This window comes from Scardinius erythrophthalmus (genome assembly GCF_964197995.2).
Source record: "Scardinius erythrophthalmus genome assembly, chromosome: 9".
Taxonomy (NCBI): Eukaryota; Metazoa; Chordata; class Actinopteri; order Cypriniformes; family Leuciscidae; genus Scardinius; species Scardinius erythrophthalmus.
The window spans coordinates 38,856,524-38,928,612 of record NC_138229.1 but is presented as its reverse complement, the minus strand read 5'-3'; the positions used below and the strand labels follow the sequence as shown (position 1 = coordinate 38,928,612).

Sequence of the window (72,089 nt, the reverse complement as noted above, 5' to 3'; positions counted from 1 at the left end):
GATGAATCATTTTCAGTAAATGTGTATGTGTGCATTTGAGAGACAGCTCATTAGTCAGACATGTAACCGGGTTATCAGGCGTGTGGGTGGGGGAGGCACATGTCTTCTCAAATGTCAATAAAGCCCAGTCAACAGATATATACACTACATTCTCTTCTCCTCTCTCTCTCTCTCTCTCTCTCTCTCTCTCTCTCTCTCTCTCTCTCTCTCTCTCTCTCTCTCTCTCTCTCTCTGTGTGTGTGTGTGTGTGTGTCAATGTCTCTCATTCATCAGTCTCTCACTGCCTCACATGAACGTACACACACACATCTGAGGCGATGACCAAAGTCTTTACTCTAACAGTAAATCAGGACCGTGTTTCTTAGTCAGGCTGTAGTGTGAGAGAATGTTGAGCTTGTAAACACACACACACACACACACACACACACACACACACACACACACACACACACACACACACACACACACACACACACACAGCACAGCACAGCACTTGGTTTTGTTGGAGGTCAGAGTGAAAGTTTTGTGGTTTAAACATTTAAACAATGCTGTGGACAGAGCTGTACTTCTTTAAATGGTAAAGAATGAAAGTGAGATGTAGAGTTCAGGCCACAGTAAATATATCTTTACCTGATACCTTCTCTCATTGTGTCTAGACAGAAGAAAAATCTGACTTTGATTCCTCACTTCATTCGGAAAGTATTCATCGGCAACAGTCATTTACTGCAAAGATAAGTTATTGCATGTTCAAACTTTAGCTAAAGTTCTGGCAAGGTTAATTATAAACAAACATTCTTCCAGCAATGTTAATAGAACGTTCATTCAAAGTTATCTGGTCTTTAATAATGTTCTCAAAACAATAGCACAAAAATATTATTCATACATCATTTATGGAACTTTTGATTTTTTTAACTGTTACCATGTGTTTCAGAACGTTCCCATAATGTTTGCAAAGTGATAAAACAAATGACATAGTTTTGTTAACTGGGAATATATTTTATTTTCTTCAGAATTATATCTGGGCATTACTTTGAAATTAACCTGTTAAGTTAAAATCCATCTGTTTAACTGATTGGCTGTACACTGTAAAAAAATTATATGGCCAATAAGTTATGCCAACATATATTTCTACATTGCTTTAACTCATCAAAACTAGTTAAGCAATTTTCATCTTCTAGTACATTTTTAGTACATGTTGTCAATTAATATTATTTAGTACTTTATTGGTGATAAGTAAGGTCATTGATGGTATTTGCTTCTGTTGAAGTTGTCAGCCCGCACTATTTCAACTTTTTTTTAGATAATAGTGTGTAACAGTAGCCTGGGTTTCCCCATGCTTCCTTGCGCGCAGCACGATTTTATTTTAGGCAGCCTGGATACCATGGACCAGATTTTCCCCTCAAAAAGGGAACCAATCACAGAACGGGGAGGGAGCAGCAAGACGATGATGACATCTATGCGACACACCGAAGCAGTTTGTTTATATCTATGGATCCAACATGGCATCAGACGCGAAGTTACCTTTCGATGCAGCCTTAAATAGTGTTAGTTTAGAACGCAAGTTTATTTCGTCTTCTTCCTCGTCGAATTTCTGTTGCTCTACATACGTCATCTGGTATAATTGAAACAATTGGCTATGAGCTACGTGCAGGCACATTTGATAGACATTCGTAGCGCCCAATAAACGGCTCTGGGCATTCGTAAACCACGCCTCAAATACGAGAAAATGAACATGTGGTTCCCAGACCACGTCTCAATGAGAAGAGGTCTGACGTTAGCCAGGCTAGTGTAACAGCAGAATTTGTGGTGAAAATCTACATTGCCCATGATGCTGTATAGAAAATTACACCAATCAGAGAGTCGCGACAAGCAAAACGTGCCAAAATAGCTCTTTAGCTCCACCCACTTCTTTTTCTGGGTGAAAGGGTTAACAAAAACAAAAATTAAGAAATGAGAAATGTGTGAGTTTGTAAACCTCAAACAAAATGTCCCCACAAAGATGGCAATATCTAAAATTCTTGTCCTTTTGTGGACACTTTTTTGGTTCCCATAAGGAGAACAGCATATAAATCATACAGAATGATTTTTTTTTTTTTTTTTTTATGAAAAAATGCAGAAAGTTTTCTGTGATAGGGTTAGGGGATAAATTATATAATTTGTACAGTATAAAAACCATTATGTCCATGGAAAGTCCCCATAAAAAATGAGAACCCAACGCGTGTGTGTGTGTGTGTGAGAGAGAGAGAGAGAGAGAGAGAGAGAGAGAGAGCGAGCCGGTCAACACACTTAACAATGTTTCGGTGAATGAAGTGAAACCTGGTAAGTCACTTCTCCCTTATTAAGGCCAATTTTAACATTCCAAAGAGTTTTCAAACCACATTTTGTAGACATAATTGATTACTTTTGATTGATTCCATATTAACTATTTTTTTCATAATCTATGAATTCAAAATGTTTGGCACTTTTAATGAAACTCAATGCATTGCTCTTGTGGCATCATCCAATGACCTCTTGATGCCACTGAACAACGAACAGCACAGAAACGGCTGAACTTTAGGATGACTTGTGTGAATACATGACATTATGTATCCCACACCAATCTGTAAATCAGTAAGAAGCTCTAAAGATGGCATATGAGTGCTTCATGTTTCTGTTGTGTCTGGGGAAGTGTGTTTTGAGTAAACAGATACTTCTGAATATGGACCGCAAAAGACTGGCGTTTCTGCTATTTACCGCTATTACTGCTATTCTGCAGCATTTATGCTCATATCTTTATCTCTATTTTAGTTTAATTTATTCTGGAATCTGGCAGGAATATGTCCAGGTCATATTTCACAAAAAAAAAAAAAAAAAAAAGATGAACTATAATTACATAAACAAAGAAAAAATGAATAAAGACTCTAACAACTATGTAAATAATGTTCCAAGAACAATACAGGTTGAGCTTGTCGTGAAAATGCAAAAAAAAAAAAAGAAGCTAAATTGTCATCAACCAGTGCAAAATCTATAGTCTTGATTTACTTTGCGCAAAACATTATTGTTTGTTTTGGGGGTGAAATATGATGTGTTCGAATTAAAAACATGGCATCTTGTAATGCTGTCCTGTCTTTTGAGTTATTTTAATGCTTGAATTTTGTCAACATCAACAACATTCATATGTATTTATTTCCCTGACTGTGTGCAGACAGACAGTCTATGAGTGATATGCACACATCAGTAGCACTGAACCTTTGTGATGTTGATCTGGCAGTATCTCTCACTACACAGGTATTGTTCTGTTGTTCAGAGACAGGATCTCACCTTAACCTTTTACAAGCTGAATATAACATGACAAGAGTCATCAGGACATCCAATGGAAGAAGGTTTGTGGTGCATTGCGTCTCTGTGGAGATGCAGAAAGAGGTTGTGGGAAAGTGGATGTGAAACACCTGGTAAATCAGGTTCACCAGAACAAACACGGATTTGCAGTTTCACATTTACAAGCTTTACCGTTAGTGAGTATTAAAGATCACACAAAATCCTCCTTCTGTACAGATGGTGTCACATGTTCCTTGACATATAGCTGTCATAATCTGTTATAACATACCTGTCTGAGGAAGAAACCATAATTTGGAAACCAATATTTTGGTCAGCTATTTCACTACATCCTGATATGAACAAGCCATGTTTAGTCAACACATTGGAAAAACATGCCCCGCAAAACCCTTTGTTGGAAACTCAGAAGCGAAGACCAGGAGACGTGGTTGTTTCTTCAGCAGGATTCTTTATTCAGAACACGAGCTGTCGGTAGCTGCAGTCATCAAGTCTAACTAGGGGGACTTTACATTGTAGTTTATATACTTTTCAAGGGGAGGGATTTACATAGAGATGGCACATAAATGAAGTACAGGAGTCAGCTCGTTACCTGATCTCATCAGCGTAACAGTTTCATTCAAATGCATAGATGCTAATCCAATCAGCCTGACAGTATCACCCATACCTTCACATTATCATAGCTTAACTTGGGACAATGACACTGTTCAGGAGGTGCATACAGACAAAAGGTTAATGTCAGACACCTGGGTCTTCTTTGAATCTCATCATGCCTCAAAATGTAAAACAGTGTACAGAACTTTCTCAGTTTATATACTATTGTATTGGAACCTAGATGTATCATTTTATAAATTTGTAATACAACACCTTAAAATATACCTATATATACAATTTACTACAGTTTCCAGCTGAAATAAACACTAGAGGCAGTAAAAATTATGATTACATGAGGCAGATTATTGATTAGTAAATACTTTCACTCAGTTCTTTACACAATTCTGTTATGACCCCAAAACACTTAGTGCATGATCTTTATACATTATGACGTTTGTATCTCAGAAGCAGCTCCATATATTTGGTATTTCTGACATGGTAAACTTGCGCAGAAGCTCATCTGGTCCAGCATTGCACGGCTTTAAGCAGCTTATTGAAACTAAGGAAACTACCGGGTGAGTGTAGAAAGCTGCTAGTGCTATAAGATTAACATGCTGATGCCGTTGCCAAACAACGGTAAACATTTTAGCTCTTGAGGCTAACGTTAGCTAGCATACTGTTAACCGATATTAAAATTGGCTGTTAAATCTCTGGCATGTTAATCTTAATAACATATTGTATATAATGCAACAAGATTTTCAAAATTTGTTGAGTGTGCATGTTTGAGATTTGAGAGAAGACAATCTGTAAAGATTCTCCTTATGTGCGTGATGCAACCAGATTTCATAAATGGTTGGGATTTAAAAACTCCATGTCTTTGAATCTATATTTAATAAATAAACTTTGACAAAATCCTTGTCACGAATGGGTGTAGAGATGCGCACAAAGAAGGTACATCATCGTGCCATAACTGACCAACTGAGGAGGGAGGGTATGGGCTCTGAGGACGAGGGACTGGGGAGGGCCGGAAACCAGGGGAAATAAGAGAGCGAAAGACCAGGCTGGCAATGAAGGTGGGAGGAGCCAGGAGCAGGAGTAGCCAGACGGGGACCCAGACTGCAGCCAGGACCATAGAGACAGAGCGACACGCGTCATAATGTCGACCCCAAAAAACAAGCATTTAAAGGACACAAAAGTGGATACATGCAATTAAAACAGAGCGCAACGTTTCATATAATTCTGAGTAACTAACGCCCACTGGAGGGGAAAGTAATCTGCGACAGGGATAGCTTAGCTTACAGAAATCTAATATATAAAACTAACATTTGGATATTTGACTTACCAGTGATAAAATGTTTACTGCACACATAGTGTATTTTTAGTGCATACTGAGTGTCAGGATCCCACAATTTACTCATTCTTCCAGTTGATGCTTTATGTCTTGTTGGCTGTATCCACTTTTGTCTCCTCAAAGGCTGGCTTTTATGGTTCGTTAGCTTATAAAAACTTAGTTCTGGGTTTTGTAGCTTGTTTGATGTACACCTTGTCACATAGCAGCTTTTAGACATTGTTTTGATTTTTGTTATAAGCTAGAAATGACAAGGAGGCAGCTTCACACAATACAAATTCAATTAAGACTGTTGGATTGTCACACACCCCCCCCCCCCCCCCGGTGTGGGCGTGGCCTAAATGCACTCTGTCTCTATGGCCCCATTATGGAGTCGACACCAGCTATCGTCGTCGTGTATCGTGTGTCGATTAAAGAAGATGGAGCTGATAGATGTGGAGCCCAGGCGAAGACATAGAACAGATGTGACTGGGCGACATCCAGGATCCGGGAGTCCTAGGTGGAGTCGCAGTGATGAGCATCCGAGGTGGAGCCAGGATGCCAGAGGACTGAGGTGTAGCTGGTGTAGCTGGTGGGACTGAGAACTGAAGTGGAGCCGGAGGGAAGGTAGAGCCAGACGGAGCCAAAGCCATGGTGCAGGCAGGGTGACGTCTGACCAAGGCTGAGCCGGAGGGACAAGGCAGCCCGGTGAAGCCATAAGGATGTTGGTCCCAGGTGGAGCCGAGGGAAGGAGGAGCCAAGTTGGAGCAGACATGTCGACATGCCAAGGTGAAGAAACCGGATTAGTGGTTGGTGGTGGAGCCGGGGGATCCTCTTTACTAGGCAGAGCTGAAGACCGGAAGTAAAGAGGCAATTCCACACCATAGAGTGGCATTAGAGGAGAAGCGGAGGGGCTGAAGGTAACAAGCGGAGATGGGGCTGAGGAACTAGAACTGGATGTCATTGGAATAGGAGGCAGGAGAGAGAAGTGAGCTGGACAGAAAAAGGAGGGGCACAGGAGACTTTGAGCTGGACGGAACCCAGAGGGACAAAGGAAACTTTGAGCTGTATGGAACCAGCAGGGGGACGGGAGACTTCAAGCTGGATAGAACCAGCGGGGACACAGGAGACTTCGTTCTGGACGGAACCAGGAGGGGCACAGGAGACTTCAATCTGGATAGAACCAGCAGGGGCACAGGAGACTTTGACCTGGATAGAACCAGTGGGGGCACAGGAGATTTCAAGCTGGACGGAACCAGCAGGGGCACAGGAGACTTCGATCTGGATAGAACCAGTAGGGGCACAGGAGACTTTGATCTGGATAGAACCAGCGGGGGCACAGGAGACTTCGAGCTGGTTAGAACCAGCGAGGGGAACATGAGACTTTGAGCTGGACAGAACTACGATAGGCACAGGAGACTTTGAGCAGGACGGAACCAGGAGGGGATCAGGAGACTTTGAGCTGGACAGAAAAAGGAGGGGCACAGGAGACTTTGAGCTGGACGGAACCCAGAGGGACAAAGGAAACTTCAAGCTGGATAGAACCAGCGGGACACAGGAGACTTCATTCTGGACAGAACCAGGAGGGGCACAGGAGATTTCAAGCTGGACGGAACCAGCAGGGGCACAGGAGACTTCGATCTGGATAGAACCAGTAGGGGCACAGGAGACTTCGAGTTGGATAGAACCAGCGGGGGAACAGGAGACTTCGAGCTGGATGGGACCAGCAGGGGAACTGGAGACTTTGAGCTGGATAGTACCAGCAGGGGCATCAGAGACTTCGATCTGGATAGAACCAGCAGGGGCACAGAAGACTTTGATCTGGATAGAACCAGCAAGGGCACAGGAGACTTCGATCTGGACAGAACCAGGAGGGGAACAGGAGACTTTGATCTGGACAGAACCAGCAGGGGAACAGGACACTTTGATCTGGACAGAACCAGCAGGGGCACAGGAGACTTAGATCTGGATGGAACCAGCAGGGTCACAGGAGACTTCAATCTGGACGGAACCAGGAGGGGAACTGGAGACTTCGATCTAGACAAAACCAGGAGGGGAACAGGAGACTTTGATCTGGACAGAACCAGCAGGGGAACAGGACAATTCAATCTGGACAGAACCAGCAGGGGCACAGGAGACTTCGATCTGGACGGAACCAGCAGGGGCACAGGAGACTTCGAGCTGGACAGAACCAGTAGGGGCACAGGAAACTTCGATCTGGACAGAACCAGCAGGGGCACAGGAGACTTTGATCTGGATAGAACCAGCAGGGGCACAGGAAACTCCAGAGACCTCCAGAGGTGTGGGCTCTGGCATCGTATCCATGCAGAAGGGTGATGGCTGGCTGGGCTCTGGGTCGGGAGTGGGGCTTGCGAAGTCCTCTACTGGGCCGATGGTGAACGCAGATGCATTATTCACCAGTACCCACTCTACAAACGCTGCAAGATTCCCCTGAGAACTAAACAAGGGTAGGCGTGCCCTGGACCGCTCGTTTAGGCTGGTGAGATAGAAAATATACAGTGAGTGGTCATGAAAGGTGTTGAGGCACACCACGTCTAGGAATTTCCTTGTGTGATCCAAGTCTTTGATCTCTCTGCTCATAGCAGAGAAGCTGGACTGCCGGTAAGTCCATTTCTACTCAATATGAGGGTCTGGTATTTATGCGTGAGTGTAGAGAAAAGAGTGTCCAAAATAAACAGTTTATTTAATCCACAAAAAAAACCTCAGGAGATCGCAGGAGAAATACATACAAAATGTCACATTAAGAGATACCAGACAATGAAACACAGGAAACAGAGAGCTTAAAAGCACAGAGCAGGAAGTCACAGACAGTTGCACGTCAGAATTCAGTTTTACGGCACTTCTCATTCATTTCTATGGTATCCACAAACAACCACTGTCTGACTGACACACAATTCTGACAGAAATTCAATGATGTCAAGGCTCCTGTGATTGGTTATCATGGCACACTTGATGCAAGTTAGCCGTAACGTTTTCTCCAATGTTAGAGCCACAGACCCTCGTATCTCCCAATAATAGAGTGCTGCAGGGATGACATATTTTTGTTGGCCACTTCCGGTTCCATCATCATGAAGTCTTTGGTTTTTGGTTAAATGCCTGGTTTACTTGTCTTGAAAAAGGCGGTTGCTAACAAGTGGCTAAATGGGACTACATAGGTTGTTTTTAAACATCATCTCATTTACTCACTAGTTGCATTCGCCTTGTTGTGGTTAGAATTGTGCTCTTGCTTACTATTATAATTCAAACTTTCAGGGAAAATGTTTTTAATAAAGACTCAAAAAGTTGTCAGAAGCTTAGTGATGATGACGTCGAAGTCATGTGGCCGAGGTGTTATCATGATGAACAAAACGTATAAGAATCCTGTTCATTTGAAAAACCAGTCACCACTCATTTGCATGTTTGACTCTTGGGATTGACATGCATGCAAAAGGTTAAACATTGGGAGAGTAGGAAGACTTATCATCAATAACGCCTGCACGCATCTTTACAATATGGGGATGTCCCAGTAGCATTAGCATTTGGTAGAGTAGCATTTAAGTATTTTTAGATATTTAAATACAATCAATATTGTGTAGTGCTCAGAAAGTTTCTGTAAAAATGCTTTGTTTCCTGATTAATATTTCTACTGAGCTGTGGGTTGATGCTGCAGACATGAAGAGTGATCACGAGCGTGTTGTGCAACCATTCAGTTTAGTCAACCTTAACAGAGAGAAAAAGGCAGATATTATATGAGGATTCCCTCACTGCGCTTTTCAATGGTATTTAAACTTCCCAGAGGTGTAATATTTAAGCACTTTAAACACATACAGTTCAGAGAAAAAAAAAAAAAAAAAAAAAAAAAATATATATATATATATATATACTATATAAAAAATATACACTATATAAAAAAAAAAATATATATATATATATATATATATATATATATATATATATATATACTATATAAAGTCTATACATTCTCTAAATTATTCTCATTATTTATCCATGAAGAATTTTTGATCTTAAAAAAAGTATCTCTTGAGAAATAAGAGGGGTTTGATGATGTCAGCTGAAAAGGAAAATCACTTCAGAAATGAACAAATATTATATAATTTGCACTGATTAATTGCTATTAAGTGCAATTCAGTAAAATTTCATATATTTCATATAAAAATGTATGATTTGTAGACTGTAAAAAAATATTTTCATGATTTTATCACATCTTCTTTTTTTTTTTTTTCCAAATCAACTTAGATCATTAATGTGGCTCAGATAACATAATATTTTCAGTTTCTATTTATTAAACCAATCTCCTTTATTGTATTAACTAATTTTTTTCATTTCTCAAAATTTTGAACTCAAAATTTTAAGGCAACCAGCTAACTTACTTTTTTTAATTAAGCCAACAATATTTTTTACAGTGTGAAAAAATTTAAGTATTGAGTTCTTGCCTAAAACGTAAACAAAGAGAGAACGAAAAGGCGTAGCGCCAAGCACTAGTCCCAAACAGATCAATGAACAAACTTCTTGCGGTGCGTAGATCCAAAAAAAATGCCATGGCATTTGATGAAGGGTCAAACCCAAAAAACGTTTTGCGCACTTTTGCACTTTATTTGTGGCCTTTGGACAGTAAAATCTTGTGAGCTTTTTGGCCAATTTTCATGTGCAGATTTTTTTTCTTATTTTTTAAACAAAGACATACAAATGAGGTTGTACAAATTCATACAAGTATGCACAAAACAAATAGCTACGAACTGAGGTGAGACTGTGTTGACTGTGATTTTGAAAGTGCATGAGGAAAGAAAATAGGGACAATTTGTGTTTCAAGTTAAAAAAAAATATTGTGGCTTTTAAATTTGAATGGTTTGACATTTCACAATACATGGCCCATGTCAGAAAACATTAGAAAATGGTGTGAATTGAGACAACAGGATTGTGAATATGAATTTGATTATTCGTGTATAATCCAGATATCTGAAAAAGTGAAATAGTCCCCTTCAGGTTGAACTGTTGCCCTCCCTCCTCCCTCCTCCCTCCTCCCTCCTCCCTCCAGCCCCCTCCCTCCTCCCTCCAGCCCCCCACCCGCTTCTCTTCGTCTCATTGTTTTTCTTGTGGGCTAGTCTTCCTGTGCACCTGTGAATCAAGCTTCCTGTGTCTTTCTCTCAGTGCTCACACTGTCCCCTAAAACCACTCTGCTCGCGACTGCTATCGCTCAAGCGTAACTAAAAGCCAACTAGTAGTGTGAAAACACAGACGGCAGCACTACAGTTCATATCAACACACAACCGTACAAATATGGTTTTGCATGGGGCGCCAAGTGTGACCTGCCTAATTTTGTGGAGGAAAATTCATTTTGTGACACGAAATGCTGTATTTCATGACAAAATGCTACGCTTTAATGCATTTTACACACAGAAATACAAATGCCAGTCACATTTTCTCAACTGAAATAATAAAGTTGGGTTATGAAAAAATGCATTTTGTGATCCCCTTTTGTGGATAACATAAATATCACATTTACAGAATGAATATTTTGCGCTGCTGTACATTCACCATTATATCCACAAAATGAATTAATTTCAGACACAAAATCAGTTCATGGTTTACAATTTCATGCATAAAATTATGTGAAAACTTTGTTGCAACTTTACACATTATGTTGCATTCACATTAGGCAACTGGTTTTTGTCTTTGAATGTACAGCATGTATTCAAGTGTAACCGCATTTTTTAATACAGCTTTTTGTGTCAGGAACTGAATATCGTCCATGAAATTAAGCAGGTGACACTTGTATGGTGCTATAAACATTGCCCTATGTGTTTGAGCACCTCGACCATAACAACACTGACTCAGCCAATAGCATGAGTTTGGGGGCGGGGCCTATGAAGGTAATTGCAACTTTTTTCGTCACAATTCAGATTTTATAAGTCGCAATTGCAAGTTTTCATCTCACAATTCTGGGAAAAAGTCACAATTGCGAGATACAAAGTCAGAATAGTGAGATATAAACTTGCTATTTAAAAAAAAAAAAAAAAACAATCCCATGCCAGAAACAAGCTTCCATAAGAAATTACACTTTTGCCTTTAAAGCGGTCATAACATGGATTTTTAAAATTTATTTTAATATATTTTATACCTTGAGGTTCACTTATAATGTTAATAAAGTTTTTGCACAAAAACAAATATATATGTGGAAAAACGATTATTTATTAATTGTCAGTAAAAAAAACATAGTCTTGGAAATGGAAATACTCTTCCATTAGTCCTGTTGTGGAGAGAATCAAGCGCGTGGAGTACATCAGAAACTGAACGCGCATCTGTATACTGCATCCAGTGTAGACAGCGTCAGTCATTATAATGGGTTCTATCTGTTGCACATGTAACATACATGAATTAACCCCCCGACAAAGCAGGAGACAAGACATAAGAAAAGTGCAGAGCCGTCCCCCACACAAACATCTTTCCAGATAGTTAAATCCCAGCCGCTCAGGTTTTTAGTTTGGAGCACAGTTGTGCAACAGTTGAAAGAGACTATTGCTATACATTGGTAAAGCAACTTTTCACTCTGCACACTTACACAGGTTAATAGAAGAAATAGACAATAAAACCATACATGTGCTTCTGAGTGAGGAAATCAAGCTGCTGCATCGGCATTTATGCATATATTTGTACATATGAATGAACATATGACAGAACGAGATTGAAGTGTGTGACTTGTAGTGACATGTTTCCCCCACTGAAATCAACCGCACACATTAACATAATAGCTAATGAAAACAATGCCCATGAAAATAAATGAACGCGTTATAAGTGTAGCAGCTAAACATGGAAACCCTGTTGAAAGCGCAAATGAAAAAATAATCTTTCTGTCATAATTTCTTGAAGTTAAACCAAACTTTTATTGTGACGGTTTGTCGTGAAGATCTTTCAGTTTTAGTTTCAGTTTCAGTGTGTATTTGACAGTAGTTTTTCTCAAATGAAGCTTGTGAAGTGACTCTCAAAGCAGCTCTGGGGATAAAGTTCATGTGTTAATGTCCTCATATAAGGAGATGGCAGATGCTGAAAACACTGTGAGATTCACGTGTGCGAGTTTGTGTATCAGATAAAACCGCGCTGTTCAGAGACAGAGACACGCAGAAATCACTTATTAGCTGTTATCCCACTGTGCAATGTGACGTCTGAGTGACATCTTTTCTATGTAATTTTTGGACGTCCAATTTCGGTCCACTGAAGGGACGCCAGACGACGTCTTTTTTCGACGTCTACTGCACGTCTAATGTTGACGTCGATGGGACCTCCGTGTAAGGGTTATTTGTAGTCCAAATGTGGTTGTTTGTGGACATCTTTTCAACATCAAATTTATTTTAGACGTCTTTATACAACTTCTTTAACTGTAGTCCCATGTTTCAAAAGGGCGGAGGACATGTTTTCTGCACCATGTATTTACATTTACAATTATGCATTTGGCAGACGCTTTTATCTAAAGTGACTTATATTGCATTACACATTTACATTCCTATCAGTTCTTGCTTTCCTTGGGAATCAAACCCATGATCTTGGTGTTGAAAGCGCCAACGCTCTACTGTTTGAGCTACAGCATTACACCTCTGTAATCATGTTAATAACAACAATGCTGATATTTGTAAATAAAAAAATATTACATTGAATCATGTAAATTTCCTGCACCTTTCATAGACGTCCAAATGACATCCAAAAAAAATGACCCAGTTCAAAGTTCAAAGGTCAAATGCTGATATAGTGAAATATGTTGAAATAGTGGACCTAGTTTGGACGTCGAATAAATGTCCAGAATTGGTCATGGACCGATGGACCCAATATAGACATGATCTATCTGACGTCCAATGTTTATTGTGTAGAGTAATCCATATTGAGTAAAAATCTCCAGAGCTTATCGTCGTTATCAGCGTAAATTTGTTTGCAATCTCGATGCAATATTGTTTATTGCCTAGTCCTAATGCAGATTACTCGACTTTTTAAAATCTAATTTCACCCTTTTTGAATAATAAATTTGCTATCATTCATGTGAATGTGACAACGCGAGAAACGTTTTGCAACGTTTTTCAACAAACGAAAAACGGAAAAACTTTGTATGCATTTTGTCTGTTCATTTACACGACAACGCCGTTTTGTGGACCTGAAAACGCAAACTTTCAGTCTATAGGCGCAAAGTGTTTCTTTACAAAGTGACATCGCCAACTACTGGCCTGGCATTGATAATACAGCGTTTTCAGTATTTTTTCAGAAATACTTTTCTGCGTTTACTACATCATTGTCGTGTAAACATACAAGAGTGAATGTGAGCACTTTAAAATAAAATATTATTTGCAAATAGTTTAAATTGATTTCTTCACAAATACAGTAAGACCTTTCCTATTTTTGTATTCCCTTAAATCGCCCTTAAAAATTCCCTTTGAATACTTTTCAGTTTGGGCTAAATACCCAAATACCCAGATTAAGAATTTATTCAGAATAAGATTTATTCTTATTAGCGAGCTCATAGATAACCGTGAATGTGAAAAACAAAAATTCTACATTCTGCAAAATTTTTGACGCCAAGAAGAAGCAAACAATATACAGGAGGATAATAAGAAAAATATCTTTATTTGACTTAAAAAAAAAACATCCAGATTTGAAATCAAATAGACAAAACAACAACAAAAAGACAATAAAAACAGATAAAGCTGGAAACAAGAAAATTTAAAAGGTTTTTCTCTTCATGCCTCTTTCATTCACACATCTGACATCATCACAGTTTTGTGGGCAGTTACCTGCTCTCGTGCGACACACACACTCTCTCTTTCTCTCTCACACACACACACACACACATACACACTGGGGAGAAGCAGATCTTAGAAACTTAGATCTTTACTCGAAGGCAGATAACAATCACACACACACACACACACACTCAACCACAAACTGTTTCTTAGTATTTAGCATTATATAACTTCTTGTCAGATGCCATTCAGAGAAATAATTACTTTGATTACATTCAAGATATCTATACACCTATACAGTACATTCGGCTTTGCATTTAGATACCTACATGCATGCTATATAAATACTCACATGTTGCCGAGTTAAAAACAATGAGAGAAATAGAGAATTGTGTTAGGAAAGCAGTGTAATACAGACTGGAAAAAGAAAATCTTTGCAAATATACAGCAATTTATCAAAAATATTTGACCCACTAACAAACAATTCTTACTATATTTTGAGAGAAAAATAGTTACATTTGTAGTTGTTACTTTTGGTAAACTTCTTTCTGAAATGTCCACATGAAATATTTAGAAGTCCAGTGGGGTCCAAAAGTCTTGAGTCCACTACAACCTGCTTCATCTTTTCTAATTTAATATAACATGTTTCACTACTAAAGCACGATGAGTTGAGTGAAAAGTTGAACTTGTCTTAAAGCATTTTGTTGTTTTCGCTTTCATGACAGCCATCATGAACAAAACCTGATGATCATATTTTGAACATGAGAAATCTAACCAAGAATCTCATATTTTCCATGTGTTCTCAGACTTTTGGACCGCACGGTATATTGAGACATAATTTACCAGCAACTTCGATCATCATGAAAATTACAATATGTTCATTGTGTCCGAAGAGCTGTTTAGATGCGCATGGTAGCTTTGGGGATGTGAAAGTGGGTACTTGGTCAGGCAATTGCAATACGATTTCAAGTCTTCATTACCATGTTAATGATCCTCCATTTGGCAGGCTACGGAAACATGAGCTCTTTTATGTGAGGGTTACTCTTGCAAGTGTTGGATGCTCCTCTGATACTCTTCTACAGGTAAAGCACCTTGACTCTGAAGCTCGTATCCGCGCAAGTAGTGACCGTTGGTCTGGCCTGCAAAATACAGGAGCTGCCTGGCAAACATGGGCTCCACCTGTGAAACAAGACAAGACATGTTCAACAGATCTCATCAGACACGTTGGTTTGGAGTGACACTCTGTCTACACCAGATGGAAAGAATAGCAGATTTCACACCACAACTATTCTTAGTTCTGGCATGAAACTCTAGATGGCGCAGGCTGATAGGTCTTTATCTCATTCGGTAGAGATCACATCATTATCTACATAGCGCAGCTGATTGGTTGCTGTTGCATCAGAGGCCAATGAGCTGCGGGCCAACATTCAAATACTGGTGTGTTGCTTGTAGCATTATGCAGTGAGCTTTCAGAAACCCTCCAACTTCCCCAGCTCCACCTGTATAGATCTGCTACGGAGGTTATTTCATGTATGCTACATGTGCAAGCATGTCTTACACAATGTCTGTGAATGAGTTGGCAGTAGAAAGTCTTGGTAGCAGATCTATTACGTCAAGAAATACATTAACATTGCCATATCCATTACCATGCCAATCTCTATTACCATACCAATCTCCCAAGAGTTGTCATGACAGAATAACCGTAACGTCGCAGAAAAATATAGTTGGAAACGACAAAACTGCAGTGCGCACTTCTGATCACACCTGATGCGTTTTTTTGCAGTGAGAGATGCCTTTTTTCAATTGGTTTCCTATGGCAGTGAGCGTTCTGCGCGCTGTTTATGTGGCCCGCGCGCCTCGCGTTTTTGCATTTGAAAAAAAAAGCAACTCTGAGCGGAAAAAGCGCCCGACGTCATCATGTTTTTTCCCACTGTACAATCGGATGAATGGAGAGGTGGGCCTTCCGTTTTAGTGACAAAACTACAGTTGCTTGAACACCCGGAGTGTGCGATGATGGAGGATAAACTTGTGGTGCTCTCGCGGGTTACCAGGAGCTTAACGACTTCACGAACCGTAACTACCACAATGTTAACAGAAAGTAAATAAAGTTAATAAAAGGCTGATTTGACGTTTACTTGACTGACAGGACAGCTGTTTCAGTGGTTGCCTAGCAACATAAAAACGACAAAACTGCAGTGTTAGCGTTTTCGAACCTGAAAAATGCGTTAGGTGTGATCGGGGCCTTAGGATAAACAGATTGTTATCGTCCACTGATGTGAACACTAATACAGATATCATTATAGTTATCTTTATTGTTATCGCTCTTGGTGTGAATTGGCTTTAGTGAGGTAAAGAACAACAATCCCCTGAAGTATTGCGATAAGAGCTCTTTTGGCCGGTTTGCTTGTCATGACTCTCTGATTGATGGAATTTTCTATACAGCATCATGGCTAATGCAGTTTTCACCACAAATTCTGCTGTTAAACATGATTATATATATATATATATATATATATATATATATATATATATATATATATATATATATATATGAAGTTGCATTCTAAAGTTGCACTCTATTGCAGATCTTCCTTCTCATCAAATTGAGACGTCCTGTAAATCTTATGCATCATAAAGCAATTTTGTTCTCTACAGTTACCAAGATGATGCTGACACTTCATTCTAAACATCACATCTAGGTATTCCTCACTGTTGGTGAATTATGATTATTTCTTGTAATAGTTTTAGCATGGCAATGTTAATGTATTTGGTCTTGGCAGACTAGATCAACTGTGCTGTTGATTATTAATAGATACAAAGACTGTGCGCATGTAAGATATGATGCTGCTGCATAAATACGCATACATAAATCCCGTAGCAGATCTAGGCAGGTGGAGCTGGGGGAGGTAGAGGGGTTCAGAGGAACTGTGATAAAGCGCCGCAGGACCAGCTCACAGCAAACACTGAACCAGTCTATTTAAATGTTGAGCAAGCAATCTCATTGGCTGCAGGATCAGCAGAGGCCAATCTAAGGTAATGATGTGCTTGCAGATTTAATTCAAAGGACCAGCCTGTACCCTCAAGAGTTTCATGAATGAACTAGATATTTATAACACATCTGAATACAGTGTTCGTAGAATATGCATCTACTGTGTTCACACTAACACATCTAAAATCCCAGACCGCAACATAGTGTCGGCCCAGATCCAGTCCACATCTGGTACATGTGGATTCCACGTGTTTCAGATGTGGGCCGGATCTGGGTAGACACTATGTTGCTGTCTGTGATGAATCATGGTACATCAAGCTGCGGACTGGCTAGGATCAGTATGGAGGTCGCTGGTTTTACCTGAGCTGTGATCATTTTGCTCTGCCGCTGGGGGTCCGGGAACTCGTCTCCAAAGCACAGCACCACCTGAGAGCGCGGCATGGGGCGGCCGTGGTGAATGAAACCCTGCAATTCTGTATTGAGAAGAACAACAGATCACATCATCAGTAAACAGATAATAAAGTCGAATTTCACATATTTAAGGGTGAATTTCAAACAAAAAAGCTCATCCCACTATCAAAAGAAAAAAATATTTATCATGAAGAACATGAAGCCATTTTGGATCATTGAGATTATTGTCTTATTTTGCATTTGAAAAAAAAAATATGTGAAAATTTCCCCACTAAATTATCATTACCGAAATGCATGTTTTGACTATTGTAATTATTTATCAATGGTAGGTTATCCTCATTATATATTACTATAATACACTGTAAAAAAAAAAGTTGTATAAATAAAACAAACATTATTGGAGTATGTTCAACAATAAAATACTATTTAAAAACTGAATCAATGTGTTACTCACCATTTCCTTGTAATAATTGTGAAATTTACTATTTACTAATTGTTTTTACATTAAAAAAAGTCAGCGTTCATTTTTGCATAAATAAAAGGCAGTGCAACAACCATGATGCAAACTTTTTTCATTTAAATAATTTTTCAAATTGCAGTAATGAGAATGAGATTTTTTTTGCCTTTTATTAATCCAGCAATAACAATTGTGATGGGGTGGAATGTGTTTAATATGATTTTGATAATAGAACTGACAGATTGAAAAGATTTCAAATTGATTAAAATTGTAATGCTTAAAATGTAATTTAAGAAACAATAACATTTTATATGCCTTGCAAAATATGAAGTGGTACAAAAGTTTTTGAAATTACTGAAGGGTAATTTTAATGCCATTTGACATCTTTACAGTCATTACTCTTCCCATCAAAGATTAAAAAACTCCTGATGAGCAATATTGTGAACACTAGACCCCCATGTTCACATAAACTGATGACTAGTAGAAAGCTGAAATGCAAATGAACTTTAGCAGGTGCTGATGGAGTCCGAATGAATGTGTGTGATGGTCAGGAGCACTCGGTGGAAAATCCCACAGTGTCAAGCACAGAGTGAAAAGTGTGACATTAGAGGCAGACCTAATCATCACATGTGGCAGAGCACACAAAGGTTAATGAACACACCGCTTAGCTGCCACAAGTTAAATGACAGGCCTTTCCCCTGATATGACAAAAGAATATGGGCTAAAAGATGCTCACACATCAAAACACTTCTTCAGCATATCTACAGATAGGCAAACATCTCTGAAAGGAGTGCCATCCGATAAAGATTATTTACGTTGCACTGTTTCCCATACACTCTTAAAAATAAAGGTTCTTTATTGGCATTGATGGTTCCGTGAATAACCTCTTCACTGAACAAAAGGTTCTTTTTACTGGAAAAAGGTTCTTCATATTATTAGAATATTCTCCACACTGTGAAAAGGTTCTTAAAGGAACCAAACTCGTTTCTGGAGGTCCTGCAGAGTTTAGCCCCAACTTAGCCCCAGTCTGCCTAGCAAGACCTTGATTAGATGGTTCAGGAGTGTTTAAATTACTCTGAACTCTGCAGGACAGTGGGCCTACAGGAGCACGATTGGACACCCTTGATCTATTGCATTGCAACATTCTTAGAAAAAAAGGTCAAAAGGGGATCTTGACTCAATTTTAGGCCCCGTCTACACTTTTTCCATTTTAACATGACGTTTTAAAATGAAAACAATCCTCGTCTATACTGGTGTTTTCACTGCATTTCAGAAAAGATCTCCATCCACACTACATGACCGAAAACGCATGTCACATGAGCATTAATGCACACTGAACAAGTGCAAGCAGTTGCCGATTGCTCTAATAATAGCTAGCCTCTAGAGTCTGCGCATGTAGGCAGCTGCAGGATTATTAAATGCAGAGTTTAACTGCACAATGGCTGCTAAAAAGGACAACAAAATCAGCAAAGCTTGCAGTTCCGTCTCCATGTTATTGTTTCCATGGTCGTCGAAGCTGCTCTGTTATTGTCATGTTGCGGTAGCGTAATGATCATATGACAGGGGCTTGACAAATCAGGGAAGGATACACAATGATCCGAATGTGGGAAATGGACGGCCATGCTTTCGTTTTCATAAGTCTCCATTTTGGTCCGTCTACACTGAAACACAACCCCGGAGTTTTCAAACTAAAACAGGGTCTGCAGCGTTTCCAAAAGTCGAAAAGTAGAGTAGTGTGGACGCCAGGCATAACCGTAGCAAAAGTTTTGCGTTTTAAAACGGAAATGCACTAGTGCAAACACGGCCTTAAAGAGCTCTTTATCCCAAAAAGGTTCAATATAACACTATAAAGGTTGTTTCTTTTGTAGTGATGCCATAGAAGAACCATTTTGGATTCCACAAAGAACCTTTCAGTGTACAGTTCTTAAAATAAAAAATTGTTCCCCTTGTGTGCCAACATTTTATTCATTGTGAATCATCCACACAGTAGTGATTCCTTAAATGGTTGCATTAAACTGAATGTGATAGCTTGTGTAAGAATGGTTTTGTGAACGAATTACACAGAAATCCGTTCTGCACGTTGCATAAATTAGATATGCATGGAAGCATGTGCGCCACATCGTCAACCCAAACAATCACACAAATACTTATCTAACAGCATATAATTGTGTTCAAAAAGATCTAATCAAGCTGCATCTTAATTAAAGGGACTTTAGTCAAACTGGACTGATTCTTGGACTACACACAAAACCCCACCGGCCTGAGATCTTCAAAATACACCATGAACTCAAGTCAGAACCAAGCACTTCTCTAGTAATGTAGCAGTGAAGAGTGAAATCTCCTCTAACCTGACAGGAACTGCTGCGTGTCCATCAGCTTGCAGGTCTGCTCTTTCTCCAGCTTGTTTGGCTTGTCTGCATACGGTGCCAGTGGACCTTCCCAATACACTCTGCCTTGGCACAGGCGCTTGGCGTACAGCCCGTCCGGCGCCAGCCACAGCAGGACGCCACGCTCCAATATGTTGGGCAGCTTCTCGGCCCCGCGCCGCTGGGACTGAGGGTATGGGAAGGGAAAGAGCACGGGCTCTGCCCCACCATAGAGCCTTTCCTCTGGGCAAGGAGAAGAAGGGGACGAAGGGGATCCCGGGGATGAGGAGGACGAGATTCGACAACCTTCAGGGCTGCTGGTGGTCACTTCCTTCACAAGTGACTCCCGATAGTACAGCGAGACGTGCAGGCGACAGTCTACGGAGGACAGAACATAGAATGGTTTAAAGTTTAGTCATGGTGACTGGTTTTACTTTTTTAAGCAAAACTTGCTGCAATGCACAATTTAAGTGTTTTATGTGGTTTCTAGGTGGTTGCTTATTGGCCCAATACAAAGTCCCAACCTTTTTATCGCATATAATCCTATAATAACATCATATAATGCTCCCTGTGTGTGTGTGTGTGAGTCATGTTCATTTACCTGAAATGGCCATGGCTTCAGCGGATCTCATACTGGGGTCCATTGCCACTGGATGGGTTTCTGTCGGTGAGTAGGTGTAGAAGGAGCCAGATATCTGGTATCCTGGAAAGTGTACCAGCATTAAAATAGCTGAATTTACCACAGCTGACACTAATCAGAGCACCATCAAAAATAATTATACATTGTGATGCCAAAAGTGCCTAAAACGTTAATTATATAAAATAACACAGCTAACAAACATAAGAACCTTTTTCTAAAGTTCCCATTATGAAAACGTTATTTCTGAAAGGTCTGTTTTGAATGTTTTGGTTATGCAAACGTTAAGCATTCTATTTCATCATTTTGCAAACATTATGGGAACATTACTTTAAAAAAAAACATAAAAAAAAAAAAACCATAAACGACCGCCCCAAATGTAACATTCCATAAACAACGTACATAAAGTTTTTTTGTCCTTGCATTTTGAGAACATTATTAAAGACCAGATCACTCTAACCAAACATTCTATTAACTTTACCGGACCAATGTTTGTTCATAACTTTGATAGAATATTTGCCAAAATTCGAAGAACATTCCCTGTTATCTGGGATGTTTAGCTTTCCACTCTCTCTCATTGTAAGCCTTCAACAATCAGAGTCGGGATGGAGAGCAGACCCAGACCACGACTGAACTTGCTAAGCACAGATGAAGACTAGACCAAGGCCTAAACCAGAAGCCCAGATCAAGACTTGTCAGTCCAAGGACCAGCCATCCTTCATTTTAAAATTTAGAGCCTTTTTTTTAATGGAGGTTAAGTAGCATTTCAGGACCATGCAGTTCTTGTAAATTCTGTAATGGTGATTACAATTATCAACTTTAGTACAATTATCCCTGAAACAAATAACGATAAAAGCCAGATCTGGACAAAGACTCTACATTTTGAGATTTGATCAAGGCACTGTTTGCGTCATCTTGAGAGTCCTCAAGACCAAGACTCCCAATACAAAATGAGTTGCAGACAGTCAGAAGACCGTCTGTGATGCAAATTTATTGGTACACCTTGAGTTTGCCGTTTGGCAGAGTGAGAAGAGACATTAATAAATAACCTTTAATACAGACACAGTGTATCATAAATATGGATTTCCTCTTTCTTTTTAAAGTTACAGGAACAAGCGAACAAGAGAGAGCTTCAAGCACCAAGAATAAGTTCACTAATCATTAATTACTCTTCCTCATGTCGTTCCAAACCTGTAAGACTTTCGTTCATCTTCAAAACACAAATGAAGACATTTTTGATGAAATACGAGAGATTTCTGTCCCGCCATTGACAGTCTACGCAACTACCACTTTGACGCTTCAAAAAGTTCATAAAGAGATCGTAAACTAATCCATATGAATTGAACGATTTAGTCCAAATTTTCTGAAGAGACTCTGTCACTTTATATGATGAACAGATTTAATTTAGGCTTTTATTCACATATAAACATTGATCAGCGAACTTAAACAGGTCAACTAACGCGCGAGAACGAACTTAACGGGTTCTTGCGGAAGATCAAACGTGTGAGTGAACCTGGTTCTCACACGTCAAGCAAACATGCTTGAGCTTCCGTTTTCCACAACTGATGTGTAAGTTGATGAAAATGTTCTGAGAATTTTGGACTAAACCACTTAATTCATATGTATTACTTTCACAATATCTTTATTAACTTTTTGAATCATCAAAGTGGTAGTTGCGTAGACTGTCAATGGAGGGTCAGAGAGCTCTAAGATTTCATCAAAAATATATTCATTTGTGTTCCGAAGATGAACGATAGTCTTATGGGTTTGGAACGACATGAGGGAGAGTGAATGACAGAATTTTCATTTTCGGTGAACTATCCCTTTGATGTCGTCAACTCATTTTGTAGTATTGTAGAAGCTGGAAGCCGTTACCGTTGTCACAGGGCGATGCATGCCAGGATAAGGAGCGAGTCGAGGGATACGGACACTGGCCGTACGGTAACTCCGCGTGAGGCGTCTGGGCATGAGGCTGGTCTGCACTATATTCCCTCCAATCACGCCTCTCCTGGGGGAGCATATATCCTGGGATCTGCAGGAGACAATGGGGAGGTCTTTATCACTAGACTACTAGAAAAACAACATGGTCACCAGCATAGGTTTAGTTTTGGATACTGGTACCCAGCAAGGGATGCCAGTGCGCAGGAATGGCTATAAGAGTTCTTAATGAGATTTACTTGGACAACCAGCTTTACCAGTCATGTTTCATATGGCTATGCTGGTTCACCAGCAATAACCAGTCTGGGCTGCATTTCCCAAAAGCATCGTAAGCCTAAGTATATCGTAGAATCATTGCCACCAATGGCGTCTCTATGATCAACTTACAGTAGCTCACGATTCTTTTGAGAAACACAGCCTTGAACCAGCTGGTCTTTTCAGCAGGGTTGATTGTGCACTTTCACTTCAGACTTATAATAGTAAAACAAAACTAGAGCTAAAACTAAAACCATTAAAAAAAAAAAAAAAAAATTGGTGCACCAATTTAACTAAAACTACTGATATAAAAATGGACTTATTATAAAAACATAATATTAAAAATAACAAAACTTACAAAAGAAATTACAAAAATTGTAACTAAAACAATAAAAAAGAGCTAATTTTAAATATTAACATGAAAACTATAACAGCCCAGCCAGCACAGCCATGTGGGGCCCAAATGGCTGTGCTGGCTGGGAGTATCTCAATGATACTAAAATAACTGTTTCACTTGGAAAGCTTCTGCTAGGAAAAAATAAGTAGATGTACATGTAGTTGATGTAGATGCAATGCTAATAGGACACTGAATACGATAGGAAATATCTCTTCACATGAGACGTCTGCCATGGATATTAATAATTTGAGAAAAGTGTGACATCATGGCATCTTACCTGAGGCTGTAGAGGTGGATAAGGAGAATGCATGGGATAACTAATAGGAGTCACGTGTGCCGTGTTGTCCTCCATACTACTGGCCTTAGAGCCTAAAATGCAAAAATAACAGCTATTCATACCCTTCGCAGAGAATAACTGCACAACAATGTTTATCAATCTCAAGCTGCAAAACCTGCACGTTATTTTTTCTTTATCTCTCATTGTGATCTTCAATAAGAATAACTTCCCCCCCTCTTCTCTTCTCTGATGATGAGGGTGGGGCAACCTGTCACTCACATGAGATCAGCCAATAGCAAACCACAACCGTCCAATCAATTCCCCACGGACAAAATCAAGCCCTGTCCTACTATCACAACTTCAATTTCATGTTGTGTTTTATTTTGGTTTGCTCGACCAGAAAGCATGCATTGATTTCGGAAAGCTGTTAAACAGCCAACCCGATCTCATGAGAAAACAATTTTATAAGTTAGCGATTTTGTATGAATTTGAACCAATTCGCCAAGATGTAAAATAGTTACGAATTACCACAAATGCAGAATTCCTTCCTGTGTTGATGTGTTTCTCATTTAAACAGAAGCTTTTCTGGAAATTGATCTGTACATTTTAAATGTGTATATCTACTTAAGCATTTACTTAAAGATGCATGTTCTCTTCCAGCTCAAATCTTGCCTCTACTTCACAGGTAGTTCACAAGCTCTAAGAATAGCAACTAGGTGTGAATCTATTTTTTATCACCTTTTATGAAATTCTTGTTCTTGCACAAAATACTTAGACATTTCAGGGTCCAACCAGATGTCTTCATGGTCTTGACCCAACCTCTCAAAAGCACAAGCTTGAGTTATGCAAGGTCTGAGGGGTGATTTTGTTGCTTAGCGCAGTGCACTTGGTAACCGAAGCTCTCTATAAAAAGCTTGAGGGATTTTAGCACATGTAGCGGCTTCCTCTTAGCTTCCTGCTACACATACTGAAGGCAAGAAGCAATATTGAATGTGAATGCAGAGCATCCGTGTGGCAAATTAGCTCTGCTCAAAATTGTGCTTACTTTTCAGAAAGAGCTGGTGAGTTTCAATGCATCAAACCAAGACTAAAAACTGCACCCTTTAAATAGGTGACTTCCTATTACCAAAAAGTGCATTAGAAGGCAACCAATAAATTGGTAATAAAAGACCTTCTATTCTTGAAACAAGAGGAAACCAAGCATCCAAGTATGGAAATTACCTCTCTTTGCTCCTTCTGGTATTATCCTGTAGACCTTGTAAGGATCAGATATGTCTAACTGGCTTCGCTCCACCAGTTCATCGAAGTCATTGCTTTTGTTCAGGGCACAGCGGAGTCTCGTCTTCCATGTTGGAGGGTCTGGTTTGTCCAAGCCTTCCCTGTATTTGCCTTTGAACAGAGCCCAAGCCTACAACAACCATGAAGATAAGATGAGATGAGAAAAAGCCATGAAGGAGGAGAACTTTAATGCTCACATCTACCAATTATGAACAGATAGGAACCCCATATATAATGTATATCAGAGACGATGAATGCCAGAATGGATAGTCATTACGATTCTTATTAATGATAATAATATAATAAGGAAATTAATAAAATACAGTATACTTAGTATATTTGATTAATACTGTCAATGCTGTTGTTTCTAAAAAAACACTGTGCCAATCCAGCCATTCAATGGGCTTTTTCAGCTCAGTGCAAAACTAAAGCATCTTCTCTGACTGACATAAATCATCCAACAAAATATGAAGGTCACACTTTATTTTAAGCTGACGTACTTACATAAGTACTGAGTAATATTGATTAACTACATGTACTATAGTTATAGTTACTTGTAATTATGCATAATTTACTGTTATTACTATAGCAAGTACATGTAGTAATGTGTAACTATGTGACCTTGGATTAAAGTTGGACTGAATATGTTTTTTTTTTTAAAAAGTAAAATAAAATAAAAACAGTCTAAAATAAAATTTATTACAGACACTGTCAAAACTGTGCCTTTATGTATTTACTATTATAATAATGCCTATACATTATACAGTTGCCCCAGAACGTATGTGGACACTGAAGCCACTTAGAGGTGCATGGTTGCATCACATCAGATAACAAAATATCAAACCATGTGGCTGCAAACAAATGCATTTTTCTCAGAACAAACAGCACTTTTCTTCAGAATTTTTTTGCATGTTGACTTTGGATTAGAAGGTGTTTTTAGTGGACGTATGAACTCAGTTCTTCTCATGTTCACACAAGTGTCCCATCACATTAACTATAGGCATTATCTAATGTTTGCAACCACTTCTCTCTTCATTTTCAACACTAGATCTATTGTTGCGTATCATTTAGAAGCTAACCAACTTCTGTCGGTATTGTCTTGCTTGGAAAAAAGGTGAGTTTAAGAGACAACTTGGTTTGATAACTACTCAGACTTGAATAAGGTCTAAAACTGAATAAAGCTGCCTTCAATTTTTAAGTACAATCAACATGGATGTTTAAGTCATTACAGCTTAAATTCGGCTAAAATGAGTTGAATCTTGTATAACTTAAGTTGAAAATTACTCATCTTAATTTAATTTGAGTTAAAGCAATGCAAAACATATGTTGTCATAACTTATTGATAATATATATTTTTTACAGTGACATCCTCATCATCTTCATCATCAATCACCTTGAAGAGCGCCGCGTCCTCATCGCGATTGTAGTCCTGCTTCCCCGCGTGTTTCCAGGGAATCCTGAAAATACTTTTCTCGTCATTTTCCCAAACCAAGCCGGGATACTCCCCGCTGTCAATCTGATCGATGAGCCACTGTCTAAGTTTGCCATTCCCACAACTGACTGACATGCTGCAGTCCCCATCTAAGTTCATGTCTGTCCGGGAGCAGGTGCACATGCAGTGAGCAGAAGAGTGTTTCAGATGAGTTCATGCATGCATATTCCTTAATAACGAACAAAATAATAACTACTCTAATGCAGGCGTTCAGGTGAAACCACCAGACCCTGTTGTAGGCTATAATGAAGCTTCATGCAAATCAATAGGCTACACATATGCATGTGTGTGTGTGTGTATGTAGCCTATATATATATATATATATATATAAGAATAAGTGTGAAGCATATGCATAATAAATACACAGGCTACATTTTTATAATTGTTTTTTTTAAATCAAGTCGCATTCAGCTCATTTAGGCTGATCAAGGCTCAACAAGTCTTACCTTAGTGAATGCAGACAGCTTGACTTCACTTTCACAGCCGACACTTCTCAAGTCATGTCAGAGGAAGGTGTTTAAATAATGTAAAGTGCACTAGGTGGAGAGGGGTGGAGCGTTACGTGGAAGCGTGTTTCTCCCTCAGCACCATTAAGAGTTGAAGACTTCAGAGAAACACGACACAACCGCAATAAACATCCAACATACGGGAAATCCCTCGTCCGAGACACACAGATATACACACACACGATGGAACAAAAATTATTTCGATAAAATATGCCAGAAAATCTCCCAGCACTCGTCATCAGAATTATCCTGGTGTTTGATGTTTGTTTATGAAGGTTTCTTTGAGGAAATTCACAGTCGTCGCAGTCACGGAACAAGACCTGTTATCTGAGAGAGAGTGTGTCCCGTCAAAAGAGACTAATATAGACTAAAGGCAAAGTAATTGTGACTTTTCAAAACACTTATAGAAAGACACAGAGTCGTACACAGCTCGAGGTCATTTTAAATCCCCAAATAATAGAAGCAAATCATACATACGATATGTAGGCTATATGAAGTTCACCAAGCGTTTCATATCAAGTCATTTTAAATCTGCTATCAACGTGTTGCGAGTGTTGAAAATGCCGCCACCTGCTGTCTGCTCGCTAAACAATAGCATAACATGTTACTTCTAAACTGTGGCATATTTAGATATATTTTTAGCAGGTTCTGGATGATTATGCATCAGCCAATGTGTTATTATAGAAAATAAATAGGAACATTTGCCAATTTAGTTGTTATAGCACAAAATTTTAATTATTAAAAGACGGGTAAGATATATGAATGAATGTATGGCTTTTTATATAATACTTATTAATATTCACACACACACACGCACACGCACACACACACACACACGCACACACAATTGACACTTAATTTAGTGTATATATGTATGTATGTGTTTGTGTGCGTCAATGTAAAATACTAAATCAACTACTCTATTTAAAATGTTATTTTGACAATTTAGCTGATACTAATTGAATAACAGATGACAGACAACGCAGAATACCAGTAAAAGAGATTCATTTATAAGGTAAAATTAATGTGTGACATATACAGGCATATGAATATTTACATATTTAGTTGCCCATATATTGAAGATATGTCATAATAGAAACACTGAAATCAAATTGAACGATTTCACTCAACCTGTAGGTTTTAATGAAAGCAGTGTTTGAAATGTACATAGTTTATAATAACCCCATTAAGATGAGTAAAGTTCATAAACAAACTCTGAATTTGGCTTGAAAAAGCCTTGTTTGAAAGTTTGAAATAACTTTCATAGGCTCAAAGTTTGAATTGAATTGTTGAAATTGAAGTTTGGGATAGCATTGTTTCTAGCATGAATTACCCAAGCGGCAACCTTCCGGGTTCGTGTCTGTCTCTTGAATCCAACACGGAAAGGACTTAAACTGCAATTCGTCAACTGGCCGCTAGAGACAGGCTCCAAAAGAGAGTAAATCCCATATACCCCCCCCCCATGTTAAAAATTTTACAGCAGAAAAAAAATGTTTACAGCCTGGTGCAAAAAGTGGTTTTGGTCTATATAGCTAATTTTGCCCTTTATGACAACTGTGAGGGGGTGCAATTTTTTTATAACTTATCCGTTTAAATTATATTAAGCCTTAAAGTTCTGCATAATTAAGGGCGTGGTCACTTGGCTTGACAGGTGGATTGCCGCTGCAGTCAGGACTACCCGTTTGTCAGCTGTCTGTTAGGTTCACGTCACGTCAGCTAATCCGCCTTTTTGCCCATTTTCATTTATCCGGGACTGCCAAAATGGCGACGACCAGCTCTGCCCACTTTGGGCTTCAAAAATGCTCCTCAGAAACATTCGTGTGACGTCACGGACACTAAGTCCATATTTTTTTACAGTCTATGGAATTATCACATTGTTAGCATGTTTTAACATGTTTTATCATGTTGCTAATATGATTTAACAGGATGTTAACATGTTTTGACATGTTGTTAGCATTAATTAGCATTTTGCTAACGTTTTAACATGTTGTTAGCATAAATTAGCATGATGCTATCATATTTTAACACGTTGCTAACATGAATTAGCATGTTGCTAACAGGTTTTAACATGCTGTTAGCATTAATTAGCATGTCACTAGCATTGTTTAACATGGCTGTTTCTCAATATGCGTTCTTCAGCGATCTCGCGTCTTTGTGTTCTTGTACTTCGTCATCATCGAAGTTCTATTCCAATACTCAAGAACGCAAGTACAGGGGATGCGTGAAAGTGCCAGGATGTGTTCTTTGTTTCGAGGATGCATCGAATGCAGACTTGAGAGAATTGAACAGTTAAAAATCCCAGAAGACGCTGCGGGCGGTCAACATACGGAAGCCTGTAAGCTTCAAACTTCTCGTTTCTCACCATAGACTGTGGTTCTCACTTAAGAGATTCCCGCTGCAAGCTCGCAATGCGTGACGGCTCATGAAAGTAAACATTTATCTGTGTGTTTTGCTTAATTTTAATAAAGTGATAAAGACCTTAAGAAAGTGGCAGTATTTTTATTGGAATATTAAAAAGAATCATAACACTGACAAAGCATGGCTACTCATTTTCATAAATACACACGGTAAAATAAAAATAAATATATACATTGATATGAAAACAATGTCTATACTAATATGAAAGAAATGTTTAATAGGTTGTGACATTTGTTTGTGATGTTATGTTGTATTTATTGTGCTTTGGTCATGCTGAGATGGTCAGTTAATCAGCAAGATCGTAGCACATCTCAATTCTCACAAAGATGGGTTCTGTGTTCTCGCGTCCTTCCAAGTTCATTCTTTCAAGGTCGTCTGGCAAGACCGGTCTCAACGAGAACGCAAATCCGCTCCTTGTGTTCTTGGAATTAAAAAACAGCCGTTGTTTACGTTAATTAGCATGTTTCTTACATTATTTAACACTCTTTTAGCATGAATTAACATGTCGCTAACATGATTTTACATGTTACTAGCATTAATTAGCATGTCGCTAGCATGATTTAACATGTGGTTAACATGCATTACCATCCTGCTAACATGAATTAACATGTTGCTAGCATGAATTAACATGTCACTAGCATTATTTAGGATTAGCATGTTGGCTAACATGATTTAACATGTTTTGCTAACATGTTTTATCATATTGCTAACATCAATTACTATTTTGCTAACATGATTAATCATGCTGTTAACATGAATTAGCATGTTGCTAGCATGATTTAACAAGTTTGCTAACATGTCCTAAGCTAGTTGCTAAGCTTTGTTAATGATAGATACATAGTGGACAAAGCTTAAATGCTTTATTAGAGTTATAAAGGTCGGACCCGAGTCTGGTGGTTGTAGCTTTAAAGCTGTAGGAGGAGATACAGTCTAAACTCTTGGTTTACAATAAAAACTATAACTTTTACTTTGATGCGTTTGATGAAAAATTTGATGCGTCCACAAATCCCTCATTAACAGACACACAAACCTTTGACATTCAACATCATAGATCATTATTTTCCAGAGATCAATTCACCATAAAACTGTTTCAACTGACTAGATCTCACAAATGTAGATATTCAGATGAAATGACAAAATTAAAAAATATCGTAGTAGCCATTCGTTAAAAGTGCTGAGATGAGATTGTGTCTCATCTATGGTCAGGAGAAAAAAAATAAGGCTCATCTTACCCCATGTTACCCTTCCACTACAAAAATACCCGTACGCTGAGTTTAAACAACATGTGCCGATATTATTATTTAATTACTATCTCTACTCTTTCCTTATATGACTTCAGCATTAAAACAGCGCCTCGGCCAGCTTTGGTAATCCAGCTTCTCGCATTCCCAGCAAGTGTAGAGGAAAAATACAAACAGTCAGTAAGAGACCATGGTATAAATCAAAATTTATAATAAATCTGTGAATAATTATTTGCCTTTAACATCAGTAGTAATCATTAAAACCTTGCATATTTACACGAAGAGTCCTTAAGTAAAACAGTGCTGTGCCATAATAAACACCATTAGCTGTGGCATTGATACGAGAGTCTTGAGGAGTGAGGTCAGGCGTCCTAAAGCTCGTCCTCCTCGGGAGTCTGAGCGAGAAGAGCGCGGATCTCCTCCTCGTCGTTCAGGGGGTTTTCCTTGTACTCCTCCTTCAGCCACTCTCTGAACTGAACACACACATGAACAACTATCATCCAGCACTTCATTCACACATGCACAGAAAGTTGAGTGATTCTGATTAATGCAACCATATCCCAGCTGTGTCCATATTTATAGAAATCGCCATTTGGATCACGTATTTACATTAAAACAAACATATTAACCCCATAAAGCTACTGTATTTGATATGCAAATTTCGGTTACATTTTATTTTAAGGTGTCTTTGTTACAGTGTAATTACATGTTTAAGTACTGAGTAATAATAATTAACTACATGTTCTTACAGGGTTAGGATTAGGTTTAGGTTGAGAGTTAGTTGCATGCAATTATGCATAATTTATAGTTAAAACTATAGTTACTACATGTAATGTAACAATGACACTGTAAAATAAAGTGTTACCCAAATTTCCAAGGTCTCTAAATGATTAACACGATTAAATCTTTGCTGAAAACCCTGTTGCTAACATGTTTTAGCATGAAATAGCAGGATTTGAACATGTTGTTAGCATGAATTAGCATTTTGCTAACATGTTGGCAACATGAATTAATGTCATTAACATTTAATATGCTGTTAACATTAATTAGCACGTTGCTAGCATTGTTTAACATGTTGCTAGCATGAATTAGCATGTCACTAGCATGATTTAACATGTTGCTAACATGAATTGCCATGTCACTAGCATTATTTAGAATAAGCATGTTGGCTAGCATGATATAACAATGACACTGTAAAATAAAGTGTTACCCAAATTTCCAAGGCCTCTAAATGATTAACACGATGAAATCTTTGCTGAAAACCCTGTTGCTAACATGTTTTAGCATGAAATAGCATGTCATTAACATTTAATATGTTGTTAACATTAATTAGTACATTGCTAGCATTATTTAACATGTTGCTAGCATGAATTAGCATGTCTCTAGCATGATTTAGCATGTTAACATGTTGCTAACATGAATTTGCCATGTCACTAACATTATTAGAATAAGCATGTTGGCTAGCATGATAATGTAACATATATAACAATGACACTGTAAAATAAAGTGTTACCCAAATTTCTAAGGCCTCTACATGATTAACGATGAAATCTTTGCTGGAAAACCATGTTGCTAACATGTTTTAGCATGAAATAGCAGGATTTTAACTGTTGTTAGCATGAATTAACATTTTGCTAACATGTTGTTAACATGAATTAGCATGACATTAACATTTAATATGTTGTTAACATTAATTAGCACGTTGCTAGCATGATTTAGCATGTTAACATATTGCTAACATGAATTGTCATGTCACTAGCATTTTTTAGAATAAGCATGTTGGCTAGCATGATAATGTAACATGTAACAATGACACTGTAAAATAAAGTTACCCAAATTTCTAAGGCCTCTAAATTTTCAACACAATAAAAACTTTGCTGAAAAACGCTAATGCACACAATCTTCTACAGTCCTTCTGTCATCTGATAGAGAGTTTAGACTTTTTTAGGATGTAAAAGGTCTTTCAGTATAATTGTACAAAAATTCAGCTTCAGCTTATGCTTCACGTGTCTTTTTGCAGTGTTTTAATAAAGTAAACATAAGAATCACTTATAATTTCAGTAATATTTCAAGATGAACACTTACTGGACTGAAGCAACTTAGCTTTACTTGATTATCCATAAATGATTTTGTTTTAGAAAAATCATGTTCAAATGTGAGTCTCAAATTTGATCCATCAGGCTTTTGAGGAAGGTTTATTTGTTCATCTCTCAATCATCATTGCGTTATAACTTTTAAAACTACAGAGCTTTGATCATAAAGCTAAGCATTTAAATATCATCTTACTAAGATATTATTGGAAGATATAGAGTGGCGACTGAAATTGATATGATTTTATGCAAGTAGTCACTATACTCTTATAAAGATCTCGTTGATTTACATGACAAACTATCAGACTTTTTTTTCCATATACATATCAGCATTTTCACCAAATTGCATATTTTTGCTCAGTTTGGGCAACTGAGCTCCCTAAGAATGAGTTTCATATTCTCACTATATTATATTTGAGCCATAAAAGCCTGATGTATCAAATATATATGCCACTTTTAGATTTGTCAGACTATTATTTAATGTCTGGCTTTACAGGTGTAGCATCTGGACCAATCAGACACACACAAATTATTCATAATATTTAATGAATAATCCAGCAAACTCACTCTCCCAACAAAGGTCTATGAAACTTCCCCCAAAACTAACATCCCAAATGAAGCTAACACACTGGCAGAACCCGGTGTCCTGTTACAGGACACATTTAGACTGATAAGAGTCTTACGACCCCAAAAGGAATTTCCAGAGAGCTGTGACTCTCACTTAATTCTTGCTGAGAAGGAGAAATAAACACTTTTAATCCTATATATTCTATATATAACCACTTGAGAAATGTGTAAACGTGTCTAAATTTCCCATCTCGTGATTTTCCTTTTATGTGGTTTGGCCTATGTATTCATTCTCTCTTTTAAACTCTTTTGGATTAAAGCTGTCGTCGGCAATATTTTTTTGATCATATTCAGTGAAATCGACACTATGATCCGACAGAACAACATAAATAAGGTGGTTTTAGAAAAAAACCCGAGCTTGAAGATGATGCTGAACTAGAAGTTTCTAAGGACCACCAAGCTTGTGCCAGGCTGCGGCCTTGTCTTTCCATTCACCAAAGATACTCTGAAAACCACTGGTTCTCTCTCATCAAGACCACATCAGCAAAGATCAACTGGAGCCTCAATAGATTGCATCAGGACAGTTTAATTCAAATGGTACTTAGTCTCATTATTTGATACATTAAGTATCCTTACCCCTTTTAAAGAAGGGCGTGTTAGAACTAAACTGATGGTTTGCTCAAGGCTGTTGATCTGCTGAATTTCAAACAATGCTAGCCTATAACTTCTTGCTTTCCTGTATTCTGCTCCAGCTCTCTTTCCCTTGGTAAACTGTATGCATGTATGTGTATGTTATATAAAGTCGTGTTCACATCACACGTAAAGTTGTCCATGTCTCAAGCTCATACTGGAGTCCCTAATCATGCAGATTACAGGCTCTTATAGTACTGTACAGTAAGAAAGACATTTCCCATACCCAGGAAAAGTACATTTCTTAGAATTAATAAACAATTAACACTGAGTGTTCACGTCACAAACAATTTAATTGATTGTAATATTAATTTTACTACATTAAGTTAATTCTATTAACTACGGAAGCCCTGAACCACAACGTAAAAAAAAAAAAAAAAAAAAGAATTCTAGCATTTCGAGATTAAAGTTGAAATATTTTGAGAATAAAGTCGAAATATTTCGACTTTATTCTTCAAAGTCTCTACACGATCCCAGTCGAGGAATAAGAGTCTTATCTAGAGAAATCATAGCTAATTTTATAAGAAAATAATAAACATTAATATACTTTGTATACTAAGTTGTGGACATGCAAGACAAACATTTGTGGTTAAAAAGTATATAAATGTTTTTTTTTTGTTTTTATACAATGGCCGATCATGTTGTCTAGATAAGACTCTTATTCCCCGGCTGGGATCGTGTCGAGACTTTGAAGCTAGGGCTGCACGATATGAGGAAAAGCTGCGATGTGCGATAACATTGTTTAATATTACGATGACGATATGACTTGCGATAAATATTCAAATGTGAATGTTAGCTATAGCTAACAACAATTCCTGAATTATTTTTTTTTTAAATAGACATTGTAAAATAGAATATACTGTTCCCATGTCTTAGTGCTTTAATAGGTTATTTGCGTGTTTATTACCTGCCTGGATTACTATTTAGCGCGAGTGAGTGAGCGAGGGACAGTGTGTGTGTGTGTGTGTGTGTGTGTGTGTGTGTGTGTGCGCGCGCGAGTGAGCGAGCGAGCGAGGGACAGTGTGTGTGTGTGTGTGTGTGTGCGAGTGAATGCGTGTGACGGCACGCGATGACTGGTCGGAAAGCAACGTGTAGTCTGACATGTTTCTTGTCCATGACACGACAAGATTTTAGGAGTCAAAATCGAGTAATCTGACACCGTGACTATCGTAACAGACACAAAAATCTTGTAATCTGAACCAGGTGTTATTCATCGTGTCAGGCTGTCTGTTGCGATGTGTTCATCGCGCGAGTTCATATCGCGATGACGATGAAAATTCGATGTATTGTTCAGCCCTATTTGAAGCTGCACTGAAACTCACATTTGGACCCCATTGAAGTCACTATATGGAGAAAAATACTGGAATGTTTTCCTCAAAAACCTTCATTTCTTTTCGAAAGACATAAACATCTTGGATGATGTGGGGGAGAGTAAATTATCAGTAAATTTTTATTCTGAAGTGAACTAATCCTTTAATACTCTTACTGGACGAATGCCGCATGCAATGTGTTTACATAAAGGCTCTCGCATTGTAATCCTCATATTATATATTGCCGACTATTACAAGTTTATCCTGAATGGACTTTTTGGACTCTAAAGGTAAGAATGTAATGGTTTCTTCTTCACTCCAATTATCGCTTCATCTGTCACAAGTTTTAGTGTTTGAGGGGAAAAATATAAAATACTGTTCATACAGCGCACTGTGTTTCCGTGACTGTGCGAAGCGAAGCATCTGGGGCGGCAGGTTTGCGTAACAAAACCAGCCCAACTGCTGTTCAAAACCCGCCAAATCATGGCCAAAACTAGCCCAAAACTAACCCACTTTACACATGTAAAACATTCCTTAACCTGGGGTTAGAAGCAGGGTGTAGAACGACGATAGGGGTTGCACATAAACATTGACATTTGTCATTGACATAATTCCAGGTCAATGTTTAAGTGGTCAGGTTTGTAAAGATACTGCCACAATAACAGCAAACCTATTTGATTAGGATCATCCACCTTTGAACATGAACTCATGAGGTTCAAAAGGCACTGTTGGCTTAAGCTGAACTCACATCTTCGTTCTGGTGCTGCTAGCCACTGACAATGTCATTTCATTCATCACATGTGGAGGAATCACCTGCTGTAGTTGAGTGCTCTCAAACTCCTTCAGCTGGGTCTGGAAGCCCACATTAGGTGAAGCACAGGGTCTCGCCAGCTTCACCGCGGCCAGAGCGTCCTCCCATCCCAGAGAAGTGACGGTCATAACGTACGCCACCACCAGCGTCACGCTGCGCGATACGCCAGCAAGACTGGATCACAGGAAATCAAAAATCAGCTACTCACTAACACCATGTCCACACTAACACGTTTTCGTTTGAAAACACATCTTTTTCTCTCCGTTTTGGCCTTACGTCCACACTGAGACGGAGTTTTTATTAAAGGAGTGGTATAATGCCCTTTTCACAAGATGTAAAATAAGTCTTTGATGTCCCCTGAGTGTGTATGTGAAGTTTAAGCTTAAAATACCCCAGATATTTTTATATAACATGTTAAAGTTGTCATGTTTTGAGGGTGAGCAAAAACACACCGTTTTGTGTCTGTTCCTTTAAATGCAAATGAGCTGTTGCTCCCAGCACAGAGGGCGGAGCTTCAACAGCTTGCACTCACACAGACATACACTGAATATTTCTAAAACTTTTAGCCTTTTATGTTCAAACCGGATTCAGACAGTGATGGAGAGACTCAAGAAGTGACAACATGTAGAATGCAACAGGACATTTCTGAATTGTTAGTTGATGAATTTATGTATCTAATGTGTATCTTCTAGTCATTGATTAGCATAATCTGTCTTGATAATCATAAATCATGTTCAGGGGGCGGGGTTTATGTAAATTTTAGGAATTTACATAAATGGAGGAATGTCGTGTAGTCCCTACCAGGCGTTTGTTGTAGTCCTTTAAAAACGATTTCTTTAAAAGCAAATATCTCCCTTTGCTTCGAACTTCGAGCGATGTAACTTTGCAGATGTTGTTTATGTTCAAACAGCAACATTACACACTAACTAAAGTTACATAATCAACAAAGCCTTTTGAAAACGCTCTCCAAAGTGAATAGATTTGGAAATGCCGTTTTTGCGTTGAAGTGTGGACTGTCAAAACAGAGGTATTTAAAAACGATGATGTAAGTTTAGTCATGTGACGCATATTGTACCAATAGATATTCATGTTTATACTGGTATTGTGCCTGTTATGTGCTATTCACTTTCACGCTGTTGCTAAAATATGTTACTTTGCACACTCTTCATATCACAATCCTACAAAGACGAGATGATTTACTCACATTTACTGTCCTGCGGCAAAACATGAGAGCAGTTTTAGCGTTTTAGACCAATGGTGAATGAGTGAAACCTGGACACATCAGTGAATGTTTTCAGGCGTTTCAGTGTGGATGAGAAAAACGCTAAATTCACCTTACTGCGCATGCGTAAAACCTCACAGAAGCTCACGGAGATGACACTGATTTCAAATGTATCCGGAATAATGTAGACATAGCCTAAGTTTCTTTTACTGATTTGATTCTATATTTTCACGAAATGTTAGACATTACAGGACGATACGACATAATGATTACTGGCGTTTGTTTAGGTTAGGGATTAGAACGAGCCCCAAACCCTAAGCATTCAACTTTGTTGGCGTTGCAAGAGGTTCACATTTCAAAGTTCAAACCTCATTATGTTTTCCAGAAAGAAGCACTCTACACATATGCTGCATTATATTCTCACATCAAACAGAGAGGCCCGTGTTTACTGTTGTTTTTGGGAAGTTCAAAAATAGCCCACCCCCCTTGACACCTAGTTATCAGCTGTTCACATTATCACACTGGGCTCGATTAGGGCTGGTATCTTGGTTGTGTGCACATTTTGCTTCCTCTTAAGGTAGGCTCTTATATCTTGGTGCATGCAACCATAAGGGTCTACTAACATCAGTTCATTTACAGTGTAGATATCAATTGTTAGACGACACATACAGTACAAACAGGGCTTGACATAACATTTTGCTCACCAGCCACTGTGGCCAGTGGATTTCAAAAGTTACTAGCCACTCAGCATTTTCACTGGCCAACAATTTGGCATCGAAACCATGGGGAAAAACTGCCATATAGAGATCTTTAATATTATTTCATAATTTGGCAGCGGGATTATGAGGCTGCTGTCACTTTAATACCTGAAGCATGGACCCATTATACTGTTACACATGCATTTTCTTTCTCAACCATTTACGTTCTCTTAAAACATAACAGACTGTGTTTACGTGAATACTCGCCAAGACAGGCATTTTGCCATTCTTTTGTGCGTATTTGACTGTTTAAGTGCAATACGCAGCAAAAAGAACTCAATTTAGTACTGAGAGGCGGCTTTATGTTTGCGCCCTTTAGGTGTGAGCCCCAAATCTGCGGAAAACGAGTATTGGAAGCATTTCAGATACTTCAGTATCGATATGTATCGTAAAAACAATATTTTTGACAACACTAAATTGCACTTAATTATTTCAGATGCCCTTTTAAAAGACTACAATTGAAAAATGTATATATTATATATAAAATTCAACCCGCCAAAGTGGCTAGTGGGAGTGAAATGTCAATGTCAAGCCCTACATACAAACCCCTCACTTACCAGTGAACTAGACAGCCCTCCCCTTTCAATCGGGACTCGTGCATGAACATAATGCTCTTCTTAAAATGCTGAATGCTGTGGAAGAGAAAGAGATCAATTTTTTCAACCACATGTAGGTCTATACAGAGCTGACACAAATGTGAAGGACGCTGAAATGAAATATAACTTCTTTTAATGCAGTAATGTCATATTTGGACACTGAAGACACACTTAATGTATGAATGTCAAAGATTTGTTTTGACATTTTGTTATCTAATGCATTGACATTCAGGCAGTAAGTGTGGCTTAAAAAAATTTCACCAAAAGATATTTTGAAGAAATGTTTTTTTTTTTTTTTTTTTTTTACAATGAAAGTCAATGGGGTCCAAAACAACTTTTGCTGTACGGGGGAAAAAAAACACTGATACATTTTTCCAAATATCTTCTTTTGTGTTAGACAGAAGAAGAAAAATCATACAGGTTTGGAACAACATGGGGGTGAGTAAATTATATACATTTTTGGGTTATGTTTTGTCAGTTTTGGTTCATCTACACGTCGTTGAGGCCTGAGTTCAGACGACGACGCTGACAGCGCTGTTCCTCCAGTGGCGGGAAGGTCGTAACAGTAAACTGAGAATTACGATACATCCAGTATAAATTATGTTTTCCAGATTGCTCAAAGCGGCTAGCCGGTCTACAATACATTTTTTTTTTTTTTTTTTACAACTTTCATTTTTACTCCTTTCACAGTTCCAGTCAAAGTTTATGTAGGCTTGATACTGACACTCAAATGAGTATGTATTGAAATGCTCAAAACATTTCAGTGATGAGTTCAAGCTGAGTCAGTATTATATGTGAAACAGCGTTAAAACACTGGCCGAAATATAAAATTTGTTAATTAGAAATTATAAAATGTATCGTTCTGGTCCTTGATTCTGATTGGTTGTCGCATTTGAAGACACTGTAAATTACTCTACAAACATACACCAAATAAATATTCAGTGGAATGAAGTATTTGAGTAAAGGTAATTAGTTACTGTACTTTTTGTCTACCTTGTAGTCTTTACTCCAGTACATGTGTGATATTACATTACTTGTTACATTTTGCATGGCACCTAACTTTTTCTGCAAGTTTTTTCTACATTTATTTCAGCTACAACATACGTGTTATCACCATCTACAGGGCATTGGAGGTCCTATATCTTGTGCATTTTGCCTTTACTCACATTTACTCACCCAAACTTGTCAACAAGGCTACGTTACGTGGATGCGAGTGCATTAGCAGATAGTTGTGAATCGCAGGTGTTTGATATATGAGATGAGAGCATGACTGCAGTCGGTGATGAGGCAGAAACCAGCGTGTTCAGTGCAAGCAGACTTCGACTACTTGCTTTTACTTCACATTATATATGCATTATATTGAAGAGAACTTTTTGAAGGATATTGGCTTACTTATGGCCTCTTTGAGCACTTGAGCTTAACTGAGACTTGAGTGTTTGTAGATGTTTAAGAGGCTGTTGTGTCGACCTTCATTTATTGCAATATTGTGGTGTTCAGATTTATTTTAATTTTAGAAAAAACTTTATTGCTCTCCTCACAAATGAACTATTTCTTGTTTTTCACTGGAATGTCTCTTACATTCAGGACGAGTAAAATACTTAAGTACTATTAAAATCAGATACTTTCACCCCCGGTTTCACAGACAAGGCTTAAGTCTAGTCTCGGACTAAAATGCATTTTTGAGCTGTTTAAACTAAAAGCAAATCGCACTGACATTCCTTAAAATATGTCAGTGCCATTGTTTTTTTTTTTTTTTTTTTAAGGCATGTTTATTTAAGATATGTAAATGCCCTAAGGAACGAATCCTGGCTTAATCTCAGCCCTGTCTGTGAAACCGGGCTATCATTTTAATTTTTGGGTGAACTAACCCTTCAACTATTGTGCTCTACTTGTTCTTGGTCCCACACTGTTTGACCAATGAGATTCCAAAGAGACACTGGTCTTTTCATTTATATGTAGGGTACCAATCTTTTGATTTGATATATTTAAGTGATTATGCTTTTGCACAAAATGAGCCAGATGGACAGAATGATGGACAAGTTCTGCTCTACACAAGCACTCGCAAAGATAATTTAGAGCAGAGCAAAACTGGAAAATCAGATTCAATACAGATATGTTCACAACTTGTTTAATTATAAAATTCCCTGATATTTACAGGTTTTCCATGATGTGGACAGGTCGGTCAAGTCTCCACAACATTATGGAGACTTTATCAGCTATGACTGGTAAAGAGGATTCTGTGGTGAAGTAAATACTACAGATAACACAAATGTAATTTCTCTAAGTTAGTATAATAAAGTATTTTTCAATAATTCAACGGCCCAGAGTCAATTACTCCGCTAATACTATGGTTACCACATCTCAAAACATTGTCCAGATGATGCATTTCAAGACGTTTGTCAGGTTTTTGTCCTTAAAATGCTCTTGTGTGTGGGACTAATTTCTTACGCATCTCATCCCAAGCCTCATTCCAAAACGTCATTTTAGAGCTCGTAACCCAATGATAGCAGTCTAATGCAGTTATTAATGCAGTTATTAGAGAGAAAGAGAGATTAAGCTTGTGAATTACCTCAGTCTGTGCGTCTCTCAACAGTGTTCGGCACCAGCGTCTACTAATAGCGAAACTACGTTTATCTGCACCTCGCTAGTAAGAAACGTCTTTTAAGTTGCTAAAGTATTTTAATGATAAAATTGTCAGAGCAGCGGTGACAACACGCGAGAGTGTGTGTCTGTACTGTATGTGTGTGTTTGACTGGAAGAGAGAGCAATGAAGAGAGATGTGCCTTTCCATAATAACTAATAAATGCAAAATACATAATAAAACGTGATTTTTTTGGCAAAATAAAATATAGAATATGTAAATAATTGGTCTTTTTTATCCTATTGTTTACTATATTTATTTGCTCGGTCAGCGTCGTTATGGGTTTAGGTTATGTGGGCTGTAAAGACCTTTGAAATAACTGAAATCACTTGGCGAAGTGATATGGACCTGTAATGCAGTCGAGACCTGCTGGAACTACTTTAGCCGTGCGTTTCCCTGTAAATAATAGCACACCTTGGAACATTTGTCAACCAATCAGAATCAAGCATTCAACAGCAAAGTTGTATAAAGTCTAATTATCAACGTTATAACATTAAGCAAAAGCTACTCAACTTTCTGATACTAGTGTTCCCATCATGCACTGGGGCATGCATAATTAATAAGGTTGCATTTTCTCTGTTTTCCACTGTTTTATAATTTGTTGTTAAGTTTAGTTACATTTGGAGTTAATATTCTCCTCAAAATGACACATTCATCCTCAAAAATGATCCAACGAACGTTACTGTTATTGTCTATTGTGTACCAAGCATTGAGATCTCTGTGTTCGGGTGGGTACCACATTACTTCTATAATATGAATATGTTGTCAACACAACATCTACTGCATTATTTATTAAGATGTTCTAAGTAAAGCTTACACTTTAAAAGCATGGCTTAATTCAGTGTTATATTGTTTTGTATTGCAAAGTAAACTTCAGCTAAGTACAAATTACTCCACAAATTTTAACTGGACAATTTAAAGTTACTTGTAACACTTTACTATAAGGTTCTTTAGTTAGTTAACTACCTTAGTTATCATGAACTAAGAATGAACAATACCTCTACAACATTTATTAACATTGATTTAAACATTTACTAATACTCTTATTAAAATCAAAGGTTGTATTTGCTAACATTAGTTAATGCACTGAACTAACATGAACAGCTGTATATTTATTTATAAACTAATATTAACAAAGATTAATACAGGAACAAGTGTATTACTCATGGTTAGTTAATGTTAGTTATTACATTAACTAATGCTAACTAATGAACCTTATTTTAAAGTGTATCCAAGTTATTTTCTATTTTTCTTAAGTACATTTTACTTATTGTTCTTTTTCCAGTGTACGAGGGGTTTGGAGGACATGTTGGGTATCTTCTTCCTAAAACCTTATGTGTGTTTAAGAATACATACACTTAACATATTGTCCCTAACATAATAAAACCTTTTTGCTTTGTCTAACTATTTGAATACCCTACTAGCAACAAAACACAGACATAGTTCTGCTTGAAACTGTCCAGTTAGTGTCTGTCAAGAGATCCAGAAATCTGACTGTGGTTTCTCTTAAGCATCAACAACACGGTCAGGTACGGTAGCGTTTCCTCCAGAACATCCATCCTTTTGACAGGACCAGGATGAGAAAGGGTTGGGTTTGTCCAGTTTGGTTAAAGAGGGTCAGTTTCACATTACGCATGGCCGGGTTTCGCAGGCACGTAAGGGTGACAAGAGGGCTGATGGTAAAGGGGTGATATAAATAAAGGCGTAGTGAGACCAAGGCATCACTGCAGAACCCAGCTCATAACTTCCTTCCTGAACCAAGAGAGCCACAAGAGGAAGTGTGCGTATGTGCGGGTCCCTACGTGCTTGTGTGTGTGTGTGTGTGTGTGTTAATACATGTGCGCTCAAGGGTGAAACTAGTTTGATATGGCATGTAAAAACCAACATCACAAGACTGAGTGTAATGAAGGGAACTGCATGTGTAAATGCAGAACTTATGAAAAGCATTGACATCTTCAGGTTGCCACAGTTACTCGCGCTGCCCACTGGCGGCCAGCTATTAGCAAACATGCCGTCAGAAATGCACGAAGCTATACTTACAGGTTTTGCGTGGGCGAATCTGCTGCTGGGATACAAAGATAAGTCATCTCCTAAAGAAATGGAGGAAAGACATGGATATGTCTCTGAATCACATGTGATGGAGCAAAACAAGTATGAAACAATTTTGGTTGCACATGCCCACAATGTGGTCATTTTCAATAATAAACCCAAAACACAGCACTCTCATAGCATATTTTAGTGTTTTATTTGCCTTCGTGCAAGAGCATGTCAAAATGTGCACACTGTCAAAAAATCTCAACTCATATTGGTTCTTTTTTTGCATGGCTTTTTTTGAGTTTTACTTACTCTCAAAGCTTTAGATAACTTTGACAATATATATATATTTTTTTAACAATTCAAATGCATTGGAAAAATGCAGTAACTTGAGTTTATTTTACTAAAATCAAAATAGAAATGCTTTCGTCAGCTTATTTTCCTGTAAGAGTCTCAATTAAAGTTTCCTTATAATTTACTCTCCCCCACATCATCCAAGATGTCCATGTCTTTCTTTCTTCAGTGGAAAAGAAATTAAGGTTTTTGACGAAAACATTCCAGGATTTTTCTCCATATAGTGACTTCAATGGGGTCCAAATGTGAGTTTCAGTGCAGCTTCAAAGTCTCGAAACGATCCCAGCCGAGGAATAAGAGTCTTATCTACGCAAACCATCGGCCATTTTATAAAAAAAAATAAACATTTATATAGTTTTTAACCACAAATGCTCGTCTTGCACTAGCTCTGTGATGCGCCACACATTACGTGTGTTTCCGGTTCAAAAATGTAGTGTGTAGGGTGAAAACATCTCATTTTCTCCTCCAACTTCAAAATCGGCAGACATTGTTGTTTTACCTTTTATTTATTTTTTGCACGTTCCCTTTGTAAACAAACACTGGGTCTGTCCTTCTGCCTTCGTCACGCGTGACCTTTCAATGTGATTACGTAATGTGTGAAGTCGTGGACATGCAAGATGAGCATTTGTGCTTAAAAAGTATATAAATGTTTTTTTTTTTTTTTTGTTATTTTCTTTATAAAATGAGCGATGGTTTGTGTAGATAAGACTCTTATTCCTCGGCCGGGATCGTGTCGAGACTTTGAAGCTGCACTGAAACTCACATTTGGACCCCATTGAAGTCACTATATGGAGAAAAATCCTGGAATGTTTTCCTCAAAAACCTTCATTTCTTTTCGACAGAAGAAAGAAAGACATGATCATCTTGAATGACGTGGAAGTGAGTAAATTATCAGGAAATTTTAATTCTGAAGTGAACTAATCCTTTAATTAAACAGGCTGCAACACACATTCAGCTGCTAAACAGGGTAAAATACTGAGAATGTAGTATGTCGTCATTCAGCTGACTTGACACTGATCTCGTATGTGTGCATCAAAAGCTTCTTTATATGTTGAAGACATGAAGTAATGAGTCGAACTACCTGTAAAATGGGAGCGGCGGTGTCATGGATGGAGAGGATGTGCGTGATGTTGTTTCTCGCTAATTGCTCCCTGTCTCTGGCATCTGTAAAAAAGAAAAATATAAAAATAAACACATTTATCATCTTTTCTAAACATGCACCTTATTGAAAATGGTGTTTTTGCTTCCACTGTTGTCCATTCTTACCTTTGAAGTTACCCAAGTACAGGTCTGACAGAACCTGGGACAACACAAGCAGGTTAGTTCAGTCACAACCTCACCAAAATAACACAAAACCAAAAAAAATAGATAACTGATGTGTTTAAAGTCACCATAAAATCAAAATGGAACATTCTTGTTTTTTACTTGGAATATTTCATTATTTATTCTGTTCACTCAGTAGGGGGGGAAAGACTCTCAACTTCCTGTTCATGTTGCCTTTAAAGTCCCCACAAAAAACGAAAACATTAACATGCCCCGTATACTTTGTTTTTTAATATAAAACAAGGTCACAAATTTAAACTATTCTGATTCTGATTTTGTGGAAAAAAATTTGACCCTGATTGCTTTTCTGATCTCCTGTTTTAGTGAATAGTGCATTCTTCATAGAAGCTGTGCATGATTTTATCTCAAACAAAATGTGTCATAAATGATCAATTCAGCGATAACACACAAGGATGACAGAATGTTGTTGTGCGTTGCTAAGGTGCTTATGTGCGGTTGCTATCATATTGCTATGAGCGATTTTTAGCACAATGCTGTGCAGATGTTTCGAGTCACTATATGGGTGTTGTGTGCTGTTGCCAGAGCATTGCTATGTGGTTGCTAAGGTGGTCTAGTTGTTAGCACACTGCTAAGTGGTTGCTATGGTGCTCTGGGTGGTTGCCAGCACGTTGCTAAGGCGTTCCAAGTAGATCCTAGCAGTTGGTGGTTGCTAGCGTGTTGTTGCTGGTTTATAGGTTACTGGCCTAAGTAAAAAAAGAGTCCATCTTCAAGTGATAGCCCATTATCTGTGTGATAGAGATATATATATATATATATATATATATATATATATATATATATATATATATATATATATATATCATCCATTTTAATAGTCAAAACAAAGTAACCGCACATCTCCTCAACAAAACACATAACGTTAGTTTGAGGAATCATTCAAGGGGCACAACCGTTACAAAGTTTCATACTTATTGGTTTGTTCAAATCTCTAGCCCAAAGTATGAGCAACAGTGACGCTTTCCTCAGCCGACACCACTAATAAACACAAACACTTGAAAGGCAGCGTCGTGTTTTGTTCGTGTTGGAGGCGCATCGATTCATCTCACATCCATCGATCGATAATCCCTCTCAAACTCACAGACGTAAAGCACTACAGAAGAAGGAGATGAGGGAAGCATGTCCATATACCTTATTTATTCCGTTTCCCATGCCACGGTGTTTGTTGCAGTGGCTAGTATTTCAGGAGTCCGCTTGAACGAGGCTTGTATCACTATCAACAGTTTTTAATCGCTATAAGCGCTCACAACACAAGCCTAACAACCAACTTGTCGTGTACACACTCAAATCTGTGTCGAGTTCCTGGACGAGGCTCTCTTAAAGGCACAGTACACAAATAACAGACACCAATTCTGTCCGTGTACTTCATGCTATCAGGACTGTTTTAAAGTTAAATAACTCTATTTCACATCAAAATGAGTAAATAGTAAGTTTAAAAACACACAGTTGTCTTTTAAATGAGGTTATTGTAGTCTAAGTGTCATCAACGTGACTTCTCTGCAAAATGGGTAAATATATGAATACATTATGGAGGGAGAACGATGACAAAGAGGACATTTTAAATTTTTTATAACCATTTTTTTAAACCGTTTTCTGCAAGCTTATAAGTTATAAGCCAATAAAATAATTCAAATTAATTTATTTAAATATATTTCACATCATAGAGGATGATAAAAAAGAGGACAATTTTCACATAACAGTTTTCTGGAAAGCTTGATTCTGATGGGTCAATCCATTGTAAATCAGAGCTGGAAATGTCACTCCACTGTCTCTACAATAGTAAGCCCATAAAATATTCCTATTTATTTATTTATTTATTTATTTATTTATTTATTTATTTATTTATTTATTTATTTTTATTCCATTTGCTCCATCACCCTACAAAAACCTTTGATTTGAACATTTACTTTGACATTGATGCATAATTTTTAACGTTTACAAACATTCGCTGTTTATTTACTTATAATAACAATAAGCTAATAAATGTTCATTTGGTGAACATCAGTTAATAAGCTGACATCAGTGGTCTCGTGATCTGTTTTTCTGCTGTTGATTATGTTTGTCTGCCTGAATTTTACTTTCACTTTGGAAACTAATATCCAGGAAGCAAAGGAATCAAGAGAAGAGAATTGGCGTTATTTCACACGGTGTGTCTTACTATCGTGTTTCTGGTCAGTGTTAAACGTGTTTTTTCGGTATTAGGTTAAGTCTAATGGTTGAAGTCAACAAAGGAACAGAGCAAAAGTTGCGTCGATCTGACTTGTGTTGTAACTAACTAATGGAAAAGTTTTGCCAAAGGGGAATGTACAGCGCAGAAAAATGCAACATTTCGCGTAGTGACGTTTATTATTATTATTTTGTTTTTAATATTTTTCTCTGATCTACTTTTTTTCTGTGGCTTTTCATTTCAATTCTCACTTTTGAGCGTCGGGAAAAAGCGATTTGTTAGACTTAATGTTCGCCACTTCCGCAATGCTCCAGACAGAGTTATAAAGTAGCCAACATTTCTGTTGTTCTGTGGGAAGTGGTCTTTAAGAATAGAGGAACTATGGCTACAGCATCGAGCCTGAGTGTCATGAAGCCAACAGATCTGATCAAGAAAATGCCTCTGGATTATGGAGGTTTTGGGGAGGTTTACCTGTGTTACCACAAAACTCTAGGCCAGGTGGTGTTAAAGACAGTCTACACAGGACCGCCACGCAACGGGTGAGTAACAGCCATGTCTGAGCATGGACTCGATTCTTTATGCTTTGTTGACTTTAATAAATTCCATTTAAAGGCTTAGTTTGAAATGAAAATGAAAACCATCCCATAATTTACTAATGTATGCCATTGTCATACTCCTAGAATGGCTTAAAGGGAAAGTTCAACCAAAATTGAAAATTCTATCATCGCTTACTCACCCTCAAGTTGTTCAAAACCTGTGTGAGTTTCTTTGTTCTGCTGAACACAAAGGAAGAGATTTTGAAGAATGTTTGTAACCAAACAGATCTACAATGGACGGCCCCATCGACTTCCATAGTAGGAAAAAAAATACTATGGTAGTCAATGGGGCCCGAGATATGTCTGGTTACAAACATTCTTCCAAATATCTTCCTTTGTGTTCAGCAGAACAAAGACACTCACACAGGTTTTGAACAGCTTGAGGGTGAGTAAGCGATGATAGAATTTTCATTTTTGGGTGAACTTTCAATTTAAGGGTTAGTAAATTAAGGGATATTTTTTTTTGTGAACTAACACACTTTAATATGACTGTGTGTCAGGCGGCAGAAGCAGTCTCTGCTGGATGAAGGCAGTCTGATGAGCAGATTAAACCATCAGCGAGTGGTCAAGCTGCTGGGTGTTATTCTGGAAGACGGAGACTATTCTTTAGTAATGGAGCTCATTCCCAATGGAAACCTGCTCAGCATGCTGGAGACGGTGAGACTCGCAGACTCTGCTGTAGCACTTTTACGCTAAAATGTACATCAAGTTTAGTGTTTTTATTCGAATGGGACCAGTGTGACATTGAGGGCCCCATCTTGCACCCAGCGCAATTGACTATGTACACCGACGCATGTATCATTCCTATTTTGCACCCGCGCAAAGTGCGCTTTTCCCTCCACAGAAGCACGTCGCTAAACTAGGGAATGAACTTGCGCTCCCTGGGCGGTTCAGCGCAAAAAAGGAGGCGTGTTCCAGCGCAAATGTTCCTTCATGCTATTTTGCAGGTTTAGAAAACAATTGCGCCACTAACCAGGAAAAAATAGTTTAAAGTCAGTGGCGCATTGCGCATGTTATTCATATGCTATTTTAAGGGCGCATGCTTGGCCATAATCAATGTAGCGTGTGCACAACGCGCATACACTTTGATTCTCTCATCTACACAGAAGCAGCAGTTTTCATTTTTGCAAATCATACATTATTATGATAGATAAATAGATAGATAGATAGATAGATATATAGATAGATAGATAGATGGATAGATAGATAGACAATTTATTATAAAAGCATACATCTAGCTTACACATTTACCCAAATTATCATACGCCTTTTTAACCGAAGTTAATTTGGGTGGGTTTCTCCATCCCCAACGTCCCTGACAAGAGCGTTGCTCTCCTTGGCTGTGAACCGCTCCTGGCGCGCGCCTGGCAAATCCGCCGTTACAATAGGAATCCGCTTTAGAAAAAGCGCGTCTGCTCTTAAAGGGAATGTGAGATGACGCTCTGATTGGTTTATTTCACGTTACGCCCAAACCACACCTATGAATAATGAAGCTACTTCAGACCAACCCATTTTAGATTTGCGCCTGTCATTTATCCCGCCGGGAAAATAGCAACAGCGCCAAGACCCGCCCACAAAGTTACTTGCGCTTTGCGCTTTGACACTTGCGTTTCAGATCGTTAAAATAGGGCCCTGAGTGTCCAAAGACAGTCTGAATGTACTTGTAATTTTACAATGAAATCTATTTCAAGGATGCTCAACATCTGTAAAGTTATTGGTACCTTGATATAAAATGCAGCATCAGTTAATGTTCCTTTAACTTGCATAATGAACATTATTACTATCTGAGTTGAATTCTTTAAAGTCGCATGAAAGTTGCGCTAGTGTTTTCTTCCCTGACTAGGGTTGCAAAATTCCTGGACTTTCCAAAGTTGGAAACTTTCTGGAATTAACGGGAATGTATATGTGTGTGTGTGTATATATACAGTGCTATGCATAAGTTTAGACACCCATGCTAAAGTTGACTAAAAAGAGGAATACATTTTTTTTTTTTTTTGATTTTTTTTTTTAAAGGCCAGTTACGGCATTAAGTTCAGGCATTAAGGCATTAAGTTCAGTTTCCAAAAGATGATTTTTTATTCCTCTTTTTAGTCAACTTTAGCATGGGTGTCTAAACTTATGCATAGCACTGTATATATATATATATATATATATATATATATATATATATATATATATATATATATAGTGTTTCTGCCGCTCACACACGGCAGCGGCAGCGTTTGTTTTCAGTGTGAAAAACACACAAAACACATCTAAAACAGGAAAGAGCTTTGAGATTGACTGTACAACTAGATTTGACAAGAAATCTGGGTCCCACTTTATATTAAGTGCCGTTAAGTACTATGTATTTACATAAAAAAATAAGTACAATGTACTTATTGTGTTCATGTTGTATTATAAATAAATGAGAAATTTCAGAGAAATAAATGAATCACTGCAATTCATAGAAACAACAGGAGAGCGAAGAGTGGATTTGCAGTTGTGTGTCAATATGCTGAATTTAGGGGTAAAATCATACCCTATTATTGTATTGACAACTTACCTTTTGTGTATTCTGCATGATTGAATGTTTTTAAATAAACACTGACAAAAAACTGGGCGATATATATAACATTGATATGAGGGTTCACATAGATTTAGACCTATATTGTATTTATATAAAGCGTTCACAGGCAAATTTGCTTTATGTATTTCCCCGGCGTGGAACATATAAATGTCAGGAAACACGAGTCCTGTCGCAGTTTCTCCTATTAACTCCAGTCATGCAGCAGCTCTTCTGCCACTCATTCCGGCTGAGGGAGTGTGTTCCCGCGGGAAAGTGACGTAAATGCATACCCTCTATTAATTCCCATAAATTTCCATTAAGTTTTCAACTTGGACTATTTCCAAAATTCCCCAGCTCAACTTCCCATTCCCTAACTGTGACGTTTCTCCAGGGTGGGATTTGCTTCCCCTCCTCTGCTCTAAATATCCCTGCCTCTGATGAATTATTTTTAGCCTCGGTTGGGATAACATTCATCCCATTCATTGAACATTCTTTGAAGTTTATAAATAAGTGTGTTGGCACACCTGGCACAAGTGGTGCTATGCGTTGTTCTAAAATCAGGTTCATTCTAGCATGTTAAATTAGCGTTTGATGAACGCGCTGGGATTTTTTTTCTTCCTCATAACAGTGAAAAGAACTTTAAATACTCTGTTGTTTCTGGACATACAGATAAGAGGAATACATCATTTTAAACTAAAGGGTCTTCTTTTATTTGTATCTTATTATCTTTATGCTTTTGTAAAATAAAGGAAAAAGAAACAAACAAACAGGATGCGCATTCTCGAGACTGGAGCGCGTCACAAAAATGAACCAAAACTTGGTGAAAAATTGGCCTCAGTCACGATAAGAATTATATCTATAGAAAGCTTGAAATGTGAAATTAATTATGTAATCCATATGAAAGCAACGAGAGGTACAGTGCTTCGATGAGGAAAGGAAAAGGCATAAGAGGGGAAATTTCACTACACTTGATGAATTAAAGTGTAAAAATGGATTCAAATATTACTTTTTCAAAAATGTTCAATTTTTGTTTCGTTAAAGTTCATAATTATTCTATAAACGTTACTTTAACAGCTGCATGAAATGCCCACTGTGGTTCGTGATTTTATTTTCAAAACTTTCTGAAAGTTTTGCTTTTTTCACAAATCTGAAAAAGTTTAGCTTTTTTCCCTGCGTATATCCGTGTAACAGCTTCTTAAACTAGAACAAAAGTAGGCCTCGTCATCAAAGAAGAGAAGAGATGTTGCGAGAGAGGAAGCAGAAGTTATTTTATAAACTAAAAAAATAATGATGTGTACGGGTAAATCATTTATAATAAATACTGCAATATTTCATTAAGGATTTGTCCATTTTTGATTTCATCGTGACTGTTTCTGTCCTCGTATTTTAGTCGAGTCGAATATTGTTTGCTTCATTACCTGATTTGCGTAATTCCTTTAGTTTACTGTAGCCTGGCTAAAGTCAGACCTCTTTCTCATTGAGACGTGGTCTGGGAACCACATGTTCATTTTCTCGTATTTGAGGCGTGGTTTACGAATGCCCAGAGCCGTTTATTGGGTGCTACGAATGTCTATCAAATGTGCCTGCACGTAGCTCATAGCCAATCGTTTCAATTATACCAGATGACGTATGTAGAGCGACAGAAATTCGACGAGGAAGAAGACGAAATAAACTTGCGCTCTAAACTACTTAGAACACTATCTAAGGCTGCATCGAAAGGTAACTTCGCGTCTGAAGCCATGTTGGATCCATAGATATAAACAAACTGCTTCGGTGTGTCGCATAGATGTCGTCATCGTCTTGCTGCTCCCTCCCCGTTCTGTGATTAGTTCCCTTTTTGAGGGGAAAATCTGGTCCATGGTGTCCAGGCTGCCTAGCAGTGTGAATAAAATCGTGCTGCGCGCAAGGCAGAATGGGGAAACCCAGGCTAAGTTTACTGGGCAATTAGTAAACCAAAGACAGTGCATGAAAATAAACAGTTCATCAGTTAATGCAGTTCATTTTAAGTTTTCCTCACTTTTGAAGTGGTGCACTTAATATTTTCCTCATATTTTTTGTTCCAGGTGACGGTTCCAATATCTGTGAAAGGAAGGATCATTCTGGAAATCTTGGAGGGAATGGTTTATCTCATGGAGAACCAAGTTATTCACAAAGATCTAAAACCCGAGAACATCCTGGTGGACAAGCATTTCCATATAAAAGTATAAAACTTCTCTCTTAATTCCCCAATTAACACCCTTTTGTAAAAAAAATGTTTTGCAATAGTTAAATATTTAGACCTGATTCATATACAGGCACATTTTTTTCTTCTTCTTCTTCTTCTTCTTCATGCACTGGTCAATTTAGCATCTTAAACGTTGGTTTAATCATTCTGAAATTACTGAGCCAAAGGCTGAATCCGAAATCCCCCCTATACCCTCAAGTAGGGCGTTGTTTGAGGGGACAGCCATTTGAATTGGATTGAATTGAATTGTGCAATCAAAAACGTTGAGGCGGGCTTTACACGATGACGATAGCGCAACGACGTTGAAGCAGATTTTGTACATAACAAAGATGGCTGCCGCCGTGGAACATCCGGAACATCACTCATTCGAATCAGCTATCGCGTCTGTTTTAAACGATTTGAACGTTTCCTTTTTGTTAAAAACCAAGCAAACAACAGACGTCGCTCTGCATACGTCATCTACTTCATCGCTCTGATTGGTTTTAGGTCCATTCAATTGCGCCCAGAGGCATTTGAGCGACGTCTGTTGGTGACTCTCCTTTGGAAATGGGCTGTGAATGACCTTCCCCAGACCCACTCTCAGTTACAACTGTCAACCAGGCTAGCAACTTCCATTTATTATAGATATTTTGCACCGATTTCCCAAGAAGTGATGGTTTTGTTCTCTTAAAGTCCCCCGTGGTGAAAATCAAGCTTGTAATGTTGTTTATATGTTTATATGGTGTTTTTAAAATGCTTTAAGACTAACCATGTGTAAATTCATAAGTCGACACCATTGCTGAGTATTTTGTCCTTAAAACTGCAGTGAACCAAAGACAGTCTCAAAAACACTGTTTGAAATCGCTGGTGTTTCTGACGTCACAAACTACCTTGTAACCAATCAGATCAACGTGTGATCGTCAACGAGTGGGTCTCTGACCTGCTGTGAGTGAGTGGAGGCGGGGCTCGTTTGCATATTCATAGAACCGCGTATACTAAATGATGCAAGGGTGTAGAGTTACATTCAAGATATTTTAAGGCATGAATAACTTTTTTTAAGGAAAAAAAAAACTAAAAGTTTAAATATGTAATTTTGGTGATCAAAGATGAGTTTTAAAGGGGAACTATGCAGGTTTTTTTAGCTTAATTTACCTTAACTGAACAGCTTCGGAGTCATTGGAATGGTTATTTGACTTTTTTCGGGTTGAATGGTGGGGTCTCGCTTCCCTCTAGCGCCTGTGAGTGGAAAAACCACCGTTGCAACTTTGGGCCGACTGGCCGGCGCTTTACGGCACTGCACACATACATTTATATGCTAGCCTTCTGTGTATCATACATACCTCAGTGGACATGGCTCCGTGCGTTTGCCGGCTTCTTTGAAAACAAATGCACATGACCAGAGGGAGAAGATGGGAGGGGGGAGAGTCGCCAACGAGTTTTTATGACGGTGTTGTCAAATATCTATTCTGAAGCTGTAGGGGGAGCTCTATAGAGAAACCTGCGAGCAAAAAGCGAGAAAACAGCGAAGAAATTGCCAAAACTGCTTAGTGCCGCTTTAAGGGATAAAATGATTGACTACAGACCAGGGGGACTTGAAACACATGAAATAAAAACAGTGCTTTATTCACAAATATTTTATGCGATAATCCAATTTGACTTGACTTTTACCCAAAGACAGAAGAAATTTCATGCATCCTCTGCACTGGTTCTGTTTGTTTTGCATCAGATTGCAGATCTCGGTCTGGCCACATCTGAGGCATGGAGCAAGCTGACGAAAGAGGAATCTCGCAGACAAAGTCGTCTGGGAAAGAAGTCGTGTTTACGCGGCGCTGGCACGCTGTGTTATATGGCCCCGGAGCACCTCGGGAGCATCCACACCCGCTCCACCGAAAAATCTGACGTCTACAGTTTTGCCATTGTAGTTTGGGTCATCCTCACGGGCCGTGAGCCGTATGAAAGTGAGTCTCGTTTCAGAAACACTTCCTTCTGTGGAAGGACAATGTTAACATGGCTCTTTTATATATGCAAGAGAGTCTTTTTCAGGGTAGGAAAAGGTCTTAATAAAATTAAATTAAAAATGAATTTTCATTATTGCTGTCAGTTTAAACATTACAGTTCCTTATTCTCAATGGGAAAAAAGGGGGTCCCTGATATAACACTTAGAAAAAAAATTGTAATGTAAATTTATTTGAACCAAAACAGCCATGATATAGTTTAACATGACCATTTCCTTCAATAAAATAGTCATGTTTTGCCATTGTGCTTTTAAGGCTTTGTAAATGCATGCAAACCCTCTTTAATATTTGCCCTATAACAAGCTCAAGACCAGTATTTAACCAGAAAGTGTTTTTTCTGTTACTTCAGATGCCAGAAGTGAGGATCACATCTGCCACTGTGTGTGTCAGGGGCAACGGCCCGATGAAGCACTAATCCCAAGTGACACACCTCAAGAGATCATAGACCTCATGAAGACATGCTGGAATAAGGAGAGTAAAGACCGCCCCACATTTAAAGGTAGAAGCACTGAAGTTTTATCCTCAAATTAATGTTTTGTCACACGTGCCAATCCGAGTGAATTGAGAATATTTAACAACCACAAATCTTCCTCACCAGACAATTTTTGCATTATTTCTGTCAATTTAGCACGTTCATTTACAATCTTAAAAATAGAGGTATTGGCATCAATGGTTCCAAGAACCTTAAACATACATGGAACCTTTCCATTGCATAAAAGTTTCTCAATTGTAGAAAGGGGTTCTTTAGATTATTCAAATGTGAACAGTTCTCTGGGGAGCCAACAGGATCTATAATGCCCTTTTTTAAAGTATCGATTTTGTTTTTGGGCTCTACTAGAATAGGTTCCATTTTTAACTGGAAAGCCAATAATCATTAGCAGATGGCAGTTCATGGCGTCACACACGAAGCGTCTGTGAGTATAAAAGGGCGTTGAGTTACACGTCATCAACTTTTTTGTCTTCAGTTGCCACGTGTAAGATAAAAGCCTGTTGTAGCATTCAACTCGTGAGGGAGCTGGGTGCGCTCATTACGTTGCATTCGCAGTGAGAAGCTCTGTTCTTACTTGATTTTCTCTAGCGTTTGCACTGAGTGCGTATGGCTCTCGAGGGAGTTGAAGGCACTCATGCCGATGCATTCGCAGTAAGAGGCTCTGTTATTGCTTGATTCTTTCTAGAAAGATAAGAATCTAGCACTTGCACTGAGCATGTTTGGCTCTTTAGGGAGCATTCATTGCGGTGTGTTCGTGTTGGGAAGCTGCACCCATGCTTGACTCATGGTTTTGTTCCTGCGGTTGCCAAGGCAGAAGAGCGGGATGAGTCACTGGGATTGTAGGGAGGAGCCTAAAGGGAGTTTTCTCTTTTTGGGCTTCTCCTGCTTTGGTGTTTTCATGTCGGTTCAGGAAGAAGATCTGTGGTCGCTTCCGACCTGACTGATTAATGTTACGTTTCTAATTCTGAGGAATGAGATGCAGAGAGAATTGAGTCATGTGTTATTAATAATCTGCCTCCTCCGGTGCCCTGTATACACGTTTGTGAGCCTTTTATTACTTCAATATCTCCACATTAAGGTGTCAACATATTGGAATTTATATTTAGCTCATATAGTCTCTCCCATGCATTCGAATTATTCGCATGTGAAGAGACTGTGTGAGCATAGATATGTGAGAATACCCCCAGCTGAAGAGAAGCTTGCTAGCTATCTCTCCCCTGGTGCTGTATCCTCTGAGAAGGCTTAGAAAATGTTTGTCCTCTGCTTTGATCTCACACTCTGACCTAGTCTCTAGTCTGAGTCTAAGACAACATTTGCACTGGATTAGTATTATCTGGGGACCTTGTGTGATTTAGAAATTACCGCATTCGCACGGGATAAGCGAAGCCTGTGATTTTACTCGAATTTACTGACTTATCTCCCGGATATGATGTCAATAGGCTATTGCTTGTCGTTATTATAGGTGTCGCTGTATGATATATCATAAACAGAATAATGTTCTTTACCGCATGCTGCTATCCATCTCCATCTAATCATTCTTTTTGTTTTCGCTCTTCTGATGATTTTCAGCTTTCTCTTTCTGCAAATTGTATAGTTGTATGGTGAGGGTATAATGATATGACCCAGCACCCAAAATACTATCAGAACACTCCAACGCAGCCTCCATTCTTCATGAAAGATGGATAAAAAGGCGCACAGGAAACAAAAACCTTATAACTTATAAAATTATAAAATTATATACAACCCAGCCAAATCACAGAAATGCCGATTCGCACGGGACTAATATTATCACAGGACCTCTGTGTTCAGAGAAATATGGTAGGTCATTTGCGGGGGAATTTTTACTTTACAAATTACAGACATGGCCGATTCGCACGGGATTAAGATCACAGACAACCTCCGCAATTATTGCAAATGACTAGAGGTCACCAGGTAATACTAATCCAGTGCGAATAGGGCTTAAGAAAGCAGCTTTCAGGAGATATATCCCTCTCTGGGGGTCCGTGAGGGCTGATGAAGAGTGAATGGAGTTATGTAGGGCAGTATAGATTCACTCTACTTCGTTTACCTCCCTCCCAAACTACTGTTGGGTTCTGAAGTAGGGATGTATGCTCCCCTTTGGATGGGTGTTCTACTATAGCCCTGGTTCGAAAATGCTAATGAGTATAGGAAGTTCACCAATGGGGTGTTCCTCCTTATTATCTGTTGCTTACTGTGGTTCAGCACTAAAGATGAAGCACTAGCTACTGCAGATCTTTGACTCAAGGCAGGGTATGGGCTGCCCTCCCCCAGTTACATTGGGGTCTTTATGTAGGTCCTAGGCTTCCATGTGGCTTCCTTAGCATTTAGAGCATTGATAATGAAAGTTATTTGGCAAACTGCATTATGTCCTGCACCTCGTTTGCCTGGTGTAACAGCCAGGACTTCCCTTGCTGTAGAACATATTGCTAGTATCCCTAGTATATTGGCTTAGGTAGTAACACCACTATATGAGTCACATGGGGTTGACATGCTTTTGACACCGGCTGGGTATTTCGTAGAGCATATTTATGCTTTGCCCACTGTTTATGCATATTCGCAGCCTTGTGAGGCAGCCATTCCCTCAGCATGGCGTAGTGGGTATTACTTCCCCATAGCATCAATACCAAATGCAAACTCACAGACTTTACTGTCATCAATGCCGTCTGCCAATGATTATTGGCTTTTGTTTACACACTGGTGGCGTTCCCCATAGTGTCAATACCAGATGCAGTGTCTTGTTTACCTTCTCAGGCAACTGGGTGGAGGAATATTGTGACGTCTTCATTCCCGGAAGAAATATCAAGACTTCAATGGGGGTGTTTTAGGGAGTTCAGAAACAAACAGCAATATTACACATTAAAGAAAGTTGAACATCTAAAAAAGATAAATAGGTCTTCATCAAGAGTGTAGCACGATTTGTGAATGGAACAGGAAGCAGATTAACTCGTTTTAACTTGACGCGACATCCTTAAAAAACGCAGCACTCACTTAGGGAATCGTCATTTAGAGGGGTTTAGCAAATGTTGATACGTGGGATTAATTGCTATGGAATAAATAGCGTAGCATACAATTAATTTGATTTTTAATTTTTAATTGATTGACAGTTTTGGTTTATTCGTGACAAACAGCACAGCTCATCATGTGCAGTAACTCTTGTGTGCCTCTCTCCTCTGCTTCATCTGTCCTGGAAAAATAAAGGCTAAAAACAAGTTTTATTTGCTTGCCAAAGCCGGTTTGTAGTTGACTGTTCATTTTGGGCCTGGATTACATCGGAATCCTTTTGTATCCAAAAACCAGTTCAGCTCAGTTCAGTTTAGTAGTTGTAATCTACTGAACTGATTATCAATTTGTTTGTTTGTTTTATTTATTTTTACAGATAGCTATGAGAGCTTTTTACCATTTTACCAAAAAAAGCTGGAACCAAATGTAAAAGCGGATTTGGAAAGTCTGATGGTAAGTTTTTGTTGTTGCTGTTTTGTTTTCTCTCAGCTTGTGTGTCAGGTGAATCTGTCAGTGTTGGAATGTCCAAAGAAATGTACTCATTTATTCTTTTAAAGGTTAGTAGGCCTGTTGAGATTATTACATAATCGCCTGAGCACAGAAATTCCCTGAAATATACATAATAAATACTTAAATATATTTTTAAGCATTTACACTTCAAAATTATAAAACATTTTAATAGTATATTATTATTTTCTATCCTGTGCAAGATTTGTTTTATGATCGTTAAAGGAAATCTACGGAGCCCCTGAAGGGACATGGTGGTGGAAAAATATGGAAAATATATTTCAATGCTTGTGTATTTTCTCTCAAAAATTTTGCGTTCTCCTGAGAAACTTTGCTTTTGCTCACAAAGAACTCAACGCAAAAGCATTGAGATGCTGGGATAGTTTGGGATAGCATTGGGATAGTTCACCCAAAAATGAAAATTACCCCATGATTTACTTGCCCTCAAGCCATCCTAGGTGTATATGACCTTTCAGGCAAATACATTCAGTTATATTTAAAAATATCCTGGCTCATCCAAAGATTTACAATGGCAGTGAATGGGTGTTGATATTTTGAAGCCCAAAAAAGTGCATCCATCCAAGATAAAAGTGCTCCAAGGCTGCGGGGGTTAATAAAGGCCTTCTGTGAAGCGATGCGTCTGTGTAAGAAAAATATCCATATCTAAAACTTTATAAACTAAAATAACTAGCTTCTGGCAGACGACCGTACGCATCGATTTACGGCGAAAGAGTGACCCTTGAACTTGACGCATGACGGAAGCGTAGAGGATAAAGCAAAACAAAACACTGATCTAAATTATAAGAATATAATAAGCTCATTTTAAGCAATTCATCTTTTCATAGAAGCCATTATTTAACCTAGACATTATTTTGTATTTTTTTTAACCAATACAATACTCTTTGATGTAAGACATGCTTAAAGTCTATTCATTTAAAACTTCTTTTAATTTTTTTGTACACTGACAAAACTGTCATATGATGTATATGATAAAACGTGTTGATGATTAAATCAGAATCGATTTTTTTAACGTGCACACTGCAAAAATGTACAGAGTTCCCCGCTGTTAACACATTCTAACCATTCTTCTAAATTGCTTCTTTTCCTTGTTTTAAAGAGCAGACTTTATATTTATCTATTCCGGGTGCTAATTTAGGAAATGACGAGCACATAAAGCTTTGTGCAGTGCTGCTTATATTTATCAAGCAGTAAAAACGCCCAAAACAAGCAGTGTATGAGAGTCCGAAGCAAGGGCTGATGGGACGATGTTGTCCTGCTCCACTTCACAGACGCACAGACGAGTGGAAGGAGAATTTGTTGCAAACTTCTTTCAATGGAAAGTAGCTAAAGCCTACTCGAAAAGTTGTTAGATGGCGTCATACTCTAATTAACATATTTATACCGTAATTGCGTAGTATTTGCATTAAAGACTACATGTTGCTCTCCCTTCCAAACTGTTGATCTGCACTAAAATCCTGATTTATAATCGAGACGTCGTCTGATAAAATCTCCATACACATAAGATAAAGAGAATGGCTGTGTTCAGGTTAGAAACATCAGATTATCTATTTTAACTGTATGCGCTGCTCCTCTCTCTTAACAGAGTAGACGCAGAGAGACAAAGTCGCTCAGTTGGCAACACTTGACGGTCATTTATGACACTTCATTCAGCAAACAACAATAGCTTGTTCTGTGCGTTATACATTGCTACGCCATTTCTACTTCATTGCCCTTGCGTAGTACTTTCCTGTTTCGGTTTTCAATCCGATCGAGTGTTTACATGTCCTCTTGTTATGATTGGAAAAGGTTTAAACGATCCTTTATAAATTAAATTTTTATGGATTTGGCCAATTCATTCCAATTCATTTATTCTGATTACAACTGGATTAATAGGGTCCGTGTAAACACAGCTATTGAAAAGAACAGACTCCATATGATTCAGTCGTGAATTGGTCGTTACCAGACCATAATTCTTGCATTCACACGTCTTCTTGAACTCATGTTGTGCACGTTTTGAAACCAGTCTTATAATAATGACTGCATTTGTGGTAGAGATGCAGTCAGGAAGTGAAACATAAGACAGTCGTGCTAGTATTATTTATTTCATTACATTGCTTTGTTTTGCACAGAGATTGTATCAGGGCCCTGAGGAGCTTGTAGAAAAAATGAAATCCCTCACAACAGACTCACTCACTCCTGAAGGTAAGCAAATGTATTCATAAAATGACATTCATGTTGTGGATTTGATGTGTCACTTCGGGGATCAGCAACCATTTGACATCAAGTGCCATTTTAATCGTTTATCATTGTGACACCATATAATTATTAGGGCTGTCAATTAATTAAAAAGCTGCGATTCATTTTTTTCCAGTTTAACGCGTTAAAATATTTAACGCAATTAACGCAGCATCCATTAATTTTTGTCATCCTTTGGGTAGCGTTACATTATATGATCCCGCTCTTATTCATGCAAATGCTTTTAAACCATTCAAGTGTCATGGCGTTGGATGGCTATAAATAATGTTTAAATAATGGGGGGTGGAATCATTTTTATCCAGGATTTTTTGCGTTCCCATTTGCTCCAATTACAAAAGAAAAAAATCCACAATAGCATTTCTATGACATTAAAAAGAGGAAATAAATGTCAAGAGATTGATTAAGTTAAGAGAGAGAGAGAGATGTCAAATTTGCCTTCACTCCCTCAGCCGCTGTATTAGAAACACTTAAGCAGCAGTTTTCTGTAATTTAATGCCAAGGTAATGCATCATCACAGTCTGTTAAACTGTTCCATTACTGAACGTAATAATGACATTTTTATGTTTTATACAGTCTGATTAATTTTTTTTTTAATGAATCATAACTAACATTTATTTTCCTTGCAGGAATAACATTTATATGCTTTTGAAACCTAAATGTTTCCAAACACTTTGGTCAAAGTCAGTCAGTGTGTGTCTGAATCAACTCCAAATATGGAAATGAAACTAAATTTATAAACTCATGATTTTGAGTAACAAAGTAAAGCTTCTACCTAGTAACAGAAGGGTTTGCTGAATTATGCATAGGAAGAACCAATAATATTGGAGAAAAATTATTTAATGAACCCTGTCCCCTTTGCCATGCTCCTATTCTATAAAACTGTTGTACTCTTTTTGCTGGTGGGATTCTCTAAATTGTCTGAGAGCCTCCGGCCGTGATTAAAGCATTTTCTAAGGCATTGTCTGGAATCTGTCTAGTTAATGTAGCGCAGCAGGTTATAGGACTCTAGAGATCTTATTCCCGAGTACTAGTGTAAAAAGGGACAAGACGTCGTCCGACTCGAAGCCAGTTGTTGACTGTAGATGCAGTACTAGAGTATAAATATTATTAAGTGTCGACTGGAGACGTATTTATATTACATGGTTCATGTGCCACAATTCCGGGTCTCAGATTGGATCTGACCCACGGACGTATAAGCAGGAAAAAAGCTAATGGATTCCGATATTCTCAGATCGTTTTTAGATCTCATTCATATGTGGAAATAAATCTGATATGAATCGGATTCGTGCAAAAATCGGCGGAATTGGGCATCAAGACCTTGGGCCCTATTTTAAGGATCTAAGCGTATGGGCTAAAGCGCATGGCGTAAGTGCACTTAGGGTGTGTCCGAATCCACTTTTGCTAGTTTAACGACAGGAAAAATGGTCGGCGCGCCCGGCGCATCGTCTAAAAAGGTCATCCCTATTCTCTTAATGAGTAATGGGTGTCTTTTGAGCGTAACGTGCAATAAACCAATCAGTCTCATCTCCCATTCCCTTTAAAAGCCAGTTGTGCTCGCGGCATGGCGGATTCGCTATTTACGTGACGGAATTTGCAAACGGAAAGACTGAACGTGTCTCCAGAGAGGAAACGGATCTGCTCGTGCGTGAATTTAAAGTGTGCAAGCAGATCATCTTCGGGACAAGGTGTCATGCGTTGTGGACCCACCTATAGGCGCACATTACTAACACACGACCTGGTTTTTGTTGGTCAATGGCGGAATATTTTTTAGCTGCCTCAAAGTAGCAACACGCCAACTATGCGCCTAAACACACCTCATTTTCAGACCAGCCACCCATGGGTGCAAATACATTTGCTATTTAAACAACGTGTTGCAGGACGTGAAGACGATAACTGCGTGGGGCTGAAACTAGCAAAAAACACTTGCATCGCGCCTGGCGCCGTATTGCGCCGATGGGGCCCTTTAGTGTAAATGCGGCTTAGAGTGACAACACTGACTGAATTTGATTAAGTCTGTGAATGTTTTGTTATTTGCAACAATGTTCATTGTACGTGAGGCACATCAGATGCTCATATATGCAACGTTTCTTGTGTTTCTGCAGACTCTTCGCCATCTTCCAGAGACTCTCCAGCGCCCTTGAGGAGCTCAGATATCGGGCCGGTGGAGGCCAGCATTGAAGACCTCAGCTTCAAGACGGCTGAAGAGTCTCTGGAGGTCGACGCAGCTCCTCCCATCTCTCCACATCTGGAGCTGAAACTGGCGCAAGAGTACAACTATCACAAATATGGTAGTCGAATAGTTGATCAGCCAGACTTGGCATTGCACAGCATCTATAATCTGCAACCAGCCAATAGCAGATGGCCCGGAGATGTGTCTTCTCAGATGTCTTCTGTGAAACCCACCACTTACCCAACCCCACAGGACAATCTCTATCTGAGACCGGCTGCTGCGAGTTCATTAGACGGTTCTCACAGGCAAGACTTGGCAAGTCACCTCTCGATGCCGTATTCTGAGGTGGACAGACTTAATCATCCAGCATACAATCGTTTCAAGTCCTGCCCAGATAGTGGATCTGCAGCAGAGTCTCTCATATCGGATTCAAACCCTGGCCAGCGTTTGAACTCACAATTCATATGTCCTCCGTCTGACTCGGGTACAGTTAACAGTGAAAAGTGAACAGCTCATACCTGCAAACTCGGCAGCTTGCGGTGAAATTCACCGTTCTGACATTAAAACGGGTCATTTGTGTGATTCGTGCAAATCACAGTTATTTTAGTATTAGTGATATAATATTATTGATTTTGTTAATAATTATTTTATATTTTTTGTTTTCACTTTAATTTTAGCTCAAGTTTTAGTATCTTACATCTTACATCCATATGATGCCTAATAAAGTAGAGTTTATAAGCCCAGCGCTGCTTTTTTTAACAGAGGTAATCGCTTTATTTATGCTTGTCCATAAACGCCATCTACTGTCAGAGAGTGAATTTTCATTTTTGAAAATTGCCGTTTTTGTTCAGACCAGTTATATGTAACATACAGAACCATTTATTTGGTTGAAATCTGAGGTTTATCATTTAATTTTAATTATTAGAACTGTAATGTTGTTTTCATCATCACCTTTCCCGCTGGTTCTGAGTTTGCAGGCATGAGAAGCTACTGAGTTGTTTTTTCTTGGAATTGCGTGCCGTACTGGGACCGTACTTTTAACTTTTCTCCTTCTTTGTTTGCTTTTTCTTTAGGGTGGCCTGTGAACATCTCGAATGCCAAAGCAATTCAAATCGGGAATTGCAACACAATGAATTTGCGATTGTCTGATAGCAGCCCATTCAGCTCATTATCCACTGGATCTGTCAGTGGAACCAGATTTAATGAGCTTCTATCGAAGTACGGTAAGACGTTCTCACGCTGCTTCATAACTAGTGAATGCTGTGAAAAGTTCAGGGTTACTTTTAAACAGTGATGGGAATAACGGTGTTATAAATAAACGCCGTTACTAACGGCGTTATCTTTTTCAGTAACAAATAATCTAACGAATTAGTGTTTCCCCCGTTACAACGGCGTTACCGTTACTGACAATAAAATGCAGCGTTACTATGACTGAGCTCACTGAAGCGGTTTTCATCTGAGTAGGCTCTCTCTCAGCCATAGGACCTACAAAGTTTTTTCTCTGGTGTGTGTGTGTGTTTAGGAGATGCCGGACTGGACAAAAGCGAAGCGAATGCCGAGAGCGCGCTTGACAGTGCGTGAGAGAGACCAAGGGTGTCCAAGCTTTATATAGTATGTGTGTATAAATAAATTACACATTTCAGCATTAGAATAATCTCCGTAGCCTATTGGTATCATCTGCAACGTTTTAATTAGTTTACATGAGCCGCGTTTCCACCAAAATTACCTGGAACAATTTGTCCCAGGAACTTTTTTAACAGGAACTTTTTTTCCCCCAGACCCGTTGCTATCCGCGTTTCCACGGCGGTCTAAAGTACCGTGAAGATTAGGCAAATAGTCCGGTGACGTACGACTGCGCGCGACTTTACAGTTCCCACTGGATTTCATCCTCTGAATTTAAGCTTAATATAGCCTGAACCTCGTCATCGGTCGTATTTTTTAAACTTCATTGTTGATTCGAATAGCAAACAACTGTTTCTGCACGCAGATGGTGGTTGCATAAAATGCTGCGTGGAGTCAACCAATCAAAATGCGGCATGAACTCAACCAATCAGCATGTTCAGCGTCCAAGTCCCACCCCTGAAAGTTCCTGAACTTTGAAAAAGCACTACCTCACGAGCAGGGACTTTCGGATGGGGAAATATTTACCCTGAACTTCATTTAGACCCTGATTCCTGCGTACCACCCCAAAGTTCCAAGTTCCTGGGGAAAGTTCCTGCGGTGGAAACACGGCTTATGGTTATAAAAATAAAATCTAAAAATAACAGGGAACGTTCTGACAACATTCTCTTTAAGTTATAAAATAAAACCCCAAAATAACCTGCAGGGAACGTTTCCAGAAAACATCTTTGTTTGACACGTGTGGCAAGCACGACTAGAATTTGGCTTAAATAACTTCTGATGATGACGTTTTCTGTAGGTTATAAAAATAAAAAACTAAAAATATTATATTTTATTATTATTATTTATTTTAGGTACATTGTTCAGTATTATATTGAGAGCACTTCTTGTTAAACTGTTTACTGTGTGAGGAAGAAAATACTTCACGTAGGCTACAGTCTACCAGTTGTGAAGTTGTGTGACAGTTTATCATTTTAATTTGCACTACAAAGAGTGTATATTTTTTATTATTATTTTTTTTTTTTGGTACATTTCTTAAGCATAATTTATTTTTGGACTTATTTGTTGGCCAGTTGTGGTCTGTGCAATAAATATTAAAAGTTCTAAACAATCTATTGTGTTTTATTGTTCCACTAATGATAATATTTACAATAATATATTGAATTTAATAGGTGTCTCTCACATTGTCCTACTGCAACAGTAAAATAGTGTAGATTAGTGTACAATGTTTTATAATAATAATGTATTCTAGTTACTGTCCATTTCATTTCATTTAACATATTTAATACTGGGGGCATCCAAGTTATTTGACATATTTGAAATTATTTTTTAAAAGTAACGCAATAGTTACTTTCCCTGGTAATTAGTTACTTTTTTAATGGTGTAACTCAGTTACTAACTCAGTTTCTATTTATGAGATGTAACTAGTAACTATAACTAATTTTTTTAATTAACATGCCCAACACTGCTTTTAAACATATTCCACTACATATTCCACAATAACTGCTATAAAATGTAATCTGTAACATATTTCAGTAGATAGTTCCAGTACTTGATTCTGATTGGTTGAGCCGCGTTCGAAGCCGTTGTAAATGACTCAACAAACACACACCTGTGACCGCATTACATTAGTGTAAATGACTCAACAAACACACACTTGTGACCGCATTACATTAGTGTAAATGACTCAACAAACACACACCTGTGACCGCATTACATTAGTGTTACTGCGCAACTGCCATTTGTGATGCTCTGTTGCTGCATGTGTTGCTTGGCAACCTCTTTGGAACTACATTGCGTGGCGGAGGAATAAATGTGTTATAACGTTATATTTTTTGTTGCTGGTGTTTAGTTTATGAATAAAATAAATATTAAAATGAATAGTTTTTGGGGAAACTGTTTTATAAAAGCAGTAAGCCCCTTGAAGCCGTGTTTTACAGTGGATTTAGAACAGCTAAGGGGCGTCCACTGTAAATCCACTGTTAAACACGGCTTTGCGGGGCTTATTGCTTTATTCTAAAAATGTAACGGTTCATTATGTAAGGTCTTTATACACCACTGAAAACATAGTTATGTATATGATATTGCATTTCTGTCAACAGATCCTCTTGAATATATTACACAATGCACAATGCAATTTAAGGACCTTGTACGAACCCTGTAACAATTCTATTAATATATTTATTATAACATGTAATATTAAAATATAGTATTGTTATTATGATTATTAAACACTTTTAAATTTGAAGTACAGCAGTGTATTATTTCAATAGTAAGATGTTTCTTTATTAATATAATAAAATACAGATATCTTTAATAATTGTGGGGTTTGGGGTCAAGTTAGGTTTTTCTTCTTTTTTTTCAAATTTACATGCCTGAATCCTATTGCTTTATATGTCTTTTGTTACAGTTTTAATAAATGATTTTATTCAACTTTTGTGAATTCGATTAACTAGACATCCTTTTTGACGATTAAACCATCATCAAAAACACATTCCCGAAAAAACGGAAAAGACAGATTTTGGGAAACAAATAAAAGCGATAACTGTGCCACATCTGATGAATGTCTCTGTCATGTGATTGTGTTGTCGTGAACAGAGGACCAGACCGTCACCGAGGTTCACCTGGATCTTGTGCGGCAGAACGTCGGTGGAAACTGGAAGCAAGTGGCTCGTAAACTGGGTCTGACCGACATCGACGTGGACACCATCGAGCACGACTATGACCGCGACGGCCTGGCGGAGAAGGTGCACCAGATGCTGGAGCGTTGGAAGATGAAGGAGGGTCTGCTGGGCATCACCGTGGGTAAACTGTGCCGTGCGCTGGAAGGCTGCATCAAATCCAGCGCCCTCCTAAAGCTGCTGGAGTCCTGAAACACCACTGTAGTCATATGTTAGTGTCATGATCACGTGATCACGGGGTGAAACCGGCTGTCTGTACAACTCTCTCTACCTTCATCTAAAGGTGAACCTTTACAAGGCTGGCAGAAAAAACATCCATCACTGTTACACAGTGTATTTTTTACTGGATTGGATGCGTTGAACGCTACAGCATAATGATTACAATTCTTTATAATACTGTTAATACATCATAGCATGTCTTGAGTAGGGATGGGCATGATTAATCGACGATCGACAATTGATCATTAAGAATTTTGTAGATCACGTTAATTTGTTATCGATTAATCTAATGCAGGTTGCATTGTGTAGTGTGAGTCTTGAAGCAATGAAATGAATTTCACTGGTTGGCAGCAATTAAACATTTTACCACCCGGGGGCAGTATTTGACTCCATACTCCGTTACCTGCGAGTTTCCGTTTTGATTTCAAAAGAAGAATCATGAAGAGGTCACGGCGAAGTGTGGCGTGGGACCATTTTGATTTAAAAATGACTTCACTGCAAACACTGCGATGCCGTGTATAAGTACAACACGGCCACGACTCAAATGATGTACCACTTAAACAAAGTGCATCCGACCCTGGTTAATGTCGGTGAATCCTGCTCTCAGTCTCAACCTAGCATCAAGTCGGCGTTTGCACGGAGGACGCGGTTCCCCGGGCTGGCCAAGTTAGCGCGGAGGTACCTGTGCATCCCGGCAACGCCAGTCCCCTCAGAGCGGGAGTTTTCGGTGGCTGGACTGATGGTCACCAGGCTGCGTCTGGTGACCATCAGTCATGTCAACATGCTTATCTTTCTCAAAAAAAATCAGTAGACTGGTGCAGAAGTTGTATGTGAGTTACTAGTTATTTTTTATGAGGCTTTGTTAAGTAGCCTAATTTGTTAAGTAGCTTAATTAATTGTTAGGTAGGCTAATCTCTCTCACCCTCTTTCTCGACTCCGGGCCTTGGAGGGCCCTAGTTTTGAGTTACATTTTGACAAAACCAGTTAGATCTAAGTATTATTATGTTTTTGGCTAAGTTATTGTTTAACATGATTCTTTTTTTTGGTATTATTATTATTATTTTGGAACAAACGAGGGTCTCTGTTTGAGAACGCCGGCTCTTCACATTTAGCCTAACCAAACGTCCAGTTTAACTGCCACAAGTTGATCTTCTTGTAATAAAGATCTGTATTTTTGTATTTTCATTGCATTTTTAATTTATAAAAAAATACGTTGATCGTTAATTCTTAATTTAATCGAATGCCCATCTCTAGTCTTGAGGTCATTATTGACCGTTTTTGGCCACTGCCATTTTCCATTTCCGTTGAATCAACCTTTTATTTTTTTTATGATTTTCCGTTTGGTGATTTGTTTTAAATTAAATGCTGGTATACAGACGGGTGACAAATGACATGAAAAACCAACACACAGGTAGTGTATAGTGTTGGGTTTGCACGTGTCGCCAGAAGACCTTCAGATGAAACGCCTTCCTTCGAAAACTGTGTTCGGATGGAGATCTGGGGCCTGGTGTGTAAACGTTGTGTACGCACAAAATGGGCATTGAAACATATGGGGATTTATAAAAAATAAACTAAGCACAAATATGTGCGCACTGTCCACACACTAGATTATGCTAATACACTCGTTAACTGATACGAGCTTACTGATAAATGATTTTCAACTCTCTTTTCCTTTTGATACACATTTATGTTAAATATGCCACTCTCGTAAAAGGAGTCAAATTACACTCAAATTACAATAAATCATTATCCAGGGCCCAGTTGTTCAAAAAGTTAAATCTGGAATTATCAAGATTTAGAAATCCCATGTTTTGCTATCCAGGATAGGTTTGGATCAGCATGACCCAGATACACACTTTTTCAGATTACCAAATCTGGATTAGCAGAGCTCCAAATTGGGTTACATTTCACAATGTGGCTGCTAGTGTATGAAGAACAACAGGTAGAGGAGTCAGTGTGGGTCAACCCTCTGGTGCTCTTCACGTCAGTGTGGGTCAACCCTCTGGTGCTCTTCACGTCAGTGTGGGTCAACCCTCTGGTGCTCTTCGCGTCAGTGTGGGTCAACCCTCTGGTGCTCTTCACGTCAGTGTGGGTCAACCCTCTGGTGCTCTTCGCGTCAGTGTGGGTCAACCCTCTGGTGCTCTTCGCGTCAGTGTGGGTCAACCCTCTGGTGCTCTTCACGTGACAGTCAAATGACCGAATTTATTTTTTATTTCAATTAAATGAATGTACTGTATTTTAGTTTGATAATGTTTTTTATTTAATATTTTTGGGGGATTTTATGGCACTAAGTTATATTTACGCTGTATTTATAATCCATTTGTTAACTTTTTGAGCATAGACCTGAAAAATGTAACTTAAACTGCTGTAAATCTTGAATGCTTTAGAGCGCAGATTTAAGTTTGATCTCTTTCAAAGACGACACTTGGCAGATTATTGCTGAAGTGAAAAAAGTTACAGAATTGTACGTTTATTGTTGTGAAAAATGCACACAAATACTATTTTCAATCTTTATATGAAATATAATATGCTTGGGTCAGGATAATTCGTTTTTTTTTTTTTTACTAAAAAACTAAAACGTTTTGAACACAAACTGATGATTTGATCCAGATCAAACCCAAGATTGGATTTTTTTTTTTTACTAATCTGATGTAATAATCATTTTATTTTTTATTTTGAACAACCCATTTTCAAGATTTGATCCAATCCGATAGCTGAAATCCGATAGCTGAAATACGATAACTGAAATCCGATCAGATTACTGTTGAACAACTGGCCCCTGGTGACTGGAAGACAAATCTTCCATCTGGATAGAAATGCTTCATCATGGGATAAAGCTGATCAATATTGTATTGGTTTGCTGTGACCCAAACCATGCCAGCAAAATGCATCTCTTCAGATTTGTCACCCATCTGTATATCTAAACGTTTTTGAAATGATGTCAATCCAAACTGTTTTATTAAAAAGATTTTTCTTTTCCTATGATGACATCATTTTCCGTCTGTTATCTTTCCAGTTCTACATATGAAAAGTGCCCTTCTTCCGTTTATCAGTATAGCTAGAGTTCACAATATATATATATATATATATATATATATATATATATATATATATATATATATATATATATAGGGAACAGAGTACAAGACTAAGTGCCCTAATTCAGTGATATATAATTAAATCAGGCTCTCACTATTAATTAAATATTAACTACAACTTTCCCCTTAATAAACTCCTAATTACTGCTTATTAATAGGTATAGGTAATAGGATTATCACTGAACTGAAGAATAGTGTTACCATATAATATAATTTAATATAATATAATATAATATAATATAATTTATACCATGGTCTGGGTGAATACTCGATTCTGATTGGCTGCAGGGTGTCCGTTAAAAAGTGATAATGTACACCGGCGTAACCAAGGAAACCAAGTTATTGTTTGTAACTTGTAACTTTTGTAATTTCGATTGTAAAACTAATTAAAATATAAACTAATGTTTTAAAAATGTGTTATTTGGCAAGTGACCATGGTATAAGCGGGTTAATGCCCTTCGAGGTGTCCATTGTCAGGTATTAATGGACTGCGCGTCGGACGGTTCACGCCTCACCGTCGTCCAATTAATACCTGATAATCAAATGCCTGGCGAGGCAGTGCACGGCCCAGAATGAGTGTGTGACGCCATCAGCCGTCTCTATGCCAGTGTCTGAATCTGGAAATTTATGAGCTGGTGCTGAGAGACTCATCTAAATCTGTGAAGACACAAAACCAAGCCTGTGAAACAGCTGATCTCTGCTGGACTCTCTTCAGTGCGTGTGATGATGACCTTTAGTTAATCTTGTGTGCAGGTTCATTGTTTTGTAGTCTTTTGCATTAACTAACAACTTTCTTTTATTTACGGTGCTTTTCACCCATTTAGATAAAAGTAAAAACAGCATAAATTGACATTTCTTGTTGTTAAAGTCCCCCTGTGGTGAAAATCAAGCTTTTAATGTTGTTTATATGTCTATGTGGTGTTTTAAAAATGTTTTTAAAATGCTTTAAGACAAACTGTACAAATTCATACTGTAAGTCAACACCATTGCTGAGTATTTTCTCCTTAAAACTGCAGTGAACCAAAGGCCCTGTCCACACGAACACAGGTATTTTCAAAACCGCAGCTTTTTCTATGTGGTTTGGCAGTTCATCCACACGCAAACGCAGTATTCGATTACTGAAACCGCACTTTTTTGAAAACTCCTGCCATGGTGAAGATTTTCAGAGACTCCGGTTGCAGTGTTGTCGTGTGGACAATGAAACCGGAGATTTTGGCATGTGGTGTCAGAACCGGAACCGGCAAAACCGGCCAACATGGCTTTACGGTTAGGGTTATATCGCCACCTGTTGGTTTGGAATGCTCAACGCTTCATAGCGTGTTTTTGCGTTTTCATGTGTACGCGAATTTATTTCAAAACGAAGGAGGAAAAATTCAGTTTATAAAAATACCCGTGTACTTGCGGACTAGGCCAAAGACAGTCTAAAAAAATGTGTTTGTGTTTCTGAC

At 38.3% G+C, this 72,089-nt stretch overlaps 3 protein-coding genes across 8 annotated transcripts; 1 reads left to right on the top strand and 2 right to left on the bottom strand.

Annotated features, from left to right (window-relative positions):
• Positions 1-13,830: 13,830 nt before the first annotated feature.
• On the bottom strand, positions 13,831-27,526 carry irf4a (interferon regulatory factor 4a). Of its 2 annotated transcripts, XM_081373915.1 has the most exons (10): positions 27,455-27,526; positions 26,918-27,304; positions 26,373-26,572; positions 24,923-25,109; positions 23,702-23,793; positions 22,710-22,866; positions 20,799-20,900; positions 20,180-20,575; positions 17,324-17,436; positions 13,831-15,153 (listed from the first exon to the last, which is right to left on the bottom strand). In XM_081373915.1, exons 3-10 carry the CDS (start codon positions 26,568-26,570, stop codon positions 15,013-15,015), a joined length of 1,386 nt encoding a protein of 461 aa, XP_081230041.1. In that variant the 5' UTR covers positions 26,571-26,572; positions 26,918-27,304; positions 27,455-27,526; the 3' UTR covers positions 13,831-15,012. The 2 variants fall into 2 exon arrangements, with proteins under 2 accessions (XP_081230041.1, XP_081230042.1); XM_081373916.1 differs by having other exon boundaries at positions 26,918-27,510.
• Positions 27,527-27,966: 440 nt separating this feature from the next.
• Positions 27,967-46,375, bottom strand: dusp22b (dual specificity phosphatase 22b). 2 transcript variants are annotated; one of them, XR_014030857.1, is made up of 8 exons: positions 46,182-46,355; positions 44,976-45,009; positions 44,791-44,873; positions 43,362-43,411; positions 38,642-38,716; positions 36,107-36,278; positions 30,958-31,109; positions 29,461-29,816 (listed from the first exon to the last, which is right to left on the bottom strand). XR_014030857.1 is itself a non-coding variant. In XM_081375535.1 (7 exons), the coding sequence occupies exons 1-7, from the start codon at positions 46,200-46,202 to the stop codon at positions 31,008-31,010; spliced, it is 537 nt and encodes a 178-aa protein (XP_081231661.1). In that variant the 5' UTR covers positions 46,203-46,375; the 3' UTR covers positions 27,967-31,007. The 2 variants fall into 2 exon arrangements, 1 of the variants encoding a protein (XP_081231661.1); XM_081375535.1 differs by having other exon boundaries at positions 27,967-31,109; positions 46,182-46,375.
• A 757-nt stretch (positions 46,376-47,132) lies between these two features.
• ripk1l (receptor (TNFRSF)-interacting serine-threonine kinase 1, like) lies at positions 47,133-70,530 on the top strand. 4 transcript variants are annotated; one of them, XR_014030801.1, is made up of 11 exons: positions 47,133-47,756; positions 48,314-48,470; positions 52,425-52,562; positions 54,291-54,522; positions 54,929-55,078; positions 58,467-58,543; positions 60,727-60,799; positions 62,956-63,507; positions 64,097-64,246; positions 67,242-67,747; positions 68,798-70,530. XR_014030801.1 is itself a non-coding variant. In XM_081374750.1 (10 exons), exons 1-10 carry the CDS (start codon positions 47,599-47,601, stop codon positions 67,514-67,516), a joined length of 1,962 nt encoding a protein of 653 aa, XP_081230876.1. In that variant the 5' UTR covers positions 47,133-47,598; the 3' UTR covers positions 67,517-70,530. The 4 variants fall into 4 exon arrangements, 3 of the variants coding, with proteins under 3 accessions (XP_081230876.1, XP_081230877.1, XP_081230878.1); XM_081374750.1 differs by having other exon boundaries at positions 67,242-70,530; XM_081374751.1 differs by having other exon boundaries at positions 47,152-47,756; positions 64,097-64,241; positions 67,242-70,520.
• The last annotated feature ends 1,559 nt before the right edge of the window (positions 70,531-72,089 follow it).

Bases quoted from the DNA above. Each gene is read 5' to 3' on its own strand.
- irf4a (XM_081373915.1), bottom strand. From the start codon at position 26,570: ATGAACTTAGATGGGGACTGCAGCATGTCAGTCAGTTGTGGGAATGGC. The intron at 20,901-22,709 runs GTAACGGCTTCC...TACACTTTCCAG, and splicing joins TGCATCGCCCTGTGACAACG to GATACCAGATATCTGGCTCC. The intron at 20,576-20,798 runs GTAAATGAACAT...TGTCCTCCGTAG, and splicing joins TGAAGCCATGGCCATTTCAG to ACTGTCGCCTGCACGTCTCG.
- dusp22b (XM_081375535.1), bottom strand. From the start codon at position 46,202: ATGGGAAACGGAATAAATAAG. The intron at 44,874-44,975 runs GTAAGAATGGAC...TCTTTTTTACAG, and splicing joins GTACTTGGGTAACTTCAAAG to ATGCCAGAGACAGGGAGCAA. The intron at 36,279-38,641 runs GTAAGTGAGGGG...CCTGTGATCCAG, and splicing joins GAGGGCTGTCTAGTTCACTG to TCTTGCTGGCGTATCGCGCA.
- ripk1l (XM_081374750.1), top strand. From the start codon at position 47,599: ATGGCTACAGCATCGAGCCTGAGTGTCATGAAGCCAACAGATCTGATC. The intron at 54,523-54,928 runs GTGAGTCTCGTT...CTGTTACTTCAG, and splicing joins GGGCCGTGAGCCGTATGAAA to ATGCCAGAAGTGAGGATCAC. The intron at 64,247-67,241 runs GTAAGACGTTCT...TGTCGTGAACAG, and splicing joins TGAGCTTCTATCGAAGTACG to AGGACCAGACCGTCACCGAG.